This window comes from Bos indicus x Bos taurus, chromosome 21, assembly GCF_003369695.1.
Source record: "Bos indicus x Bos taurus breed Angus x Brahman F1 hybrid chromosome 21, Bos_hybrid_MaternalHap_v2.0, whole genome shotgun sequence".
Taxonomy (NCBI): domain Eukaryota; kingdom Metazoa; phylum Chordata; class Mammalia; order Artiodactyla; family Bovidae; genus Bos; species Bos indicus x Bos taurus.
This window is the reverse complement of record NC_040096.1, coordinates 21244825-21298503: the sequence shown is the minus strand read 5'-3', so window position 1 is coordinate 21298503 and position 53679 is coordinate 21244825. Positions and strand designations below refer to the sequence as shown.

Sequence of the window (53679 nt, the reverse complement as noted above, 5' to 3'; positions counted from 1 at the left end):
TCAGATGATATTCAAAATATCTACCAACTATTTAGAAATATGGTAACAATAACCCTGTGTACGAGACAGCAAAAGAGACACTGATGTATAGAACAGTCTTATGGACTCTGTGGGAGAGGGAGAGGGTGGGAAGATTTGGGAGAATGGCATTGAAACATGTAAAACATCATGTATGAAACGAGTTGCCAGTCCAGGTTCGATGCACAATACTGGATGCTTGGGGCTGGTGCACTGGGACGACCCAGAGGGATGGTATGGGGAGGGAGGAGGGAGGAGGGTTCAGGATGGGGAACACATGTATACCTGTGGTGGATTCATTTTGATATTTGGCAAAACTAATACAATTATGTAAAGTTTAAAAATAAAAATTTTTAAAAAAAGTTAAAACTAGAGGAAAAAAGAAATAATTCATGACATATTCATATTAATGGCACACTACAGAAAAGTTTAATGAATGTATTCCATTATTATATATATAATTATACACAATTCATAAATACGAGTCACATATATACTCATAATTATATGTAATTATGGATAAATTTCCAAAACATAATATGAGTGTTGAATGAAATGAAAATTGCAAAAGACATGTATGTTATTATATCATGTATATAAATAAAACATCTAACATAAAAAAAAAAATCTACCAACTAGGCCTGGCTCAGGCACTGACAAGTGGAGCTACCAGACCAGGGCTTGGCGATGCTACTGGTGGTCCATGATGCTTCTGCCTCTCCTGTGGCAACAGAGAGGAGCAGCTCCATCCTCTGCTGGCCTGCGTGGGGCCTGGTTGTTGCAGTTGTGGCTTGGTGACTCAGCGTGCCTCTTCCTGCTTGGGTCCTGAGGTGGGAGGGACAAAGAACCTTCTCATACCCCATCCCTCAACCCTTATGAACTGGCAGTGAAACTGGAGGTCAGGAGATAGCTGCAAGCCAGAGCACCCATTGCAGAAGGTCACTGCCTTGGCCCTGGGCAACCTAGGAGTGAAGTTTTCCTCTAGCCACCCAGACCCGAGCACTTGACATTGGGCCCCCTTTCCAAGCCTCCAAGTGGCTCCTCAGCTGGCCATAGACCTCACTAATCTCACTCTGGCTGGCAGGCAGAGGGTAGCTGCACACCATAGATGGCAACATGCGTGGCCTGGGAGGTAAGCCTTTCTTGCTAGGAAAGAGCTTATTCAAACTGAGGCAAGGTAGGATTTGATCCGCTGAGTGCTGAGCCAGCTTTTCTGGAACTTCTTTTGTGTGTCCAGCAGGTACAGCTGCTCCACCGGGAAGTGGCTCCCACTCAGATGCTGGCCTGGGCACTTCTGGGTGTTTTCTGTTGAAATTCCCTCTTTTTTTCTTTTTTTTTTTTTGCTGAGTTCCCCCAGCCTCTACCTGCCTCTTTTCCACCAACTGGCCCCCTGCCTGGACTCTAGGAAGTGTCAACCAACCCATCCATTGTTTAAAGTACACGATGACATTACAAGATTAGAAGGAATCCCTGGGGCCAAGGTCTGTGCCAAACTAGCAAGTGATACGGTAATACCACCTGGCATTGCAAGTTACTTGGCACAGGTTGGCAGCCCGTGGCAGCAGACTCTCCCTGTCAGGCCCCTCCCTGAGCCACAGTGCTCAGGGTGACAATCGTTTCCTTTCAAGTCACCCATTCCATCCCAGCCCCACCCCGTTGAGCTGCTCTGGGTTCCTGTGGTCCCAGAGGCCTCAGAGTCCAGGCCAGGGCAGGCTTTGGTCCTGGCCATCCCCTCTGCCTGTCTTCAGGCCTTCCTCACTCCCTCACTTCAGGAGAGTCTTTGCACAAATGTTGCTCTCAGACCTTCCCTGCTCTCCTTCCCTGTTTCTCACAGCGCTTGTCAAACTGACATCATCATGTTTGTAACGTCAAACTCTTTTTTTTTTTGAACTGTTTTTTGCTGCTATTTTTGCTGTGCCTACCACAGCACCTGACCCACTTTTGCTGCCAGTTAAATGATTGTTCGTGAGTGAATGAATGAACACCTCTGTTTCTCTCTCAACGTGCATGAAGAGAGAGAGCTCCACACTCACTCCAGGCTTGGGGGCTCTGTGGGAGGGAGTCTTGGGGCCTGGTTTCTTGATTCCCCATGTGAGCCTGAATGTGTCATTTAGTGCCTGCTTCTTCCCTGATAGTTGGTAAAGAATCTACCTGCAATGCAGGAGACCCCGGTTCGATTCCTAGGTCGGGAAGATCCACTGGAGAAGGAATAGGCTACCCACTCCAGTGTTCTTGGACTTCCCTTGTGGCTCAACTGGTAAAGAATCCGCTTGCAATGCGGGAGACCTGGGTTCAGTCCCTGGGTTGGAAAGACCCCCTGGAGAAGGGAAAGACTACCCACTCCAGTATTCTAGCCTGGAGAATTCAGGGTCACAAAGAGTCGGACACAACTTGAGCAACTTTCACTTTCTTCCTAGTTGTAAGAATAGTGTATGAGAACACCCTTATCATGGAGATGTAAAGAAAGCCCCAAGTGGAAGGTAAACTGGGTTTGAATCCTGGATTCACCACTTGCCAGCTGTGGCCTTGGGCAACATACCTAACCTCTCTCTGCTTCAGTTTCCTCATCTCTGAAACAGGATTAAAACAGCTTCCTTGAATCAGTCAAAGTTCTTGATTACAAACAATAGAACTGACCCAGAAGCTTACTAAAGGGTTATTGAGGAGGCTCAGCAGGAGGATGGAAAGCCTAAAACAGCTGACCAGGTCACAAGGAAGACTATGCTCGGGAGTATGCCACCAGCATCGCCAGCACTGGCCCTGGGGCTGCAGACCCTGCTGGCCTTCCTTGAAGAGACAGACTCCTAGCAGTACCTTTGATTGGTGGATCAGAGGCACTGCTCTGCTCCACCGCTCTGCTCCACCTGGTCAGCAAGTAGAGGGGCTGGCCCAGCATCACACAGTGGGGAGCTCGCTGAGCTATCGGGGAAGAGACGCCACTGCCCACCACATTACATGCAGAGGGTTGTCCTAGGGATTAGCAGTTAATCCAGAACCCTGTACACAGCTGGTGGGAAACTGGTGGAGTCCACTGGAGTTAGTGCATGCTTATCCTATGACTCACTGATGCCAAGCGAGTGTGCATGTCCTCTGGAAGACAGGGACAAAAAACATTAATAGCAGTGCTATGCATAATCACCAAAAACTGGGTATAGCCAGATGCCCATCAAAAAGGGAATACATGGGCCCTTCCTGGCAGTCCAGTGGTTAAGACTCCACACTTCCAACGCAGGGAGCACAAGTTCCATCCCTTGTCAAGGAATTAAGATCACACATGCATCATGGCCAAAAAACCAAAACATAAAAAAACGGAAGCAGTATTGCAACAAATTCAATAGAGATTTAAAAATTGGTCCACATTAAAAAAAAAATTTAAAAAGGGACTACATGAATAAATAAGTACCCTGGAATACTACAAAACCACAAGAAAGAACTACAACTACGTATAACAATGTGGAGATATCTAAGAAACACAACGCCAGGCATAAAAAGCCAGGCCGAAAACCATGTAGGTTGTATGGGTTCATTTATTGCCACTTCAAACACAGGCAAAATGGTTTTAGAAGCTAGGACAGTGGGTGTCGGTCTAGAAAGACAGAGAAGAAGGGGCTGGGGTGGGGTTCCTGATGCTGAGAATGCTCATTTTCTTCAACTGGGTGCTGGTTTCACAGTGTATTCTTTGTGAAGCTTCACTGAAGTTCATTTATGATTTTTTTTTTTTCTCTAGGCTTGATATATTTCTATTTAAAAAATAACATACAGGGCTTCCCTGGTGGCTCAGTGGTAGAGTCCACATGCCAATGCAGGAGATATGGGTTAGATCCCCAATGCAGGAGGATTCCACATGCTGAAGAGCAACTAAACACATGTGCAACTACTGAGGCTGTGCTCTAGAGCCTGGGATCTGTAACTACTGAACTCACACACCCTAGAGCCCATGGTATGAAGAGAAGCCATGGCAATGAGAAATCAGTGCACTGCAATTAGAGTAGACCCTGATCCCTGAAATGAGAGGGGAAAAAAGTCCACACTGCAACAAAGACCCAACACAACCAAAAAATAATATTATTAAAAATGGTGTTAGAAAGTGTTCTGGTTTCATTCTTTTACAAGTGGTTGACCAGTTTTCCCAGCACCACTTGTTAAAGAGATTGTCTTTTTTCCATTGTAAATTCTTGCCTCCTTTGTCAAAGATAAGGTGTCCATAGGTGTGTGGATTTGTGGATTTATCTCTGGATTTATCCATTGATCTATATTTCTTTCTTTGTGCCAGTACCATACTGTCTTGATGACTGCAGCTTTGTAGTATAGCCTGAAGTCAGGCAGGTTGATTCCTCCAGGTCCATTCTTCTTTCTCAAGATTGCTTATCTATTCGAGGTTTTTATGTATTTTCATACAAATTGTGAAATTGTTTGTTCTAGTTCTGTGAAAAATACTGTTGGTAGCTTGATAGGGATTGCATTAAATCTATAGATTGCTTTAAGTAGTATACTCATTTTCACTATATTGATTCTTCAAATCCATGAACATGGTATATTTCTCCATCTATTTGTGTCCTCTTTGATTTCTTTCATCAGTGTTTTATAGTTTTCTACATATAGGTCTTTTGTTTCTTTAGGCAGATTTATTCCTAAGTATTTTATTCTTTTCGTTGCAGTGGTGAATGGGATTGTTACCTTAATTTCTCTTTCTATTTTCTCATTGTTAGTGTATAGGAATGCAAGGGATTTCTGTGTGTTAATTTTGTATCCTGCAACTTTACTATATTCATTGATTAGCTCTAGTAATTTTCTGGTGGAGTCTTTAGGGTTTTCTATGTAGAGGATCATGTCATCTGCAAACAGTGAGAGTTTTACTTCTTCTTTTCCAATCTCTAACACCATACACAAAAATAAACTCAAAATGGATTAAAGATCTAAATGTAAGACCAGAAACTATAAAACTCCTAGAGGAAAACATAGGTAAAACACTCTCTGACATAAATCACAGCAGGATCCTCCATGACCCACCTCCCAGAGTAATGGAAATAAAAGCAAAAATAAACAAATGGGACCTAATTAAACTTAAAAGCTTTTGCACAATGAAGGAAACTATAAGCAAGGTGAAAAGACAGCCTTCAGAATGGGAGAAAATAATAGCAAATGAAGCAACTGACAAAGAATTAATTTCAAAAATATACAAGCAACTCCTGCAGCTCAATTCCAGAAAAATAAATGACCCAATAATAAAATGGGCCAAAGAACTAAACAGACATTTATCCAAAGAAGACATACAGATGGCTAACAAACACATGAAAAGATGCTCAACATCACTCATTATCAGAGAAATGCAAATCAAAACCACTATGAGGTACCATTTCACGCCACTCAGCTCAGAATGGCTGCTATCCAAAAGTCTACAAACAGTAAATGCTGGAGAGGGTGTGGAGAAAAGTGAACCCTCTTACACTGTTGGTGGGAATGCAAACTAGTACAGCCACTATGGAGAACAGTGTGGAGATTCCTTAAAAAACTGGAAATAGAACTGCCATATGACCCAGCAATCCCACTGCTGGGCATACACCCTGAGGAAACCAGAATTGAAAGAGACACGTGTACCCCAATGTTCATCGCAGCACTGTTTATAATAGCCAGGACATGGAAGCAACCTAGATGTCCATCAGCAGACAAATGGATAAGAAAGCTGTGATACATATACACAATGGAGTATCACTCAACCATTAAAAAGAATGCATTTGAATTAGTTCTAGTGAGGTGGATCAAACTGGAGCCTATTATACAGAGTGAAGTAAGCCAGAAAGAAAAACACCAATGCAGTATACTAATGCATATATATGGAATTTAGAAAGATGGTGTAATGATGACCCTATATGCGAGATAATGAAAGAGACACAAATGTAAAGAACAGTGTTTTGGACTCTGTGGGAGAAGGCAAGGGTGGGATGATTTGAGAGAATAGCATTGAAACATGTATATTATCATATGTGAAACAGATCACCAGTCCAGGTTTGATGCATGAGACAAGGTGCTCAGGCCTGGTGCGCTGGGATGACCCTGAGGAATGGGATGGGGAAGGAGGTGGGAGGGGTGTTCAGGATGGGGAACACATGTACACCCATGGCTGATTCATGTGAATGTTTGGAAAAACCCACTACAATATTGTAATTAGCCTCCAATTAAAATAAATAAAATTTTTAAAATGGTAACATACAGGTTTAAAAAAAAAAGAATTTGTCCCCAGGAAGCACTGAGGATAGTGCCCATGGTATGAGCTGAATAAATGTTAGGTCATTGTTGTTAGCATCGTCCTAGTCACCAGTTGGTCTTTCTCCCACCTACCACACCGTCCTCTAGACTAGAAGAGACCCCTGTGTTTTCAACTCTCAAATCCATCTGTAGACAGAGCTGGTGCCACAAGTTTAGGGGTTTTGAGCTCGTTTGTAGGTGGTGGGTAAAGACCTCCTGGATCAGTGCCACCCAGTCACTCATCAGGGAATCAGCCACTTCGTGCAGAGGCCGGGAGGCCAGAGAGAGTGAGAACTGGGCACACCAAGGGCCTGCAGGTAGCTGAGGACAGGAGTGGAGCTGAGATCTGGGTGGTGATGGAGAGCTGGGGCCTCAGAGGCGGGGAATAGGTTGGAGGTCATCCTGAGGACAGCAGGAAACCTGGGAGGGAGTGGGTGCGTGTGTGCGCATGTGTGTGTGTGCGTGTGTGCACGTGTGTGCGTGTGTGCGTGTGTGTGCGTGTGTTGGGCACGGGGGAGGTTTATGTGTCCCGTTTTGCTCTGGCTTCAGTGAGGAGAATGAATAAATGAAAAAGGAGACCTGATCACAAAGAGCAGAGGGCAAGAGGGAGGGATTATGAAAGGGCATGAGAAAACTCTTGAAGTGACAGATATGTTTATTATATTAATTGTGGAGATGGTTACATGAACGTACATGTGTTGCAACTTATGGACTTCTGTTATTATTATTATTGACTGGGCCATGTGGCATGTGGGATCTTAGTTCCCTGTTCAGTTCAGTTCAGTCTCTCAGTCGTGTCCTACTCTTTGCGACCCATGAATTTCAGCACACCAGGCCTCCCTGTCCATCACCAACTCCCGGAGTCCACTCAGACTCACGTCCATCGAGTCAGTGATGCCATCCAGCCATCTCATCCTCTGTCGTCCCCTTCTCCTCCTGCCCCCAGTCCCTCCCAGCATCAGAGTCTTTTCCAATGAGTCAACTCTTCGCATGAGGTGGCCAAAGTACTGGAGTTTCAGCTTTAGCATCATTCCTTCCAAAGAAATCCCAGGGCTGATCTCCTTCAGAATGGACTGGTTGGATCTCCTTGCAGTCCAAAGGACTCTCAAGAGTCTTCTCCAACACCACAGTTCAAAAGCATCAATTCTTCGGCGCTCAGCCTCCTTCACAGTCCAACCCTCACATCCATACATGACCACTGGAAAAACCATAGCCTTGACTACACGGACCTTTGTTGACAGTAATGTCTCTGCTTTTGAATATGCTGTCCAGGTTGGTCATAACTTTCCTTCCAAGGAGTAAGCGTCTTTTAATTTCATGGCTGCAGTCACCATCTGCAGTGATTTTGGAACCCCCCAAAATAAAGTCTGACACTGTTTCCACTGTTTCCCCATCTAATTCCCATGAAGTGATGGGACCGGATGCCATGATCTTAGTTTTCTGAATGTTAAACTTTCAGCCAGCTTTTTCACTCTCCTCTTTCACTTTCATCAAGAGACTTTTTAGTTCCTCTTCACTTTTTGCCATAAGAGTGGTGTCATCTGCATATCTGAAGTTATTGATATTTCTCCTGGCAATCTTGATTCCAGCTTGTGCTTCCTCTGGCCCAGCGTTTCTCATGATGTACTCTGCGTATAAGTTAAATAAGCAGGCTGACAATATCCTGCCTTGATGTACTCCTTTTCCTATTTGGAACCAGTTCTGTTATTCCATGTCCAGTTCTAACTATTGCTTCCTGACCTGTATACAGGTTTCTCAAGAGGCAGGTCAGGTGGTCTGGGATTCCCATCTCTTTCAGAATTTTCCACAGTTTATTGTGATCCACACAGTCAAAGGCTTTGGTGTAGTCAATAAAGCAGAAATAGATGTTTTTCTGGAACTCTCTTGCTTTTTCAATGATCCAGCAGACCTTGGCAATTTGATCTCTGGTTCCTCTGCCTTTTCTAAAACCAGCTTGAACATCTGGTAGTTCACGGTTCGCATATTGCTGAAGCCTGGCTTGGAGAATTTTGAGCATAACTTTACTAGTGTGTGAGATGAGTGCAATTGTGCGGTAGTTTGAGCATTGTTTGGCATTGCCTTTCTTTGGGATTGGAATGAAAACTGACCTTTTCCAGTCCTGTGGTCACTACTGAGTTTTCCAAATGTGCTGGCATGTTGAGTGCAGCACTTTCACAGCACCATCTTTCAGGATTTGAAATAGCTCAACTGGAATTCCATCACCTCCACTAGCTTTGTTCGTAGCGATGCTTTCTAAGGCCCACTTGACTTCACATTCCAAGATGTCTGGCTCTAGGTGAGTGATCACACTATTGTGATTATCTGGGTCGTGAAGATCTTTTTTTGTACAGTTCTTCTGTGTATTCTTGCCACCTCTTCTTAATACCTTCTGCTTCTGGTAGGTCCATACCATTTCTGTCCTTTATTGAGCCCATCTTTGCATGAAATGTCAGAGATCTCTAGTCTTTCCCATTCTGTTGCTTTCCTCTATTTCTTTGCACTGATCACTGAGGAAGGCTTTCTTATCTCTCCTTGCTATTCTTTGGAACTCTGAATTCAAATGGGTTTATCTTCCCTTTTCTCCTTTGCTTTTTGCTTCTCTTCTTTTCACAGCTATTTGTAAGGCCTCCTCAGACAGCCATTTTGCTTTTTTGCATTTCTTTTTCTTGGGGATGGTCTTGATCCCTGTCTCCTGTACAATGTCATGAACCTCCGTCCATAGTTCATCAGGCACTCTATCTATCAGATCTAGTCCCTTAAATCTATTTGTCACTTCCACTGTATAATTGTAAGGGATTTGATTTAGGTCATACCTGAATGGTCTAGTGGTTTTCCCTACTTTCTTCAACTTGTCTGAATTTGGCAATAAGGAGTTCATGATCTAAGCCACAGTCGGCTCCCAGTCTTGTTTTTGCTGACTGTATAGAGCTTCTCCATCTTTGGCTGCAAAGAATATAATCAGTCTGATTTTGGTGTTGACCACCTGGTGATATCATGTGTAGAGTCTTCTCTTGCTTTGTTGGAAGAGGGTGTTTGCTATAACCAGTGCATTTTCTTGGCAAAACTCTATTAGCCTTTGCCCTGCTTCATTCCATATTCCAAGGCCAAATTTGCCTGTTACCCCTGTTTCTTGACTTCCTACTTTTGCATTTCAGTCCCCTATAATGAAAAGGACATCTTTTTTGGGTGTTAGTTCTAAAAGGTCTTGTAGGTCTTCATAGAACCGTTCAGCTTCTTCAGCATTACTGGTTGGGGCATAGATTTGGATTACTGTGGTATTGAATGGTTTTAGTTCCCTGACTAGGGATCAAATCCACACTCTCCACTGGAAGAGTGGACTCTTAAGCACTGGACCATCAGGGAAGTCCAGAACTTGCAGACTTTATACATAGTTTGTTGTATGGCAGGTATACCTCAATAAACTGTTTTTAAGGAAAATCCAACTCTGCTAGACTAGAATTCTAATAAAATTCTTATCCTTATTTTACAGATGAGGAAAATGAGCCTCTTTGGGATTAAATTACTTGCTGAGGGTCGCTCAGCTCTTAAAGGCTGGATCCAGAGTGTGAATAGACCAGGTGTGCCCGAATTCAAAACCTGTGCCTTTTAATCCCAAAGGAGTCTGAGTGGCAGGCCAAGGGGCCAGGAGTGAGAGCCCCCAGGTCTGAATACAGCCCACCTATGGAACCCCAGAGCCAGCCCCTGCTTAAATAGAGTTCCCCAAGAGCCCCCTCAGTGGGGAGGTAGGCAGACGCCCAGCCCCACAGTTTTCAGAGCAGCCCCACGTCTCCTGGGAGAGTGGGCACAACATGGCAATGGCGGGTTCTGGAGCTGACTGGTACCCCTTGGGAGGGCTGACTTAAAATTTCAGGAATTTCACAAATCAGTTGCTAAGCATAGCCATTATTTTTTCCCCATAAATCAGAATGTAAACCAGACATACAGAACAATCCACATAACCCCAAACAAGTTTTAATTTTCCTCTGCTAAAAGTTATTACCCAGGAGGTATTTAATAAGCATTTGTTGAATTGAAAAATAGAGAAATTTTAAAACTCTGAATTTTAGTAATTTTTGACTTACTCACTTACTGGACCAAAAAAAAAAGGAGAAGGAAAAAAGGCTAGTAGAGAAGAGTATCTTCAGATAGGCCTCTATCATTTCCACTTTGATGCTCTCTGGTTATCATCAGGACAACCAGAGTAACCTAGAGCTGCTTCAGCAGAAATGTCAGCTCCCAGTGACTACTTGATACTTTGGTGACCTAATGGTCCTCAATCCATTCAACACGGGAATTCTGCCATAGAATTCCCACAGTCTGAAGAGAGAAAGAATATTAGAAGTTTGCTACAGAGTTAAAGTAAATTAAAGGAAAGCAAAGAAGTGTTTGTGCAACCAAACAGCCAAAGGAATTCTTTAGAGTCAGTATTTCCAGATAGCAGGAAAACATAGCCATGATCAAAAATTAAATTATATATGTTTACGATTAACTCAAATATGTAAAATACAAAGGTCATAATACTCAAAACTCGTGACCTCCTAATTATGTTCCCAGTTCTTTTTTTTTTTTTTTCCCCAGAGTTTGGAAATCTGTAGTAAAGATGGAAGGGTCTGGGTTGTAACAGATGATAAATATGGCTGTAGAGGGAGTGACTGGATGAAATACTTGCCCAGGTTGGAGTCCCTAGACATGACAGCAGCAGTGATGGGAAGCCAGTATTAGCTGCCAGTATTAGCTGCCTGTGTTCCCACTTCTGTGTGTGATTGGCTACATGGTGGCTCACCCTGCCTGTGCCCCCTGGTTCACATCCCCCAGCATGCCCAGCGTCTTGGATCAGCTGAACATCGTGAATGGCATCCTTTTCATTCTTTTCCAGTGAGGCCCCACTTGGACATCAGCCTGTACTTTCTTGGACTTTTTAAACTTTACTAGTTGGCATGGCTCGGATTGAGAAGTATATCCTGTGGGAAGGAGTTTCTCGTGAATCCTTCCATAAATACTCTGCATAATTGGGCAAACACAGATCTGTAATCTTTTTCCCCTTAAGGCACAAAATTGTAGCAAACCATGCATGTAGATATTATTCTCCTGCACTGAATCTGCCTTGGCGATCATTTCATGTCAGTATGTAAAGAGCTAGTGTAAAGAACTCGCCTGCCAATGCAGGAGATGTAAGAGACATGGGTTCGATCCCTGAGTGAGGAAGATCCCCGGAAGAAGGGAATGGCAACCCACTCCAACATTCTTGCCTGGAGAATTCCATGGACAGAGGAGGCTGGCGAGCTACAGTCCATGGGGTTGCAAAGAGTTAGACACAACTGAAGTGACTTAGCACACACGTGTGTGATTAGCTACATTTTATTTAGCACTTCTCTGTTATGTTCCCACTTCTGACCAGTATTCATGCTCTTTCAGTTCTGTGCACCATCATGTCTATTAGGTAGAGACCATCTCTTCCCAACTCCTCTTCCTGTGGTAGCTTGAATTTGGACAGGAGGGATTATTTACACCCTAGAGATGGGAAGGGGCTTCCCTTGTGGCTCAGCTGGTAAAGAATCTGCCTGCAATGCAAGAGACCTGGGTTCAGTCCCTGGGTTGGCAAGATCCCCTGGAGAAGGAAAAGGCTACACACTCCAGTATTCTGGCCTGGAGAATTCCATGGACTGTGTAGAGATGGGAAGAAGCTGCTGCTGCTGCTGCTGCTGCTAAGTCACTTCAGTCGTGTCTGACTCTGTGCAACCCCGTAGACAGCAGCCCACCAGGCTCCCCTGTCCCTGGGATTCTCCAGGCAAGAACACTGGAGTGGGTTGCCATTTCCTTCTCCAATGCATGAAAGTGAAAAGTGAAAGTGAAGTCGCTCAGTTGTATCCGACTCTTAGCGACCCCATGGACTGCAGCCTACCAGGCTCCTCCATCCATGGGATTTTCCAGGCAAGAGTACTGGGGAAGAAGCTAAATCAACACAAACCCTTCAAGCTCCCCATATCCCCCTCACCTGTGGAATGTTAAACATTTAATCATCACATCACTAAGCCCTAGGGTCTTGGGCAGGAGGCTCAGGTCTGGGGTTGAAGGGAGAGGCAAGCCCAGACAGAGGCTGGAAGCCCCGGGCTGCCTGTAAAGAGAGCCCAGCCGCCTGACCTTTCGTGTATTTCCTCACTTAATCTCACCACAACCCCAAGAGGTAAAGTGCTATTACTGCCTGCAGAGAAGTTTCTTGCCCAACTAATAAGTGTCATGTCTAGTCAAAACTACGGTTTTTCCAGTAGTCATGTACGGATGTGAGAGTTGGACCATAATGAGAGTTGAATGCTGAAGAATTGATGCTTTCGAACTATGGTGCTGGAGAAGACTCTTAAGAGTCCCTTGGACTGCAAGGAGATCAAACCAGTCAATCCTAAAGGAAAGTAGTCCTGACTATTCATTGGAAGGACTGATGCTGAAGCTGAAGCTCCAATACTTTGGCCACTTGATATGAAGAGCTGATTCATTGGTGCTGGAAAAGATTGAGAGCAGGAGGAGAAGGGGGCAACAGAGGATGAGATGGTTGGGTGGCATCATAAACTCAATGGACATGAGTTTAAGCAAACTCTGGGAGACAGAAAAGGACAGGGAAGCCTGGCATGCTGCATCCGTGGGGTTGCAAAGATTCAGAAATGATTGAGTGACTGAACAACAATAAGTGTCACAGCCCAGTTACAAAGCCTAATCCTCAGCTGTCGCTGTCCACACAGCCCACCCCCTGCAAGCATCAGTGTTGGACGCAGGGTCTGGGCTGACCCTTTCCTGAAACCTCCAGCTAGGTGCAGGCAGGAGCCTGGTGGAGGCTCCTGTGACCTCTAAGCCCATGGCCCACTTCTCCTGTGGATAGCCTGTCTTGGGGGCCGTGTTTTGTGCAGATCTAAGTACCAGGGAGAGGACAGACCCGTTTCCCATGACTAAGGCCAAGGTCAGGTTGACTTCTTTCAGAAACAGCTTGGGCCTCGATGTGGGGGTGGGTGGGGCAGGGCCTTGTGGTGGAGGCCCCACAGCCTCCTGAGGGCGCTGAAGAGGAGAAATTCCAGAATGCTGAAGCCTGAGGGGCCTCTCAGATCCTCCTCTTCACGTGTGAGGAAAGTGAAGACTTGGGACTGGAAAGGTCCCTGGGGCTGAGAAGGGGCTGACTGTCCAGTGTCTGGGGCTTCAGAGAAGGAAGTTCAAGAGAAGGTCTCAGGCTGCCAGAGCAAGAGGAGGAAGCCCTGGGTGGCTAGACAGGTTGGAGCAGGTCTCCCAGGGGCCGTGAAGGTTATGGGTGGGAAGGATGCCTGCGACTTTCCCTCTCGTGCTGGGTGTGTGTGGGAGTGGGGAGGGAGGCTGTGGTGCAGGGCTGGGGGTGAGCAGTGGGTGAGCCTCAGGTGAACTGCGTGGGGAGTGGACGGGGGCTGGACTGGAAGAGGCTGGGGGCAGGGCTGAGGGAGGCCTCAGGACACTGCTGAGTGTACTGGGTTCAAAGATGTCCCCGCAAGAGATATGTCCAAGCTCCAATGTCTGGAACCTGTTCAGATCAGATCAGATCAGTTGCTCAGTCGTGTCCGACTCTTTGCGAACCCATGAATCGCAGAACACCAGGCCTCCCTGTCCATCACCAACCCCTGGAGTTCACTCAGACTCATGTCCACCGAGTCAGTGATGCCATCCAGCCATCTCATCCTCTGGCGTCCCCTTCTCCTCCCGCCCCCAATCCCTCCCAGCATCAGAGTCTTTTCCAATGAGTCAACTCTTTGCGTGAGGTGGCCAAAGTACTGGGAATCTGTTAATGTGACCTTATTTGGAAAAAAGGGGATGTGATGTAATTATATGGGCTTCCCTCATGGTTCAGATGGTAAAGAATCTGTCTGCAGTACAGGAGATGCCGGTTCGATCCCTGGGTCAGGAAGATCCCTTGGAGTAGGAAATGGCAACCCACTCCAGTATTCCTGCCTGGAGAATTCCGTGGACAGAGGAGCCTGGCGGGCTGTGTTCCATAGGGTCGAGAAGAGGCAGACTTGACTGAAGCAACTTAGTACACATGACGTAATTAAGTTAGTTATTTACATGAGATTATTTTGGATTATTCAGATGAGCCCTAAACCCAATGACAAGTGTCCTTATAGGAGATACGCAGAGTTGAGGGCCTTGTGAGCCCAGGCAGAGACCGGAGTGAGGCAGCCACAGGCCATAGTCCGCCTGGAAGCACCAGAGGCTGGACAAGCCACTGAAGCACCCCTCCCGAGCCTTCGGAGGGGGCACTGCTGCCGCTGCGATTTCAGGCTGGTCGCTCTCTAGATCTGTGAGTAATACATGACTGTTGTTTCCAGCCACCCAGTTTGTGGAGATTTGTTACAGAAGCCCTAGGAAACCATCAGTGCGGGGTGAAAACGGGCAGTTCCAGAGGTTCACCCACTGCACAGGGAAAGGAGACTCACAGATCGGCAGGTGGAAGGCGGTGGGTTCAGGCTGGGGGTGAGGAAGGGAGGCCTGCAGAAGGGGACGGATGGAAAAGACTGCGGGTGGGAAGCGGGCAGAAGCTTGGTGCTCTCAGAGTGGACGGGAGAGGAGGGAACTCAGGAAAAAGGCACTTTCAGGAGATGGAAGGGCCTGAAAAGAGATGCGAGCGGGCTGGCCAAGAGGGCAGAAGGGGAAACCCCCCTGGAGCTGAGCGTCTCTAGAGGAGGAGGCTGACGTGCCCAAAGGAGAGGCACGGCCAGAGGAGGCATGGGCCACGCCAAGTGGGCCAAAGACGAGCCCTGCACAGACATCACCACGGGGTGAGTCGTTACTGAGGCCTCCCGTGGGCCGGACGTCAGTAAACACCACGCACAGCTTTCCTTGAGTAACTCTCACAACAGCTCTACGAGAGGCTTTTCCCATTTTACAGACAAGGAAGTTAAAGGTCAGGGTTAAGTAAGCACCCAAGATAGTTGCCCAGCTTATGTCAGACCCTGACTGGAAGCCATGTATCTGCCCGTAAAGCTGACCTCCTTGGGAGCACTCTGCCCTGCCCTGGGGTGGCTTCTGGGGGCAGCCTGTGGCCAGCATGTGGAGGATGGGGATGCAGAGGGAGCCCTAAGCTGGGAGCCTGCCTCCCTGCCCTCCTGGGCCTCCCTGCCTCTCATCCCTGCCTCAGGGACCTCTGTGCCTCCCCCTAGGTTCCCAGTCCATCCTGTCCCTTCCACGCCTGGGACCCCGCTGGGCTCCACAACAACAACAGGCTCTTTCCCACTTCCGGTCTTGCCCAGACAGTCTGCTCCAAAAGCTGCTCTTTGTCCCCCCGCCTTTTTTTTTTCCAAAAAATGTGTTTTTAATCAATTTTATAATAAAACCCAAACTGAATTCTTGCAAACAACAGAAACAAGAAATAATAAAAGAAAAAAAATTCTCAGCTCCAAGAAGTGCTGACTCCAGCACCATTCTCCCCAGCCCAAGCTACACTCTGGTTCCCTCCCCTCTCACCCCCAAAACCCAACCTCCTCCAACCCCAGCCTCCAACCTATCCATAGTTGGAAAAACCCAAAGGAACTTTTTGGCCAACCCAATACTTTGTTTAAATGGCACTCTATGGACACTCTGGCCTTTTTTTCTTTTTGTAACAATGAATTCTGCAATAAACTTCCTCCTCCACATCTTTTAAGTTCTGGTTGTTTTTCCCCTGGGTTTGAGATAAATTCTGCCAAAGCAGAGTCACTGGGTCAAAGGGGATATGCATGTGAATTGTTAGTTTGATTCTTTGCCACCTCCATGTACTGAAGCACACCAGGCTCCTCTGTCCTTCTCTATCTCCCAGAGGTTGCACAAATTCATGTCTGTTAAGTTGGTGATGCTATCTAACCATCTCATCTTCTGCTACCCATTTCTCCTTTTGCTATCAATCTTCCCCGGCATCAGGGTCTTTTCCAATGAGTTTTTTCTTTGCGTTAGGTGGCCAAATTGTGAATAGGTCTTGGCCATTTTGCTCTCTCAGACGGTCAGAGCATTTCCGAAGAGCTCCAGAAGGGTATGAAAATGTGAGTTCCCCACACCCTGGCCAACTCTAGATGCTATCGATAATCTAAACCTTCGCCAGTATCATGGGCGAAAAATGACATCTCACTGTTTTGAAATTGTATTTCCTGGATACAACTAAGGTAGATGAGCTTTTCGTATGACAGCTGGCCTTTTTTATTTCCTCTTCAGTGAGTTTTGCCAGTTTTCAACTGTGGTGTCTTTGTTTTTAAAGATCAACTTGTAGGAACTTTTTTGAACATTATTGACATGAATTCTTTGTTGTATTTGTTGCAAATATTATAGTCCAGTGTAACAATTGTCTTTTACCATACAAGTTTGTATATACTTGAATTATTTTTAACTCTATTACAAGATATAATGATGATATAATGAACTCTCAGTGTAGCTACTTTTAAGCTCCAGTAGTGATTAAGATAAAGGTAATAGATTTTCCCCCAGTATGAAGTTTTCCTGTTGACATTGCTTGTGGTGGTTTTTGCATTGCAGAGATTTTTTTTTGCTTCTGTGGAGTCAAATTCCTGTCTTTCCTTTTGTGGCTTCTAAGCTTTATATAATATATACTTAGAAAAGTCTTCTACTCCACAATTATTAATAAAACAGCTTCTTCTAGTTCTTCTAAAACATGATTTATTATTTTGTAAAAGGTGGCATAGTATTTTTTTTCACATGGAGAACCATAATTTATTTAATCAATCCTCAACTACTGAACATTATTTCTGTTTCCCCCCTCTTCTTTTTTCCTGGCTGCACCTCTCCTGGGTCGGTGGGGTGGGAATCTTTCCCAAACCGGAATTAAACCTGCGCCCCCTGTGGTGGAAGTGTGGAGTTTTAACCACTGGACAGCCAGGGAAGTCCTCGCCTATTTTATATTTTTACTTATTTTTGCCTGCCTCAGGTCTTAAGTTGCTGTGCACAGGCTCTCAAGTTGTGGCACGAAAGCTTAGTTGCCCCAAGGCATGTGGGATCTAGTTCCCAGACCAGGGATGGAACTGTAGTTGTCCCCTGCATTGGAAGGTGGATTCTTAATCACTAGACCACTAGGGAAGTGAGTGAGTGAGTGGTCGCTCAGTCGTGTCTGACTCTTTGCAACCCCGTGGACTGTGGCCCACCAGACTCCTCCGTCCGTGGGATTCTCCAGGTAAGAATACTGGAGTGGGTTGCCATTTCCTTCTCCAGGGGATCTTCCCAACCCAGGGATTGAACCCAGGTCTCCCTCATTGCAGTCAGATGCTTTAACCTCTGAGCCACCAGGGAAGACCACTGCGGAAGTCCCACCCCTATTTTAAATCATGTTGTATTGAGCCACCAGCCCTGACTTTCCTCACCTCACCTGGATTATTTCAAAGCAAACCCCAAACATCAAATCATTTCATTCATAAACATAAAAGTTGAAACATTTCTATATCATAAAATCTATTAATCCTCTGCTCTTCCTGTCTTATACTTCTAATTTTCTTTATATTTTGAATAGCCAGCTTATTCATGTGGTTCAACATTGAAAAGGACCCAAGGACATATTGAAACCTTTGTTCCCACCCTGTCCTTTAGGGGCTCAGGGCCCACCTGCAAGACAATCTAAAGAGCCATCGTATACATTATGTGAAAATGAATCATGTGCTGTTCCCCTTTTAGGATACAATTGATAAACTACTTGAACAATAGTCTGCACCCAGCTTTCATTAGTTAACAACACGTCTTTTTGTTTTCTTTTTAAAGATGGCATGCCATATTTAATTGGTAGCATTGTTACTTTCATCAGAGAAGGCAATGGCACCCCACTCCAGTACTTTTGCCTGGAGAATCCCATGGACGGAGGAGCCTGGTAGGCTGCAGTCCATGGGGTCGAGAAGAGTCGGACACGACTGAGCGACTTCACTTTCACTTTTCACTTTCATGCATTGGAGAAGGAAATGGCAACCCACTCCAGTGTTCTTGCCTGGAGAATCCCAGGGACGGGGAAGCCTGGTGGGCTGCCGTCTCTGGGGTCCCACAGAGTCGGACACGACTGAAGTGACTTAGCAGCAGCAGCAGCAGCACTGTTACTTTCATAAGGGAGAGACATAATGTTACATAAAATAATTGTGTGTCTTACAATCTAGACTATCTTAGAATCAATTGAATAGCATATATTTCTTCCCTCCTTCCCTTTTATTTTTCTTCATATATATATATACACACACTCAAGCAGTAGCCACAGGACTGGAAAAGGTCAGTTTTCATTCCAATCCCAAAGAAAGGCAATACCAAAGAATGCTCAAACTACTGCACAATTGCACTCATCTCACATGCTAGTAAAGTAATGCTCAAAATTCTCCAAGCCAGGCTTCAGCAATATGCGAACCGTGAACTTCCTGATGTTCAAGCTGGTTTTAGAAAAGGAAGAGAAACCAGAGATCAAATTGCCAACATCCGCTGGATCATTGAAAAAGCAAGAGAGTTCCAGAAAAACATCTATTTCTGCTTTATTGACTATGCCAAAGCCTTTGACTGTGTGGATCACAATAAACTGTGGAAAATTCTGAAAGAGATGGGAATACCAGACCACCTGACCTGCCTCTTGAGAAACCTATATGCAGGTCAGGAAGCAACAGTTAGAACTGGACATGGAACAACAGACTGGTTCCAAATAGGAAAAGGAGTACGTCAAGGCTGTATATTGTCACCCTGTTTATTTAACTTATATGCAGAGTACATCATGAGAAATGCTGGACTGGAAGAAACACAAGCTGGAATCAAGATTGCCGGGAGAAATACCAATAACCTCAGATATGCAAATGACACCACCCTTATGGCAGAAAGTGAAGAGGAATTCAAAAGCCTCTTGATGAAAGTGAAAGTGGAGAGTGAAAAAGTTGGCTTAAAGCTCAACATTCAGAAAACGAAGTTCATGGCATCCGGTCCCACCACTTCATGGGAAATAGATGGGGAAACAGTGGAAACAGTGTCAGACTTTATTTTTCTGGGCTCCAAAATCACTACAGATGGTGACTGCAGCCATGAAATTAAAAGACGCTTACTCCCTGGAAGGAAAGTTATGACCAACCTGGACAGCATATTCAAAAGCAGAGACATTACTTTGCCAACAAAGGTTTGTCTAGTCAAGGCTATGGTTTTTCCTGTGGTCACGTATGGATGTGAGAGTTGGACTGTGAAGGAGGCTGAGCACCGAAGAATTGATGCTTTTGAACTGTGGTATTGGAGAAGACTCTTGAGAGTCCCTTGGACTGCAAGGAGATCCAACCAGTCCATTCTGAAGGAGATCAGCCCTGGGATTTCTTTGGAAGGAATGATGCTAAAGCTGAAACTCCAGTACTTTGGCCACCTCATGCGAAGAGTTGACTCATTGGAAAAGACTCTGATGTTGGGAGGGATTGGGGGCAGGAGGAGAAGGGGACGAGAGAGGATGAGATGGCTGGATGGCATCACTGACTCAATAGACATGAGTTTGGTGAACTCGGGGAGTTGGTGATGGACAGGGAGGCCTGGCGTGCTGCGATTCATAGGGTCGCAAAGAGTCGGACATGACTGAGCGACTGATCTGATCTAATCTGATATATATGTATATGTATATTTTATTGAGTTGCTTCCCTGATGGCTCAGACAGTACAAGCTGCCTGCCTTGCAGGAGACCCAGGTTTAATCCCTGGGTCAGGAAGATCCCCTGGAGAAAGGAATGGCAAAACTCTAATATTCTTGCCTAGAGAATTCCATGGACAGAGGAGCCTAGCAGGCTACAGTTAATGGGGTCACAAAGAGTCAGACGTGACTGAGCAATTAATACTCACACACTCACAGTTGACTTACAACGTTTCAGGTGCACAGCAAGGTAATTCAGTTATACATACACACATATACTATTTGTGAGATTATTTTCCATTATAGGTGATTACAGGATGTTGACTACAGTTCCCTGTGCTATACAGTAAACCTCTGTTGCTCTTAACAACATGCCTTGAATTTGGTTCTGTAGATAGCATCCTAGTTCTTTCTTATATGTAGGTATTACTTTCTGTTACATATAGCTACATATTACATTTCGTTACATATAGCTATATAGTACATTTCAATGCAAGGACTTACAAGAAGAATTCAATTAGCCCATCTCTACTGGTGGAGTTGAGGTCCTTCCCAGCTACAGTCACTGCTGCAGTGAAAAGCCTTATACAGTCCCCATGTTGCTTGTGTGTGAGCATATCTGTAGGATTCGTTTCCAGGAGTGGAAGTGCTGAGTCAAAGGGGACCTGTGTTTAGATGTTGAATAAATATTACCAAATTGCCTCTATCGAGTTGAGTCAGTTTATACATCAGCCAGCAGTGCCGAGGTGTGGCTGTGTCTGTGTGTGGGTGCTTGTTCTCTTCCCACCCTTGCCAATATATGGTGTTTCCAAGCTTTATGCTTGCTGTTCTGATAAGTGTAGAATAGTATCTTTGGAAGTAATCTTTACTTTTTATTTAGTTATTTATTTTTTTAACCATGCCACAAGATATGTGGGATCGTAGTTCCCTAACCAGGGATCGAACCCTTGCTCCCTGCAGTGGAAGCCCTGGAGGCCTAACCACTGGACCACCACTGAATTCCCCTGGAGATACTCTTTTTAATGAGTTATTGAGCATCTCTTTACATCTTTAAGGGCCCATTGAAATTTTCCCCTTTCCATTACCATTAACTGTTTCTTTATATTCTTTGCCTATTTTCCTCCATTTGAATCATTGATGGTTCATTTAAAAAGGATTTGTGGGAGACTTCTCTGGTGTTCCAGTGGCTAAGACTCCTTGTTCCAAATGCAGGGGGCTGGGGCTCCATCCCTGGTCAGGGAATTAGATCTTGTATGCAACAACTAAGAGATCCCAGGTGTCACATAAGATCCAGCACAGCCAGATAAATTCATTAAATAATTTTTTTTAACCACTAAAAAAATTATTTGTGGGGGCTCTTCACATATTAGAGAAATCTACCCTTTGCCTATGTTATGAGTTGCAGTTTTCCCCTCAGGTTTCAAGTTTTCCTTGGACTTTGCTTGTGGTGGTTTTTTGCAGAAAAAAAATTTTTTTGGTAGTCAAATTTATCAATCTTTTCTTTTGAGGCTTCAGGTTTTGTATAATATTATAAAGGACTTCCCTACTCCAGGATTAAAAAAAAAATTCTCCCATGGTTTCATTCAGTAGTTATAAAATATGATTTGTTTTTCATGATGGGATAATAGTTCATCATATGGGAAGACCATAATTTACTCAACCGATCACCAATAGCTGAATATTTGGGCTATTTCTGATTTTTTCTGAACTATAAATAAAGCTGCAGTAAAATACTTTTCCATAAATATTCTATTACACTAGGCTAAATTCCTGAAAGTGACCTTCATTTCCATCCCCAAACTGCCCTCCAGAAAGTCAGGCTGCCCTTCTGCCGTAGTGGCTTCTGTACTGCTCTCAAAATGCTCACAGAGCCTTCGGTCAGAGAGGCAAGGACCCAGGATGGAAGATGCTCTCCATATGGCCTCATTGAGTCTTTCTTTGGCTTGTCAGCCACAGAGAAGATTATGTCAAATATGCTAGAGGAGGAGCTCAGGCATCATTAGACTGGAAGGAGAGGAGGAAACCCCAGAGTAGCGGCAAGAAGGACTTCCCTTGTGATCCAGGCGCTAAGACTCCACGCTTCCAATGTAGTGGGCCCACGGTTCAATCCCTGGTCAGGTAACTAGATCCTACATGCTGCAACTATAAAGATCTGATCTCTTTGACTTCCCTGGTGGCTCAGTGGTAAAGATTCTGCCCGCCAGTGCAGGAGACATGGGTTCAATCCCTGATCCCAGAGGATCCCACAAGCCTTGGAGCAACTAAGTCCGTGTAACCACAATTACTGAGCCTGTGCTCTAGAGCCTGGGAGCCACAGCTACTGAGCCCATCCATTGCAACTACTGAAGCATGCACGCCCTACAGCTTTTGCTCGGCAATGAAGAGAAGCCACAGCAATGAGAAGCCCGAGCACCACAACTATAGAGTAGCCCCCGCTTGCTGCAACAGGAGAAAAGCCCATGCAGCAACAAAGACCCAGCACAACCAAAACTAAAGATAAATAAATAAAATTAAATATATAAAAAATATATTTATATATAAATATGTATATAATTATATATATACACACACACACACACACACACAAAAGATCTGATCCCACATGCTGCAACTAAGATGTGCTACAGCCAAAAAAAAAAAAAAAAGCTGCTAGAGTCTTACTCAGAGCAGACTTATTATTTTACATACAATTCTATTCTCCAATAAACCTGTGATTCTGTTTTAAGACCACAGAAACAAATTAGAAAGGGGAAGCGAGGCTGCTACTTACAGCATCCTAGCCCACTGTGCCGTTTCTAAAGGAAGAGCAAGTGCAAGTGAGTCAAAAAGCAACCACTTTGGGCCATGCGGTGCAGGGCTAAACTCCCACAGATTCAGGTAATGGATGAGGAAGTCGATTAGATTGGGCGGTCTCTAAATTTGCTTGTAAATCTGAGATTCTGGAAGGTGTCTTGAACCTTGTGGTTGCCCCCTCCGCAAAAACGCCCTGGTCCTAATTCCTGTATTTCTGAATATGCTTTGCTATGTGGCAAAGAGGAATTAAAACCGCAGATGAAATTAAAATGGGGTAATCAGCTAACCTTAAAATAGGGAGAAACCTTGGATTATTGGAGTGGACAAAATGTAATCACAAGGAGCCTCTAGAGTAGATGCAGGAGGGGAAAAAAAGGATTGATGTCAGAGTGATACAACGACAGAAAGACTGGATGGGCCACTGCTGACTTTGAAAATGGTAGGGGGCCACAAGCCAAGGAATGCGGATACCCAGAAGAGGTTCTGTAGAACATCCAGAAGGAAACCCTGTGGACACCCTTGAATATACATAGCCTGATGAGATCCATTTTGGACTTCACTTACAAAACTAAAATAAGAAGCGCGTTGTTTTAAATTTGTGTTAATTTGTTACAACACCCATAAAGAAAAAGTGCAAATAGCATCTGATACTGCCCAGTAAAAAGATGCCCAGGGAAGAGGAGTGCCTTGGCCCTGGACGCTCAGCCTCTAAGGAAGCAGCATACCCTGACTCTGGTCTGGCTTTTTTCTTTTTTGCTAGGTCCTGCAGCTTCTCTTCCTTCCTAATGATGAGCCCCCGGTATCACGAATGTTAAATTGTGTGCTGCAGAGATTCAGTTATCTGGAACCGCCATCTCCATGGGGATGCCCGGTTTGTTTTTTCAATGAGTGGGGCTCCCCCTCCCCTCGCCCCAATTCGAAGGGTGGGCCTCTGTGCCCTTCCCCCAGGGGCAGATGCTGTCCAGATGTGGGCGGGGGCGGGGCCCTGGGGCTGCGGCCACGGCGGGACTGTTTGGGGAGCAGGGGAGGGGCAGTGGTTGTGGAAGCTGGAGACCTGGGGAACCAAAGAGCAATTCCAGGGCCGGCGGGCGGGCCGTCGCTGGAGCAGCTCCCCTCGGGGTGCTTCGAGGAGGCTGCGGGCAGGCAGGGGAGGAGTCCCGGCGGAGCTGCGGGCCGGCAGGGGTTAACCCGGGAGTAGTGGTCGGGTCAGGTTACTTCCCTTTAAAAAGAAGGGGAAAGGAGGAGTCAGGCACTGGTGGGCAGTGTCTGTGGCTGGTCCGGGTCGTCCATCGGGGGAGGAGGCTCGCAGCCGGCCAGGGCCGGGCGCCTGGCAGCCTCAGGCAAGTCGAGCGGGGTGCAGAGGGGACCGGGTGCGCGGAGGGGCCGCGGGGCGCAGCCGGGCTGAGGCAGGGACCCCGATGCAAGCGCGCTCAAGACTCCGACGTCCCTGCCGACGCCCCCTTCCCAGACCGGCACACTGAGGTCCAAGGCGAGCGAAGGAGAGAGACCCCTCTAGGATCGCGCCGCCAGGATGGTCCCGCAGCGGGCCTGTCAACGGTCGGGGAGCGGGAGGTCCCGCCCTGGAGAGGTGGCTCCCAGGGTGGCGAGCGCGGCTGCTGGCGCCTCTGGGGGTGGACCGACGGAGAGACACCACTGGTGCAGCGGACTCAGCCCTGCTGGGGTCCCGGGCCAGGTGGGGTGGGGACAAAGCGTGGTGGCGAGCGTGGTGACTGGTGGTGACTGTGAGACTCAACCGCTCAGACTCGCAGTGGCTGGGGCGGAGCCAAAGATGCGCGAGGTCCTGGCTAAGGCTTGGGGGTCTGTCTACAGAGCCCCCAGAGCGGGAGCGGGGCCGGGGTCAAGACTCCAGCAGGAGATCCCCTTAGCTAGCCTTGGACGTCTTGCTTCCCTCCAGAGCCCTCCACCCGACTACTATTTTAAAGGGAATTCCTATTTTTAGTGAAAGTTGCTCAGTCGATGTCCGACTCTTTGCGACCTCATGGACTATACAGTCTGTGGAATTCTCCAGGCCAGAATATACTGGAGCAGGTAGACTTTCCCTTGTCCAGGGGGTCTTCCAAACCCTGGGATCGAACCCAGGTCTCCTGCATTGCAGGCAGATTCTTTATCAGCTAACCCACTCCCCTGCTCCTTACAACACCACCACTGGGATGAGGGTTTTCCTGATGTGGGAACAGAGTGCTTGCTCCAGCCCTACCCCGAAGCCGAGATGATCAGTGTTCCTACTGCTATAGGCATTTGCTCTGGTGAGGGGCTTCCAAGTAGAGCCAGTAGGGTCCTAACCCTGCACCTCCCCACCCCTCCAGCAGTGCGGTGAGTGGGGGTGCCCAGGTGGGTCATGCCTTGGGTTTTGTGACTTGAATCCTCCTCCTCCTCCCTTCATCCCAGCTCAGGGCAAAGTGCTAGTTACTGGAATCAGTGGGACAGTCAGGCAGTGTGGCTGGCTGGTCAGAGCGCAGTTCTCAGTCAGACCTGAGGTCTGAAGCTGGCTTAGTCCCTGAGTCTCTCAATGACCTGGACATCTCTGGGCCCTGCTTTGCTGCTGCTGCTGCTGCTGCTAAATCATTTTAGTTGTGTCCGACTCTGTGCGACCCCATAGACGGCAGCCCACCAGGCTCCCCCATCCCTGGGATTCTCTAGGCAAGAATACTGGAGTGGGTTGCCATTTCCTTCTCCAATGCATGAAAGTGAAAAGTCAAAGTGAAGCCACTCAGTCGTTTCAGTCGTGTCCGACTCTGTGCGACCCCATGGCCTGCAGCCTACCAGGCTCCTCCATCCATGGGATTTCCCAGGCAAGAGTACTGGAGTGGGGTGCCATTGCCTTCTCCAGAGCCCTGCTTTATTCACCTGTAAAAGAGGAGTGTGGGCCTTCCCAGGTGGAGCTAGTGATAAAGAATCTGTCTGCCAATGCAGGAGACAGCAAGAGACAAGAGTTTGATCCCTGGGTCAGGAAGATCCCCTGGAGTAGGTAATGGTAACCCACTCCAGTATTCTTGCCTGGAGAATTCCACAAAGGAGCCTGGAGGGCTACAGAACATGGAGTCGCAAAGACTCGGACACTACTGAATGACGAAGCACACACAGGCACACACACATACAAACACACACAGTGTGTCTGAAAGAGGAGTCTTGGAGCAGATGGGCCTTCCAGTTGACTGTGATTGAAGAGTTGGCTGCAGACATGTGAGGTGGGGGAGGGGAACAATGGGGGCGCAGCCAAGAGGAAGTGGGAATGGGCCTCGGATCTGCCAAAGATCCCCTCCCCACACACTGGGGGCAGGGGAGGTGGGGAAAGCAGGGTGACTTGCCCAACTCTGGCAGTAGGCTGGCATCCTCCCCTAGCCCACCTCCCTAAAGAGCCCTAGAGTCTAAGCCTAGACTATGAGTGAAAGGAAGCTTAACCCAGAGAGCTGCTGCCACTTCACAGATGGAGAAACAGGCTCAGCTGTGTGAGGCAGCCCAGCGCCTGCCCCGTGATTCCCCGCCTCCCGAGTCTGCTAGAGAGTGGGGCATCAGCTCCCCACTTCCACCACCCTTAGGCCAAGTTTTCCAGCCCCTTTGCTTCAGGAGTTTTATTGCTAAGCTTTCTTTCTGAGAAGAAAGGTTGGGGTCCCCAAGTGGGAAGGCAGCAGTCTCCCCAGTATTGGAGTTGGGCCTAGTTCCTGGGCCTCTGCCTTTGATGGAAGACCAGGATCCCACGCTGGGGACTCTTTCAGAATCTGGGAAGGACGGTATGGATGGCGCGCCCGCCGCTCACATGGAGCCCCCTGAGAGCCTTCCTTCACACAGGCCACCAGCCATCACCTCCAGCCTGGGCCCAGGCCTAGGTGTCTGTCATCAGAGGCGCGGCCGTGTTTCTCAGCTGCACCTGGAGGCTTACCAGGGTCCCCCACAGCGGCCTGAGTCTGGGAGCACTGCCCTCCCCTTCTGATAAGAAGTTCCACTTCCTAGAGCCCCCGCAGCTCCCGGTCCTGGTCTAGGGCCAGGGAGTTGCTGGCCCCCTTGTAGAGCCCCCAAGCTGACTTCACCAGATTCCCAGTCTCCTTGCAGCAGCCACTCCCGCCATGTCCCTTAGAGTGCCTATAAAATTCAGAAGAAGGGACACACAGTTCCCCTAAAAGATGATCAGATCTTTCTTCCTGCCTGGCCTTCTTTAAATTGCTGTCCTGTGCTGTCACCTCCTGAGGTCTCTTGAAAGATGTATGTCTCCTCCTGAGGTCTTTTAACCCTCTGGGGCACTGCACAGTAGGAAATGTAGGGGCTGTATGAGAGGATGCTTTCGGGAGGCGTGTATAATCCAGCAATAGAATCTGCCACAACTGTCTGTGTGACCTTGGGCAAGTCACTTAACTTTGTGCTGTGGTTTCCTCAAGAGCCAGTGGTGGTGATTATCCTGATGGTGATTGTCTGAGTTCGGTCACACAGAAGGCAATTTTCCAGGCAGGATCTGCAGCCCAGAAAGGCCCTTCCAAGGCTGGTGTCCTTCCACCCACTCCCCACGGTCCCCATCTCTCCTTTGCTCCTGAGTGCCTTGGATTGGCTTCCAGAGGTCAAAACAGGAGCTGACTTCCTATGGGGGCTTTCTGCGGTTCTCACAGGATGGACAAGGTCCAAAGCTCCCAGAGGAAGCACCCTGGGGGGCTGGCCTGGGCCCAGGCTCCTGCAGCTGTGGGTGGAGACCTCAGAAGCCTGGGAGAAAGCCAGGAGCCTCAGGGGCCAGAAAGTGCCGGCGCTGGGGCCCCAGCCTCATTCCTGCTCTTCACTGTCTGCTCCTTCAGAGCAGACAGATGCCTTCGGTTTTTCCATCGCTCCCAGCCTGCCCAGCCCTGCAGCTAAAGGCGGGGGAGGTGCTGAGTAAGCCTGAGCAACAGCTTACCCCCAGGGCCCGGTAGTCTGGGAGGGAGCCTGGGCTGCACAGTTGCCAGACTTCTGGTCCTGGGTTTCCCCACCACAGTCCCTCCCAGGCTCCTGGTGTTTTCATGTTTGAATAGAAAGTAACTTGCACTCCCAAACCTGAGATAAAGCTTTGTCTCCTATATGAGTGGCTATGCCTCAAATATTCTCTAACATGAGCATTGTTAGCCTTTTTTTTTTTAATTTATAACTTTTGTTCTCTGGACCAAAGCATAATCAGGTTAGAAATATATAAACCCACAGGTAGAAAGGCAGCTTTGGTTGAGACGGGGGCTGGGGACTCAGCTTCTTCCCCATCCAGAGATAAATAGTAAAAGGAATGCACACATCTGCTCATTGGCAGAAAGCTTCCATTCCAAAGACCCTTTGCACATGTCGCCTCCCCAGAATCCTACGGGGTGGAGCAGTGATTCCCAAAGTGAGCGCAGCCGAACAAGATGATTTTGTTGGCTATCTAGATGAAAAATTTTCATTTATTTATTCATTTTTAATAATTCTATTTATCTTTGGCTGTGCTGGGTCTTCGTTGCTGTGTGGACTTTTCTCTAGTTGCAGCAAGTGGGGGCTACTCTCTAGTCGCAGTTTGTGAGCTTCTCATTGCGGTGGCTCCTCTTGTTGTGGAGAACCGGCTCTAGGACACAAGGGCTTCAGGAGCTGCAGAGCCTGGGCCCTAGAGCACAGCTCAGTAGTTGTGGCATGGGGGCTTAGATGCTCTGTGGCATGTGGGAGTCTTCCCAGATCAGGGATCAAACCTGTGTCTCCTGCATTTGGCAAGTGGATTCTTTACCACTGACCCACCGGGAAAGCCCCTTTATTTATTTTTTAATTTTTATTTTATAAGTCATTTTCCTTTTACAAAGCAACCTTATCCGTGGTACTTTGTTACGATGGCCTGAGCTGACTAGTACATCAACTTTATTTTTATTTATTTCTTTTAGTATTTATTTGGCTTTGCCGGGTCCCAGCTGTGGCACACGGGATCTTCAGTCTTTGTTGCGCCATGTGAGGTCTTCAGTTATGGCCTGCGAACTCTTAGTTGCAGCATACGGGCTCTAGTTCCCCGACCAGGAATGCAATCCAGGCCCCCTACACTGGGAGCATGGAGTCTTAGCCACTAGACCAGCAGGAAAGTCCCGAATTGTCTTATTGTTGCATCTGTTCCATGAGCATGTGTTACCTGTCTGCTGTGTACCAGGTGCTTGCCTGGTGTAGAGGATTCTACCCTCATGGCACTGAGTCTTGGGGGTGCTGCGAGGGCTTCCCTGGAGTAGCATCACTGAAGTGAGCTTCCTGGATGAGTGGGTGGCAGGTGAGGGAAAGACACAAGCTTTCCAGGCCCAAAGAGCAGCTTGGGGTGGGAGTGAAGGGTGGAGGAGGGAAGAGATGATGGGCTCGAGAAACCAAAAGAGGCCAGTGGGGCAGAACAACAGGGGGCAAAGGCTTGAGATGAGACCAGAGACTCACTGGAGGCTATATCATACTGGACCTATAGGCCGTTGCAAGGAGTGTGGACCTTGTCATTCATTCAGCCAACACTGGGCTTCTCCCCTGTGCTAGGCATGGCGCAGTCTACAAGTCATGGCTCCCTTGAGGTGCCTCGGTCTAGTGAGAAGCTTTTGAACAACATAGATGGCCTTTTCTTAAGTTCTGTGACAGAAGTGTGAGCCAGAGGCCAGGGAAACATCAGGGGAAAGGAGCTGCCTCTGCTTGAGAAGGCAGTGACATTTGACCTGGGTTTTGAAGGATGAATAGGAGTTTGACAGGAAAGAGAGGAAAGGCATTCTCAGCAGTGAAAGCAGGTACAGAGATATGAAAAAGTCCAGGGAGTTTGGGAGAAATGCCAACAACTGCAGTCACGCTGGGCACCGGAAAGAGGAGAGGCCAGAAGGTCAAGTCCACAGATTTTCAGGCTTGAGCCAGAGGTGAGCTTTCGTCCTCTAAGCAGTGAGGGGAGGGACACCAGGTGCAAGCAGGAGAGGAAGGTCTCTCTGCCAGGTTGTGTGGGCAGGTTGGGTGACAGGAGAGGAGAGCAAGGTTATTGCTACCCAGTGGGCTGTGGCCGTGGCCATGCGTGGGCTGTGGTGGGGGCTGGGAGAGAGATCTCTTTTTATTATCAAAGAAGGTGGGGGCTGTGGAGCTTGCCCCTCTCTGTGTCCCCAGACTGGGCCGGCACAATGCCCAGAAAAGGGACCTCTCATTCCAGGGCAATAGGCTGCCTGCTGCGCCAACTTTGAAGACCAGAGGCCCTTTCCAAAAGAGTAAGGATTCCAGCCAGCTGGGCCCATGGGCTGTGTCCAAAGCAAACAGGAAAAGGCCATGGTGGGCCAGGCAGGGCCTCTTTCTTTGTTTGGAGTCGGGAACAGGCCAAGCAGGCTTGTGTGTCTCTCTGCTGCAAAGGTGGGAGCAAGCTGCAGGCCCTACAGAGTAAAACTTGTTGTGGGGGGAATACATGGCCCCTGGGTGCCAGCCTTCAAGGGCACAAGAAAGATGGTTTTTCTTGGCAAATTCTAGCCCTGATGGAGTGAGACGGGGAGCACACACTTCTCTCTCTCGATCATCCTCAGGGGCCTCTGTTCCCTTGGTCACAGTGACCAAGCTGGAGCCCTCCCCCGGGGACTTGGTTTCCCCACTCTTGCTCCTTGGTCATTAGCCCAGGCCTAATAGAGGTGGCTGCAGGTCACTGCAATGGAAAGTCCACACTGCCCAGACCAGGGCCCCGGGGGCATGTCTCCAGAGAGAAGGAGGGAAGTGCTGACTGCTCAGAGCACCTCGAGCCCAAACATGGGCACCCGGGATTCCCCTGAAGACTCTATCCTGTACTCAGACCCAGGCCAGATGACAGGTGGCAGTCATTCAGTCTCCCAGGGATGCCTGGATGAATTAACCTATGAATATATTCAATCCACTCACACATTTGTTTACCAAGTCTCCAGGCAAGCTCAGGGATGGCCAGCCCAAGCCAGGGCAGGGAGTGGCAGAGGAGCAAGGTCCTCAAGGAGCTGATGAAGAAGGCAGACTCAAGCCCTGAGATGCATCTGGCCCGAGCAAGAGTCTTGCCTGTATGCCATGGTTGGAGAAGGGCTCAGAGAAGGAGCAGACCATTCTCCCAGGGCAAGGTGGGAGTGGAGGCAGGGGTGGAGATGGGCTACAGAGACTCCAATAAGGAGTGACTCCTGAGTCGAATCACTCATTCATCCATGCACCAGTCCCTGCCTGTGTGCATTCACTTCAGTTCAGTTTAGTTGAGTCGGTGATGCCATCCAGCCGTCTCATCCTCTATAGTCCCCTTCTCCTCCCGCCTAAAATCTTTCCCAGCATCAGGGTCTTTTCCAATGAGTCAGTTCTTTACATCAGGTGGCCAACGTATTGGAGTTTCAGTTTCAGCATCAGTCCTTCCAGTGAACACCCAGGACTGATCTACTTTAGGATGGACTGGTTGGATCTCCTTGCAGTCCAAGGGACTCTCAGGAGTCTTCTCCAACACCACAGTTCAAAAGCAACAATTCTTTGGTGCTCAGCTTTCTTTATAGTCCAACTCTCACATCCATACATGACTACTGGAAAAACCATAGCCTTGACTAGACGGACCTTTGTTGGCAAAGTAATGTCTCTGCTTTTTAATATACTGTCTAGGTTGGTCATAACTTTTCTTTCAAGGAATAAGCATCTTTTAAGTTCACGGCTGCAGTCACGATCTACAGTGATTTTGGAGGCCCCCCCAAAATAAAGTCTGTCACGGTTTCCACTGTTTCCCCATCTATTTGCCATGAAGTGATGGGACCAGATGCCATGATCTTAGTTTTCTGAATGCTGAGCTTTAAGCCAACTTTTTCACTCTCTTCTTTCACTTTCATTAAGAGGCTCTTAAGTTATTCTTTGCTTTCTGCCATAAGGGTGGTGTCATCTGCATATCTGAGGTTATTGATATTTCTCCTGGCAATCTTGATTCCAGCTTGTGCTTCATCCCACCCAGAGTTTCTCATGATGTACTCTGCATAACAGTTAAATAAGCAGGGTGACAATATGTAGCCTTGACATACTCCTTTCCCGATTTGGAACCAGTCTGTTCCATGTTCAGTTCTAACTGTTGCTTACTGACCTGCACACAAATTTCTCAAGAGTCAGGTCAGGTGGTCTGGTATTCCCATCTCTTTCAGAATTTTCCATAGTTTGTGGTGATCCACCCAGTCAAAGGCTTTGGCATAGTCAATAAAGCAGAAATAGATGTTTTTCTGGAACTCTCTTGCTTTTTCCATGATCCAACAGATGTTGGCAATTTGATCTCTGGTTGCTCTGCCTTTTCTAAAACCAGCTTGAACATCTGGAAGTTCACAGTTCACATACTGTTGAAGCCTGGCTTGGATAATTTTGAGTATTACTTTGCTAGTGTGTGAGATGAGTGCAATTGTGTGGTAGTTTGAACATTCTTTTGCATTGCCTTTCTTTGGGATTGGAATGAAACTGACCTTTTCCAGTCCTGTGGCCACTGCTGAGTTTTCCAAATTTGCTGGCATGTTGAGTGCAGCACTTTCACAGCATCATCTTTCAGGATTTGAAATAGCTCAACTGGAATTCCATCACCTCCACTAGCTTTGTTTGTAGTGATGCTTCCTAAGGCCCACTCTACTTCACATTCCAGGATGTCTGGCTCTAGGTGAGTGATCATACCATCGTGATTATCTTTGTCATGAAGATCTTTTTTATACAGTTCTTCTGTGTATTCTTGCTACCTCTTCTTAATATCTTTTGCTTCTGTTAGGTCCATACCATTTCTGTCCTTTATTGAGCCCATCTTTGCATGAAATGTCCCCTTGGTATCTCTAATTTTCTTGAAGAAATATCTAGTCTTTCCTATTTTATTGTTTTCCTCTATTTCTTTGCACTGATCACTGAGGAAGGCTTTCTTATCTCTCCTTGCTATTCTTTGGAACTCTGAATTCAAATGGGTTTATCTTCCCTTTTCTCCTTTGCTTTTCTCTTTTCTTTTCACAGCTATTTGTAAGGCCTTCTCAGACAGCCATTTTGCTTTTTTGCATTTCTTTTTCTTGTGGATGGTCTTGATCCCTGTCTCCTGTACAATGTCACGAACCTCTGTCCATAGTTCTTTAGGCACTCTATCATATCTAATCCCTTGAATCTATTTCTCACTTCTACTGTATAATCGTAAGGGATTTGATTTAGGTTATACCTGAATGGTCTAGTGGTTTTCCCTACTTTCTTCAGTTTAAGTCTGAATTTGGCAATAAGGAGTTCATGATCTGGGCCACAGTCAGCTCTCAGTCTTGTTTTTGCTGACTGAATAAACCTTCTCCATCTTTGGATGCAAAGAATGTAATCAATCTGACTTTGGTATTGACCATCTGGTGATGTCCATGTGTAGAGTCTTCTCTTGTGTTGTTGGAAGAGGGTGTTTGCTATGACCAGTACGTTCCCTTGGCAAAACTCCGTTAGCCTGTGATCTGCTTTGTTTTGTACTCCAGGGCCAAATTTGCCTGTTACCCCAGGTGTTTCTTGACTTCCCACTTTTGCATTCTCTAGTCCCCTATAATGAAAAGGATATCTTTTGGGGGTGTTAATTCTAGAAGGTCTTGTAGGTCTTCATAGAACCATTCGACTTCAGCTTCTTCAGCATTACTGGTCAGGGCATAGACTTGGATTACCGTGATATTGAATGGTTTACCTTGGAAACAAAGAGAGATCATTCTGTCATTTTTGAGATTGCATCCAAGTATTGCATTTTGGACTTTTTTGTTGACTGTGATGGCTACTCTATTTCTTCTAAGGGATTCTTGCCCACAGTAGTAGATATCATCTGAGTTAAATGGTCATCTAGTAGTAGATGGTCATCTGAGTTAAATTTGCCCATTTCAGTCTATTTTAGTTTGCTGATTCCTAAAATGTCGACATTCACCCTTGCCATCTCGTTTGACCACTTCCAATTTGCTTTGATTCATGGCCCTAACATTCCAGATTCCTATGCAATATTGCTCTTTGCAGCATAGGACTTTGCTTCTATCACCAGTCACATCCACAACTGGGTGTTGTCTTTGCTTTGGCTTTGTCTCTTCATTCTTTCTGGAGTTATTTCTCCACTGATATTGTAGCATATTGGGCACCTACCGACCTGGGGAGTTCATCTTTAAGTGTTCTATCTTTTTGCCTTTTCATACCATTCAGGGGGTTCTTAAGGCATTCACTTAACAAATATTTATTGAAGACATCCCTGGTGGTCCAGTGGTGAAGAATCCACCTGCCAATGCAGGGTACATGGGTTTGGCCCCTGGTCTGGGAAGATCCCACATGCCATGGAGCAACTAAGCCCATGTGCTGTGACTACTTAGCCCACGGTCTAGAGCCCGTGCTCCACAATGAGAGAAGCCAACTAGAGAGCAGCTCCTTCTCCCTGCAGCTAGAGAAAGCCTGCCTGCAGCAATGAAGACCCAGGGCAGCCAAAAATAAATAAATAAAAAATTAAAACTATACGTTAAAAAAAACCCAAATATGTGTTGAGTGACTACTACATGCCCGATACCATCAGTGAGCAGAAGCAGCCATGGACGGCTCTCATGGGGGTCTGTTGGTGGTGGGGGTAGGGGAAGCACTCAGGTCATCACCACACAGATCAAATGGAAAACTATGCCAAATTATAGGGCTTTGAAGAGAGGTTTGTGGTTCTCAGGAGCTTGACCTGGTCAGGGAGGCCAGGACATCTTCTCTGAGAAAGACTTGAAGAATAAATAAGGAGTAACCAGAGCAAGAGTAGGAGGAAGATGATCCAAGCAGAGAGAGTTGCACGTGCAAAGGTCCTGTGGTAGATGGCCTGGATGAAGGCCAGACTGGCTAGAGTTCCACAGCAGAGAGGAGTGTGGTAAGAATGAGGTCAGGCAGTCAGCCAGCTGACAGCACTTGACTTGCCGGTATCAGAAGATTTGGTCTGAATTCCGAGAGCAAAAGGATACTTTTAAGCAATGGTGCAAAATGATTCAACTTATGTAGCAAACTGGTTTTATTGTTGTTGTTGTTGAGTCAACAAGTCGTGTCTGACTCTTGGCAACCCCATGGACTGCAGCACACGAGGCTTCCCTGTCCTTCACTATCTCCCGGAGCTTACTCAAACTCATGTGCATTGAGTCAGGGATGCCATCCAATCATCTTATCCTTTGTCATTCCCTTCTCCTTCTGCTTTCAATCTTTCCTGGCATTAGGGTCTTTTCCAGTGAGTTGGCTCTTTGCATCAGGTGGCCAAAGTACTGGAGCTTCAGCTTCAGCATCAGTCCTTCCAATGAATATTCAGGGTTTGAGGAGCCCAAATGTTAGCAAGGAGTCCATGAGGGTCTAGAAGTGCCCACATAAACAGTGAGAATGGCTTTGACTCAGGACATGGTGAGACTGGGGGGCAGGGTGAGTTGAATGTTGGGGTGAGGATCAGGCAGTGTTGAAGTCTGAGAAACTGGGCTGGTGGATGGGAGGGGTGACAATGAACTTCGTATTCCTGTAAGAACATATTATATTGAGTATGATAAGTAATATCTTCATTTTTCCCAGGGATAGAATGGTTGACTTCTGGGGGAAAAGAACAAAGGACTTTCAGGTTCTACTATAATGCGTGTGCTCAGTCACTCAGTTATGTCCGAGTGACTCCTCGGACTTTGTGACTCCTCAGACTGCAGCCCGCCAGGCTCCTCTGTCCATGGGATTTCCCAGGCAGGAATACTGGAGTGGGTTGCCATTTCCTCCTCCAAGGGGTCTTCCTGACCCAGGGTTTGAACTCATGTCTCTTGCATCTCCTGCATTGGCAGGAGGATTCTTTACCACTGAGCCACCTGGGAAGCCCTCTACTATAGTAGATGGTGTTTAATATGTTTTCTCATTAAATCTGTTCAACAAACCTGAGAAATAAATTCTAACATGTGTGTATGAAGAAAGGGGTCTCAGAAAGGTAAAATTACCTGCCCAAGGTCATGGCTGGGAAAAGGTTAAGCCTCCACCAGCCTCCTCTCTTTAAAAAAAAAAAAAAAAAGGCAAAACAACTTCATTTCATTCCACTCAGTGTGCTGATAATTGAGGGGAAAGTTTTTGGCAAGAAGGGAAAGGGAGGGGACCTGGAAGAACTCCTTGCTCTGGAAGAATGCAAGGGAGGCTGGGGCCATGGCTCTGGGGTGCCCTGGGCCCCCGTCCAACCACAGGGGTGACTAACTTGCTCTTGACCCGAGCCGGAAGCCGATTCTCCCTTTCTCTCTACCTCCCACCTCCTGCCCCGGGGAAGTCCTCCTAATCTCCTGGATCTAACCTCCATCCTCTTGTTTCTGTGCTACTGTCTCAGCTCACAGGTGCATCCAAGCCACCTGGCTGCTACCTCTCCCCGCTGGCTGCCTGCCTGCCCTTCAGCCCTTGGTGGGGCTCCCAGGCGGCCTGTAACTGGATACCAGACACTGCTTCGTCCCTTCAGGCACCCCCCCGCTCCCCCCCCCCCCCCTCAGCCGCACTCCACGCATCCTGTTTCTGGATCTGCTCTTGGAAACCTGGATAGAGCGTGTTTCCACTCAGCCCAGTGACCTTCGCCTGTCTGAGCCCTGGTTAATTTTTGCCCAATCTTTGCAGGCTCTGGGGCCCCTCCCCTTTGGGGATATAAGCCTGGTCTGAGGCTGCCCTGTTCCCTGCCCGTTCCTGAGCCTCCCCGAGCTCCCTCCCCATTCTCACCATGGCCAAAGGATTCTACATTTCCAAGGCCCTGGGCATCCTGGCCATTCTCCTGGGCGTGGCGGCCGTGGCCACCATCATCGCTCTGTCTGTGGTGTACGCCCAGGAGAAGAACAAGAATGCCGAGCGTGGCACCGCGGCCCCCACGAGCCCCACAGGCCCGACAACCACCTCGGCCACCACCTTGGACCAGAGCAAGCCGTGGAACCGATACCGCCTCCCCACGACCCTCTTGCCCGACTCCTATAGGGTGACGCTGAGGCCCTACCTCACTCCCAACAATAACGGCCTGTATATCTTCACGGGCTCAAGCACTGTCCGCTTCACCTGCAAGGAGCCCACGGACGTCATCATCATCCACAGCAAGAAGCTCAACTACACCCAGCACAGTGGGCACTTGGCGGCCCTGAAGGGTGTGGGGGACACCCAGGCCCCCGAAATCGACAGGACCGAGCTGGTGTTGCTCACAGAGTACCTGGTGGTGCACCTCAAGAGCTCCCTGGAAGCAGGCAAGACATACGAGATGGAGACCACCTTTCAGGGGGAGCTGGCCGATGACCTGGCGGGCTTCTACCGCAGCGAGTACATGGACGGCAACGTCAAAAAGTGAGTCAGGTGGGCCTGCCGGGTGGGGGCAGGTCCTAGACGCCGAGGCAGAGCGGGATCCTGGGGGCCAAGGAAGGGCTTGGATTCGGGGCCTTTGAATGTTCCAAAGCCCTTGGCTGGCCCATTGCTCCATCCAAAGTTCCCAAGACAATCCGCCGTTTCCCCGAGCCCCACCCCACTCAATCGGCAGTCAGGGATAAACAATGAAAGCCACCTTGGACAGATAATAGAATAGGCTCTGAGGAGAGAAATGTGCCAGTGTCTCCCGGCTAATACAGGATGGGGGCAGCCAGGACTTTGACCCTGAGTCCAGAAGGAGCTCTGATCGCCCATGTCAGCTGGCCTGTCGGCCTCGAGGTGGCCTGGGAGAGGAAAGGGGGGGTGGGGGTAAGGGGACAGGGATGAGGCCGGGCAGCATCTGTGAGCCCGCCCCCCTGCACATCCAGCCACAGTCTGCAGCCCCCACCCTGCACACCCCACGGGCACAGACACTCTGTGGGCACACCCTCTAACCCCCTGCTCTGGGCAGGGTCCTGGCCACCACACAGATGCAGTCAACAGATGCCCGGAAGTCCTTCCCCTGCTTTGACGAGCCCGCCATGAAGGCCACATTTAACATCACCCTCATCCACCCCAAGGATCTCACAGCCCTGTCCAACATGCCACCCAAAGGTGAGCAGGTCTGGCTGAGGCCTCACAGCCTGGGCCTGGGAAAGCAGACCCTCCCCGCCAGGGCTGGGGCGCAGGGGAAGGGGAGGAGGCACACCTCCACAAGCCTGCATGCTCCCTGCCCAGGTCCCAGTGTCCCGTTTGACGGAGATTCCAACTGGAGCGTCACTGAGTTTGAAACCACGCCGGTAATGTCCACGTACCTCCTGGCCTACATCGTGAGCGAGTTCACGAGTGTGGAGTCAGTGGCTCCCAATGATGTCCAGGTATGAGGCCCAAGCTCACCTCACCTTCCCCAGGGTTGGTCCTGGCCTGGGAGACATTCCTGTTTATCCTCATCCTGGTCCCAGCCCCTAGGCAGTGTGTGAACCCCAGCTCTGAGTCATCTTGGGCAGCTGTCTTTAGTTCTCTGAGCCTCAGTCTCTGCATCTGAAAAGTGGGATCCTCCTCATTAACAGGGGCTTCCCCAGTGGCTCAGCGGTAAAGAATCTGCCTGCACTGCAGGAGCCACAGGAGGCACAGGTTCAGTCCCTAGGTAAGGAAGATCCCCTGGAGAAGGAAATGGCAACCCGCTCCAGTACTCTTGCCTGGAGAATCCCCATGGACAGAGGAGCCTGGCGGGCTACAGTCCATGGGGTTGCAGAGAGTCAGACATGACGGAAGCAAATTAGCATGCACGCACCCCTCATGAAGGGAGTTCCCGATTCCTGGGTGCCAGACAGAGAGTGGCCATGGCTCATTCCCCGAAGGCCCCTCCCTATGACTCCAAGAGAGACACCTCCCAGTCCACACACTCCCGGCTGACCAAGCTTCCCAGTTTAACCTGGTTGGTCACCAGCCTGCCAGACTCTGGGACTGGCCCACCTGCACCGGACCCAGGAAGAACCCCTGACCTCTCCTATCCTCTTTGCAGATCCGGATCTGGGCTCGGCCAAAAGCAACTGCAGACAACCATGGCCTTTACGCCCTGAATGTGACAGGTCCCATCCTGAACTTCTTTGCCAATCATTACAATACAGCCTACCCACTCCCCAAATCTGGTGAGTGAGGGGCCTCGTGTTGGGGGAAAGTGAATGGGTCTCCCTTCTCATTCCCGGAGGCCATCCTGCCAACTGCCTGGCCTCCCCAGACCAGATTGCCCTGCCCGACTTCAACGCCGGTGCCATGGAGAACTGGGGGCTGGTGACCTACCGGGAGAACGCGCTGCTCTATGACCCTCAGTCTTCCTCCAGCAGCAACAAAGAGCGAGTAGTCACTGTGATTGCTCATGAGCTGGCCCACCAGGTATCCTCCCATCATGGGGAGTGCAGACCAAGAACATGGGGGGCTCCGGGAGGAGATGGCACAAGTCATGGCTCTGTCCTCAGAAGCTGAGAAGGGAGGGGGGATTCCACCTGGCCAGGGGGTTTGGGGAGGAGTCAGGATGAAGTCGGTAAAGCCTCCAGCTCAAGCTGGCATGTGGGGAGCACTCGGCGAAGGGTAGCCCTGAACATCGTTAGTGACCGCGAGGTCCGAGTGATTTGCTGGGCTGACCCCTCTCCCCTACAGTGGTTTGGGAACCTGGTGACCCTGGCCTGGTGGAATGACCTGTGGCTGAACGAGGGCTTTGCCTCCTATGTGGAGTACCTGGGAGCTGACTATGCAGAGCCCACCTGGAATCTGGTGAGCCCCTGCCTGGGGACCACTGGGGTCTGGGATGGGGGATGACCTGGGTCACCCCCTCTGAGGCCAGTCCCCTGATTGGCTGTTGGGGGTTTGCAGAAAGACCTCATGGTGCCGAATGACGTGTACCGTGTGATGGCCGTGGACGCGCTGGTCACCTCTCACCCACTGACCACCCCTGCCAACGAGGTCAACACCCCTGCCCAGATCAGCGAGATGTTCGATACCATCTCCTACAGCAAGGTGCTGCCCAGTCCCCATGCTGGTCCTTAGACAGTCGGGGGGTGGGTGGGGAGGGCAGTGGGAGTTCAGCCCCCCAGGGCTCGGTGAGCACCCACCCAGCCCGATGGGAACACAGGGTCCCTCAGCTGGGTCAACACAGCCTCCTGAGCTCCCTCCCCTCCACAGGGAGCCTCGGTCATCCGGATGCTCTCGAATTTCCTGACTGAGGACCTGTTCAAGAAGGGCCTGGCGGTGAGGATCCTTGGCCAGTCACGGGTGGGGGGTGTCTCCTCTGAGCCCTGGCCTCACGGAGGCTGTGGCCGAGCCTGGGGCCACAGCTCAGCCCTCACCGAGCTCTGTCTTTCTGCAGTCCTACTTGCAGACCTTTGCCTATCAGAACACCACCTACCTGAACCTGTGGGAGCACCTGCAGATGGTCAGTAGCAACCAGCCCTCCTGAAGATGTTCTGTGGGGGTCCTGAGATGCTGAAAGCCCCAGGGCCGGCAGCACCCCCGTGGGAGCGAAGGTGCCCAGCTCCCCTGCTTACCCCACACCCCAGGCAGGACATCTGGAGCCTGGCCTGCTTACTGGCTGCTCCTCTCTAAAGTGGGTGCAGCGATGACTCCTTGAAGGAGGTGTAGCCAGAGCTTGGGTCATGAGCCTGGCAGGTGGCCCCCCACTGGCACCTTGCACTATAGTGAAGTCTATGAGGGGAGCCGGGGAGCACCCTCCTCTGAGTGTTGAGGAAACGGGCTCTCACATTTCCCAAGACCAAGCCATCATCTCCCTGGAATTTTGGAGCCAGTCATTCACCAGCTCAGCGCTCCTGGCTGCCCTGTGCCCCACCCAGCCCCTCTCAGGCACCACTTTGCACACACTAGCACCCTCAGCACGCTCTCTGACCCTCCCGTCCAGCCCCACCTCACATTCCTGTCCACTTAGACCCCGAGGGGCCCTGTCTGGGGCAGACCCTCTGACCACTCCCACCCTCCCGCCTGGCCCTCCCCGCCTCTCCTGAGGCTGGCGTCTGCACCCTCTCCATCACCCTCCATCATCTCCCACCCCTTCTCTGTGGCCCTGGTCAGCCTGGCTGACCCCTCCATGTGCCCACACGCCATGACCAGCCTGACCTGGGAGGGAAGACACCAGGCCTTGTCACAGCATCACAGGTGGGCTCCTGGGTCCTCCTGGCTGATCTCCAGCCCAACATCCCTCTGTTGTGAGCCTGGTCCCCACCCCCACCGCCCCCAGCCTCAGTCCCTCTCCTCTGCTTCCACTGTCTGCCTTGCCCGACCTCAGCTTCCCATTCCTTTCCTCCTCCACACCGACACCCCTTCAAGCTGCATCTCCCCCTCCCTCTCCCCCAAACCCCCTCTCTCTGCATCCCCCCAGAGATCCTCTCTCTCTCAGCTTGCACCTTCTGATAGCATCTTCTGCCCTCTATCTATGCTCTTCTTAGTTTTTTATTTTCTCCATTATTAACAAATGTGGTTGTTTTTTTGTTATTATGAAAGCAATAGGCACATGTGAGAAAAGATTTAAGACAATAACAACCATCCTAAGCCCATCCCCAGACCCCCATCCGCATGTGTTTCCTTCACATCGCCCACAGCCCTCTGCTTCTCTCTGCCTGTGACTTGGGGACACTGGTTTTCCTTTATCTCTGTCTCCTCCTCTTGCCTGTCTTCCCAGATTTGTTCAGGCTGAGCCATGGGGCATCCTGGGTGCCCCGCCCTGACACACACCCACCTCAGGCTTGATCACAGAATGTGGGGTTTGGGGGGAGCATGCAGATTTCCTTAACACAGAATGAACCAGAGGCTGGAAAGCTCTTGGCTCGTCCAGCGCTGGGCAGCTGAGAGGAGGGCGAGGCAGTCTGGGAGCCCAGCCACAACCTCACGGCCCAGTGCTCCTCCACTACCTCCCAGCAAAGTGGCACCCTAAGAAGAGGGCAGGGGTGCAGGGGAGAATGGTGGGGGGGGGAGGGTGGCCATCCACTCATGGCTGCACCATCGCCCTCTGCCCAAGGCTGTGGAAAATCAGTTGTCCATCAGGCTGCCAGACACCGTGAGTGCCATCATGGACCGCTGGACCCTACAGATGGGCTTCCCTGTCATCACCGTGGATACTAACACAGGGACCATCTCCCAGAAGCACTTCCTCCTTGATCCCAACTCCACCGTCACCCGCCCCTCACAGTTCAAGTGAGCAGATGGGGTCACAGAGACAGGCGTCCCAGGGAGGTTCTTAGGGGTGGTTGCCATGAGGTCCTCTGACCATAGCAGGGCCTGGCCCACTGTGGCCCCTGCCAGAGTGGTGGGTGTCAGTCCAGCTCCTGGGCCAGGAGGAGGGAGGCGTTTAGTGCCAGAGTCAGGCAGAAACTGGGAGCCTGGGCAGGACTGTTTTTCACTGGCAGTGGCCAAGAGCTGCCATTTCTCAGCCCTGGCCTCTGGGATTTCTTGTTGCAGCTATCTGTGGATTGTTCCCATCTCATCCATCAGAAATGGCCAGCCGCAAGAACACTACTGGCTTCGGGGCGAAGAGAGAAGTAATCCGGCCCTCCCCTAGGGGACAGTAACCCCCAGGCCATCCTGCCAGCTCCTGGCCCTGTTCTGGGGTTTTGGCAGCCCTCATCCTTGGGGGTGTCTGTCATCCTTTCATTCAACAAATGGAGCCAGCTTCTTTGGTTCTAATTTCTACTCGGTTGCTGCCCAGCTGTGTGACCCCAGTCAAGTTACCATCTGTCATTGGTCTCCATTTCCCCATCTGTAAAATGGGGACAACATCTACCCCCATTGAGTTGTATGACAATTAAGGGAGAGGATTCCCATGAAATGTTCACAACAGTGCCTGGCGCGCAGAATGTGCGGTCCTGCTCAGCCAGGCACCGAGGGAACCAAGGTCAGGGCAGGCCATCCCCTGCCTAAGCCAAGGCTGCAGATGAGGGAAGGGAGACAAGCCATTCGCACTTTCTGGAGCTGTGCTGAGTGCTCTATCAGAGGCGTTTATGGCCTCTGGGGCAGGTGGGCAGAGGTCAGAGAATAAGGAGGCTTTCACTTCATGGAGAGGTGAAGAAAGGCTTCCTGGAGGAGGTGAATTGAGTCCGAGGACTAGCAGGTGTTCACCGGGCTGATGGCAGCAGAGAGACGCCGTCCAGGCAGAGTCAATAGCAAGTGCGAGGCTTGAGGTAGGAGAGAACATGGGGACTGAGCTTGGCTGAGACAGAGGAGCAGTCCCTGCCAGCTGCAGGAGACAATGTCCTCGGGCCAGGAGGAGCCAAAGTGATTGAGTCTGATCTGCAGGTATGGAAGGAGCCCCTCCGGCTGCCTGCCGGGAGGAAGGCTGGAGGTAGACCTGAGAGGAGGGGGCGTGGAGCCCCCAGGAAGAGATAAGCAGCGCTGGGAGGCTAACTGTATGGGAGGCGCTTCCTGGGTGTGATGGAAAGATGGGAGGAGGAGGGTCTGGAGACTGAGCAGCGGCCTGGGAAGCTGAGTCTGAGCTGGAGGGGGTGTTGCTGATGGAGTTGTCCCATTGGGTGTCACTGGCCTGGCCACTGAGGTTCACAGATGGCAATTGGTCTGTCTAAGGTCACCCGCCTGAGTTTGTCCGGGCAGTCCCACCCTTCTTCTCCGCCCCTCACCTTGGTGTGGGCCCAGTGGCCTGAGGGCCAGCTGCTGCCAGGCTGCTCAGGAGGCGGTTCTGCCAAGGCCTGGGGACGGGAGGACCCAGGTCAGGTCAGCCCAGGGCCTTCTGAGCAGCCTCTCCCAGCTCTGGTCTCTCCCCACAGACCAGAATGAACTCTTCAAAGCCGCAGCAGACGACTGGGTCCTGCTGAACATCAACGTGACGGGCTATTACCAGGTGAACTACGACGAGAACAACTGGAAGAAGATTCAGAATCAGCTGATGTCAAGGCGGGAGGTGGGTGCCTGCCGGCCCATGCTGTCCCCTGCCCAAGGCCCAGTCCCAGGATGGCAGCCCAGACTGCAGGGCCTGCCCCATGGCCCGCCCAAGGTCACATGCTCTGTTGCCCCTTCTAGAACATCCCTGTCATCAACCGGGCACAGGTCATCTACGACAGCTTCAACCTGGCCAGGTGAGTGCCCGCCCTTCTCCCTCAGGCCCCTCAGCTCAGCCACCGAGGCCCGGTGACTTGGCAAGTGTGACTCCATAGTGAGAGCCCTGCTCCCTCATGTGGTCCTCATCATGTGCCAGGAATGGGGTGCGGGCTTCCTGTGCTTCGGGACGCCCCTCCCTTGGCCCCAGACAGTATCACCATTCAGCCCAGAGTTTCCAGAGAAGAATCAGAGTCTCAGAGTTTAAGCATCTTACCTGAGGTCATACAGTAACTCATGACAGCCAGATACAGATCTGTCCAACTCTGGAACTCCAGTGTGCTCCACCACACCCAGATTTTTCAGAGAGCTACCTGTGGGTCAGGCTTCTGAGGTGGTGCTAGTAGTAAAGAACCCACCTGCCATGCAGGAAACTTAAGAGACTTGGGTTCGATACCTGGCTCAGGAATATCCCCGGGAGGAGGGCATCGCCTAGGGAATCCCATGGACAGAGGAGCCTGGCAGGCTACAGTCCATTGGCTCGCACAGAGTTGAACACAACTGAAGCGACTAAGCACGCATGCGTGCCCCTGTCTCTCTCTTTAGTCACTCAGTCGTGTCCGACTCTTGTAACCCCATGGGCTATAGCCTGCCAGACTCCTCTGTCCATGGGATTCTCCAGGCAAGAATACTGGAGTGGATTGCTGTTTACTTCTCTAGGGGATCTTCCCAACCCAGGGATCGAACCAATGTCTCCTGCACTGCAGGCAGATTCTTTACCCTTTACCAACTGAGCTAGGGGAGTCAGGCTAAAAAACCTGGGAAGGACATGACAGGAGAGAGGCAGGCATAGATAAACAGAGATTTATTGAGCAGCTGCTGTGTGTGTAAGCACCGGCAGATGCTAAGTTCTGTGATGTCACCCATAGACATGGACATTTATGAACAGATGGCCTGAGAAGGTGGAGGGAGGAAATCTCAGAGGGCCAAGCAAATGAGAAAAGAGGTGGGCAGAGCAGAGAGCAAAGGCCTCTTGTCTTTTTGAATCTCAGATCTGTCTCTTAAGGTCTGTGTGGTCTTCGGCAAGGCATGTCACCTCTCTGAGCCTCAGTTTCCTCATCTGTAAGATGAGGATAATGAGCAAGGGAATGTGACTGGCAGTGGGTGCGCGTCTCCTCCCTCTCCCCCTAGTTCCACTCCACCCGAGGTGAAGGCTACAGCTGGTCCATTTGGGCCTCTGGGACCTCAGGCTCTAGGAGGGGGCTGGGACTCCCACAGAGAGCCCGGGTTGGGTGGGGGTGCTTACTTGAGCCCCTCTATCTGTCCCCAGTGCCCACATGGTCCCTGTCACCCTGGCGCTGAACAACACCCTCTTCCTGAAAAATGAGATGGAGTACATGCCCTGGCAGGCCGCCGTGAGCAGCCTGAACTACTTCAAGCTCATGTTCGACCGCACAGAGGTCTATGGCCCCATGCAGGTACGTCTCGAGGGGCATGCCAGCGTCCAGTTCCCCAGTGCCTGAAATGACGCCACGAGGCAGTGAGTAGAAATATTGCCTGGAGTGGTGAAGCGCCGCACCTGGTCCTTGGTGGTGGTGAGAGAGCAGGAGGGATGGAAGGGTGAAGGGAGCAGGGACTGAGAAGGTGAGCAAGTTGGGCATGGCAAGAAACGGAAAGACTTCTAGCAAAGTTTGCTAAATCTGGAAGTTAGCACTATCAGAAGGCAACAGAAAAAGCCACAGTACAGGAAGGGGATGGGATTGGGGGCAAAGACTTCAACCTGTTGCGTGGCCTCCGGCAATCCTCTTCAGCCCAAAAGAATCCTCTGTGAAAAGAGCGGGCCTCTGCTTGCCTAGCAGATGTCAACAGTTTGGAAGCTTGAGGGGAAGGTAGAGGGAGGGGATGGGGGGTTGGGGGTGGGATCAGAGGCAGAGGCGAACTGCTTGCTCTGTATCCATAACTGAATGCAGAGGGATGTTCACTGCAGTGTGGTTTATAAAAGACAAGAAAACCAAAAACACTTAAATGTCCAACAGTTGGGGATTGGTTAAGTAAGCTAGAATATCCATTTGATGGAATATTATGTAGTCATTGGGCTTCCCTGGTGGCTCAGTGATAAAGAATGCTCCTATAATGCGAGAGACGCAGGTTCCATCCCTGGGTCAGGAAGATCCCCCGGGAAAGGGAATGGCAATCCACTCCTGTATTCTTTTTTTTCCATTTATTTATTTATTTATTTTAATCGGAGGATAATTTCTTTACAATATTGTGATGTTTTTTGCCATACATCAGTATGAGTTGGCCTTAGGCATACACCAAAGGATTCTCCAGTATTCTTGCTTGGAGAATTCCATGGACAGAGGAGCCTGGCGGGCTACAGTCCGTGGGGTCTCAAAGAATAGGACAAGACTGAGCAACTAACACTTTCTTAACACTTTGGGGTGGTTAGTATTTTCTGCTTATGCTTTATGGAGTTTTCTAAGTTCCCCACAGTAAAGGCAGAATACTTACAATCGGGCGGTGGGGGATGGTGGCCCTAAAACAATATTAGGAAATAGTGACTCTTGGACATGGACCGTCAGAACTGGTGGAGGCTTTGAGGAGAAAGAACCTCAGATCAGTCAGCTGAGACCTGGGTTAGTGCCACCCCTTGGAGTGCTATCTGGCCTTGGGTTACTCCCTTAGCCTCTGGCCTCTTGCTTCTGTAACCATTAACCCTTGCTACGCTTGCTCACTCACGTCAGAGGCTCCGTGGGGCTCCAGGTGGGTCAGTCTTGAGTCTCCTCTTTGATTTTTTTTTTAATATTTATTTACTTACTTACTTACTTGGTTGTGCTAGGTCTTAGTTTTTAGTATATATTTACTTACTTACTCACTTATTTGGCTGTGTTGGGTCTTGGCTGCAGCACACGGGATCTTCGTTGCACCATGGTGGATTTTCCCTTGTGGCACTGGGCTTAATTGCCCCAAGGCATGCAGGATCTTAATTCCCTGGCCAGGGATCCAACCCGAGCCCCCTGCATTGTGAGGCAAATTCTTAATCACTGGATCAGGGAAGCCCCATGAGTCTCCTCTTTGAAGCTGTTCATGTTCTCTTTCCCTAGAATTACCTCAAGAACCAGGTTGAACCCATCTTCCTATATTTTGAAAATCTCACCAAAAACTGGACTGAGATCCCGGAAAACCTGATGGACCAGTGAGTATGACCTGTCTTGGGTCTTGGCCCAGACACCCTGACCTGGGAAGTCTAGAGCAAGTTCCCACAGCAGCCTCCTCCGAACTTCCCAATTCCTGGCTAGACCAGGGCCACCAGTCAGGGAGGAAACCGCCCCCTCCCTGACCCCACCCAGGAGTGGGGGGCCCTGCCCCAAGGCTCCATGTGGCCTGTGAACCCGTCTGGCCTCTCTGTGTGAAGGACCAAACTGAACCTCCCTAGTCCCTTCACTGGCATGGTCATGCAGATTCTAGGTGTTAAAGGTGGGGCTGGGGTCTGTGCCAGCCCTCCCTGGGCTGCACAAGGCAAGAAGCAAAGCACCCAAAGGGTAGGTGGGCTGTGGCCTTAGAGCCCCACACCTGCTGCCCTACCTGGAGTTATATGCCAGCAGGTGGGCTACAGTCCACAGGGTAGCAAAGAGTCAGACACAAAGAGTCAGACACGACTGAAGTGACTGAGCGTAAGTACGAGCACAGGGAGAGTCTTTGCTGGAGCCAGGGCCAGGCATGCTGACAGAGTGTCATCACCCCTGGTGCAGATACAGCGAGATTAACGCCATCAGCACTGCCTGCTCCAATGGGTTGCCTAAGTGTGAGGAGCTGGCCAAAACACTTTTCAACCAGTGGATGAATAACCCTAACGTTAACCCGTGAGTGTGTCCCCTGCTTGTTCCCTGATCTTTATCTGTCCCTCAAGCTCACAGCCCTGTCCTCATCGGACCCTCGTCCCCCACCCTCTTGCTGCTTCTCCACCTCTGACACCCCCAACTCCATGCCAGGATCGACCCCAACCTGCGGTCCACCATCTACTGCAACGCCATCGCCCAGGGTGGCCAGGAAGAGTGGGACTTTGCTTGGAATCAGTTACAACAAGCAGAGCTGGTTAATGAAGCTGACAAACTCCGCTCAGCGCTGGCCTGCACCAACCACGTCTGGCTCCTGAACAGGTGAGGACCAGAGCTGGATGGGGCTGGATGAGTTCCCCTCCCACCGGAGACCAGGGTCCCAACGTGGGGGATAAAGAACCAGCCAGCCATCCACACTATCCTTCGTGGGATCCTTCCTAGCCCGTGCAGTAGGCCAGTGTGTTTCCCATTTTACAGATGAGGACACAGAGGCTCAGAGAAGCAAAACAACTCACTCGAAGTCCAGAAGCTTTACTAAGTAAAAAAAAAAAGCAACAACCAAGATTTGAGTCTGGATCTGGGTCCACATCCTGTGCTTTTAACTGCTGCATTTCTCCTGGCCTTTACCTCTCTCTCAAGGGTCTTGGCACTGGCTTCCCTGGTGGCTCAGTGGTAAAGAATCCACCTGTGATGCAGGACACCTGGATTCAATCCCTGGATCAGGAAGATCCCCTGGAGGAGGAAACGGCAAACCACTCCAGTATTCTTGCCTGGGAAATCCCATGGACAGAGGAGCCTGGTGGGCTACAGTCCATGGGGTCGCAAAAGAGTCAGACACGACTTAGCGACTAAACAACAACAAGAGTCCTGCTGCAGATGGACTTGAGTCCTGGACATCCAGCTGGGCACCCCCAAACCCTTGGATGAGGGCTCCTGGCTCCCACTGTGTGCCTCATTGCCATCTCCTGGACTTCAGTAAAGAAGAGCCACCCTCAATGTCAAAGACAGGAGTGGCCACTCTACCTGATATAGGAATCACCCCTTCCTTCCTTCATTCATCACTAGATATTTATCAGACACCTGGTCTATGCCAAGTATGACACCTGGCATAGCCAGTGACCCTGCTTAGGGGACTCAGGGTCCCATCTATAAGAGGGAGGTAGGACCAAGGAGGCTTCAGCCCGCAGCATTCTGAAGGGATGTTGAGAAGATGCAGGAGAGGAATGCAGGAAAGGACGAAGGATGAGTGTGTGGGGGGTGGGGGCAAGCAGGGTCCTTTTACTCACTGCACAGCATGCTGAAGGGATATTGAGAGGATGCAGGGGAGGATGCAGGATGAGTGTGTGTGGGGGTGGGGGGGTGGATAGGCTCCTTTCACTCACCGCACATCATGCTGACCTCACAGGTACCTGAGTTACACCCTGAACCCCGACCTCATCCGGAAGCAGGACGCCACCTCCACCATTACCAGCATTGCCAGCAATGTCATCGGGCAGTCTCTGGCCTGGGACTTCATCCGGAGCAACTGGAAGAAACTCTTTGAGGAGTGAGTCTGCCAAGAGTGTGTTAGGGGAAGCGCCCACCAAGGCTGGGTCCCCTAGGGGTAGGAGTGGGTCCCCTGTGTGCACCAGACCCCGCAGGCTCAGGAATAGAGAGCAGACACTGCATTGGAGTGGTCCAAAGAGAACCCAGGGGCTTCCCCGGTGGTCCAGGGTTCAGACTCTGTGCTTCCAATGAAGGGGGCTCAGGTTCAATCCCTGGTCAGGGAACTAAGGTTCCACATGCCTCGCAGTGCACCCCCCCCAAAAAAAAAATGCCACGAAAAACAAAACAGAAAACCAGATGAATCCAGCTTGAGGTCTGTAGGGGCAGGAACTGAAAGACAAGGCGGTGGGGTCGGCTGTGCCTTTTCCCACTTGGGGGAAGAAAGTCTACCTGGAGGGAGTGTTCTCTGAAGAGATGGGAACAAGGACATGCGGCCAAGCCTGGGTTTAGGTCCCTGGTGGTGTCTCCTTGGGCGTGTCACTGCCTTGCATCTATGAGACGGGGATGGTCACAGCGTGTCGCCTGCCAGTCACTGGACATTGCTTCCCTGCCCTGCTCATGGCTCCTCTCTCCTCCCGTCCTGCAGTTATGGTGGTGGTTCCTTTTCCTTCTCCAACCTCATCCAGGGTGTGACCCGAAGATTCTCCACTGAGTTTGAGCTCCAGCAGGTAAGAAGCCTGGGACCCTGGGGCTCATGCCCCAGAGGCCCACCCCCAGTCTCAGGGGGCAGCCGCCACTCAGCTCCCACCGAAAGGCAGGGGGTGTTCATAAGGCAGTGGGGCTCCATGTGGTCAGGCCTTCTTCATGTACAGAGGAAGCTGGGTATCCAGACTTCTTAAATGTCACAGTTCAATTGCAGTTATTCATCTTGGAATTTTTTATTAGCAAAAGATAAAGAGAGTAATATAATGAACCTCCAGGTACCCATTATTCAGATTGAATAATTATCAACTTTTGCCGACACTTTTTTTTTAGGGGAAGACAGTTTTCAAGCAAATCACTGATATTATATAATTTCACTTATAAACACTTTAGTCATATCTAAAATAAAGAAAAATTTTAAAACATAATCCATCATTAGCAAACCCAAGAAAACGAACAATTCCTTACTATCATCCTATACCCAGGCCATTTTCAAATTCTCTCTCTTTTTTTTTGGCCATGCCTTGGCAGCTGGCAGGATCTTAGTTCCCCAACCAGGGATTGAACCCATGGCCCCTGCTTTAATTAAGAGCGCAGAGTCTTAACCATTGGACTGTCAGGGAAGTCCCTTTTACACATTTTTGAGTCAATCTCTGTTTTCACTTCTCTTGAATGTATTCTTAGGAGTGGAATTGCTAGGTCATTTGATAACTATGTTTTTTGAGAAAACACCAAAATGTTTTCTAAAGCAACTGCATCAGTTTACATTCCCATCAGCAATGTATGAAGGTTCCAATTTCTTTATGTTTTGGGGAAAATTGTTATTTTCCTTTTTTGTTTTAAAAAAAGTTTTACATCTGTAAAGTGTATCTCATGGTTATGAGTTTCATTTCTCTGATGACTCATGATGTTGAGCATCTTTTCATGTGCTTTTTGGCCATTTGTATATCTTCTTTGGAGAAATATATTCAAATCCTTCATTCAGTTTTTCATTAGTGTATTTGCCTTTTTATTGTGAGTTATAAAAGCTCTTTATATATTCTAGATACCAGGCCCTTATTAGACACATGATTTGCAAGTATTTTCTCCGATTTTGTGAAATTGTCCTTTCGCTCTCTTTACAATGTCTTTGACACACAGGAGTTTTTTTATTTTGATGAAGTCTAACTTACTACTTTTCTTCTGTCGCTTGTGCTTTATGCGTCATATATAAGAAACAATTACCAACCTGAAGTTCCATCTATGCTTCTTACTAAGATTCTTCTCATCTTAGCTCTTACATTTAGGAGTGATCAGTTTGACTTGATTTTTGTGTATGGTGTAAGGCAGAGGTCCAACTTCACTCTTTTGCATGTGGCTATCCAGTTGTCCCAGTCCCATTTATTTAAAGGACTATTCTTTTTTGTAATATTAGTCATTAAAAAAAATTGTCATTGGAGTACAGTTGATTTACAATGTTGTCTTAGTTTCAGGTGTACAGCAGAGTGAATCAGTTATACATTTACATATATTCATTCTTTTTCAGATTCTTTTCTCATACAGGTTATCACAGAATATTGAGTGGTGTTCTCTGTGTTATATAGTACTGGTTATCTAGCTTATATATAGTGGTAAATTCTAAGTTTCTGATTTATCTCTCTCCACCCCCCATGTTTCCCCTTTGGTAACCATAAATTTGTTTTCCATATCTGTAAGTCTTTTTCTGTTTTGTAAATAAGTTCCTTTATATCATTTTAAAAATTAGATTCCACGTATAAGTGATAATATATATTTGTCTTTGTTTGTCTGATTTACTTCACTTATTATGATAATCCCTAGGTCCATCCATATTGCTGCAAATGGCATTATTTTGTTCTTTTTTATGGCTGAGTAATATTCCATTATATACATGGACCATGTCTTCTTTAACCATTCCTCTGTTGATAAAATGACTGTTCTTTCACCTATTGAATGATCTTGACACCAGAAAATCAATTGACTATAAACGTTAGGGTCTATTTCTGGACTCTCAATTTTATTTCACTAATCTGTTTATATTTAGGTTAACACAGTGGTGTCTTAATTATCATAGATTTGTAGTGAGTTTTGAAATTTGGGTTGTAAGCCCTCCAACTTTGTTCTTTTTCAAAGTCATTTCACTATTCTGAGTCTTTGCATTTCTTTATGAATTTCTTTACGAATCAGCTTGCCAATTTCTGCAAAAAAGGATAGTTGAAATTTAGATAGGGATTGCACTGAATCTGTGGATCAATTTGGGGAGCATTTCCATGGTAGTAATATTAAATCTACCAATTCATTAACACAGATTTATTTAAGTCTTTTTTCCCCTTTTATTTAGGTCTCAATTTTTCTCAACAATATTTTGTAGTTTTCCACATACCAGTCTTGCACTTCTTTTGTCAAATTTATTCCTAAGTATTTTATTCTTTTTGATGCTATGGTTAATGGAACTGTTTTCTTAATTTAATTTTCAGATTTTTCACAGCTAGTGTATAGAAATACAATTAATTTTTGTATATTGATCTTGTATCCTGCAAACTTGTTGAACTCAAGTTTTAATAGTTTTAAAAAAAAATAGTTTTTTTCCCTTTCAATTCCTTGGGGTTTTCTGTGTATAAAATTGGGTCATCTGTAAATAGAGATAGTTTACTTCTTCCTTTCTGGATGCTTTTAATTTCATTTTTCTTGCCTAATTGCCATTGCTACAACCTCCAGTACTAATACATATTTTAATCTTTAAAAAAAAAAAAACAACACTTATTTGCTCAAGCAGTCAGGTCATGTGTGCTATAGAAATGGCCACATTTTGAATTTGGCTGCTTGCTCCCTTTTGGTGCCTGTTTAATTTGTCCTTCTCTCCTCCCTTGATTGGATTAAGATTGTATTTCAATTAAAAAGAAAGGATCAGCTCAATGAAGAACCTCACAATGAAGTCCACATACACATAGGAGCCTGGTTGGCCCTTGGGGCTGTCATTTTTGGCCTCTGCCAGTGAGAGGGAAGGACTCCCTACGCCCGGGGGCTCTAACATGGCCGGGAGGGGTAGAGGACCTGGTAGCCCTCTCGGGGATGTCAGAGACTCAGCCTGAGGCTCAAAAGCATCCTTTTCCTGGCAGCTGGAGGAGTTCAAGGAGAACAACATGGACGTCGGCTTCGGCTCAGGAACACGGGCTCTGGAGCAAGCCCTGGAGAAGACTAAAGCCAACATCAACTGGGTGAAGGAGAACAAGGAGGTGGTGCTAAACTGGTTCAAAGACCACAGCTAAACAGTCTCTGGTCCTTACATTCACCTGGTCCCTATGTGAGACGCCCACCTGCCTCTGTCCCAGGGACCCATGGCAGGGCCCTTGTTTCTGAAGCCTGAGGCACCAGCGTCCTCCCCTTGGGGACAGAGTCTCTGGCCCATGTTCACTCCACTCTTCCCAGGGGACCACTCCAGCTTCTGATGCCCAGACTGTCCAAGTGCCTCCCAGCTCCTGCCCCTCATGCCAATGGCACCCCAGGCTTGGCATGGCTCCTGTCACCCAAGGCTCTGGGTCTGATCTCAGGGAGTCCAGCTCCAGGGTCAGATGAGAAGCCCTCAGTGGATGATGGATGGCCTTGGGGGGGCTGCCCTGTGCCGTCTCCTATCCTCCCCTAAAGACCCTGGAACTGAAAAGTCTACAGAGCACCAGATCTGTATATTTTTTTCTAAGATAAAATGTAAATAAAAGATTTCTAGATGAGCTTCCAGACTCATTACTGAACTTGAGCAGAATGGGTCTGCACACAGGCCAAGGGCATGTCCGGCCACCTTGCCAGGATCCCAGGGTGACATATCAGTTTTTTTAAATTAATTTTTACAATTTTGGCTGCACTGGGTCTTTGTTGTGGCACACGGGCTTTCTCTAGTGGTAGCATGCAGGCTCTCTAGTTGCTCTGTATGTAGGATCTTAGTTCCCCAAGCAGAGATCAACCCTGTGTTCCCTGCATTGGAAAGTGGATTTTTAACCACTGGACTATCAGGGAAATCCTTCAATTTTTAAACTGGTTGTTTTCAAGAGTAGCCTACAGAATAAGACAGGTGCCCACCAGATCACCTAGGGCAGCCAATGATCAGGGCCAACTCCGAGGAGAAGGTCTGGGATCAAGAGGGCTCCTCGGACCA

General features: G+C 48.9%; 1 protein-coding gene across 1 annotated transcript; it reads left to right on the top strand.

Moving 5' to 3' along the window:
- The first annotated feature begins 23905 nt into the window (after positions 1–23905).
- Positions 23906–53257, top strand: ANPEP (alanyl aminopeptidase, membrane). Its single transcript, XM_027521250.1, has 21 exons — positions 23906–23996; positions 35915–36897; positions 37427–37569; positions 37693–37832; positions 38480–38606; positions 38696–38850; positions 39115–39228; positions 39328–39471; positions 39637–39702; positions 39821–39886; positions 41480–41655; positions 41920–41999; positions 43239–43372; positions 43492–43547; positions 44837–44984; positions 46611–46702; positions 47259–47369; positions 47499–47666; positions 48751–48891; positions 49477–49558; positions 52649–53257. Exons 2-21 carry the CDS (start codon positions 36293–36295, stop codon positions 52796–52798), a joined length of 2898 nt encoding a protein of 965 aa, XP_027377051.1. The 5' UTR covers positions 23906–23996; positions 35915–36292; the 3' UTR covers positions 52799–53257.
- The last annotated feature ends 422 nt before the right edge of the window (positions 53258–53679 follow it).

Bases quoted from the DNA above. Each gene is read 5' to 3' on its own strand.
- ANPEP (XM_027521250.1), top strand. From the start codon at position 36,293: ATGGCCAAAGGATTCTACATTTCCAAGGCCCTGGGCATCCTGGCCATT. The intron at 38,607-38,695 runs GTGAGTGAGGGG...TGGCCTCCCCAG, and splicing joins CTACCCACTCCCCAAATCTG to ACCAGATTGCCCTGCCCGAC. The intron at 38,851-39,114 runs GTATCCTCCCAT...TCTCCCCTACAG, and splicing joins CTCATGAGCTGGCCCACCAG to TGGTTTGGGAACCTGGTGAC.